Below are 68,617 nucleotides of genomic sequence, written 5' to 3' on the forward strand. Positions count from 1 at the left end.
ACTACCCAAATGTCCCTCAGTGGGGGCAGGTGAGAGACAGGGCGTACCTCCCCACAGACGATGGGCCAGTCAGCCACGGCAAGCCGGGACCGAGTGCTCAGACTGCGTGGGGTCCAGCGTGTCACTGTTTAATCTGCATGCATAAGCATGGCTTCAGTTGTAGACATACGCATAGATTCATTTTGATGTTAAACATAGGCTGGGCGCAGTGACTCACACCTGTGATCCCAGCACTTTGGGAGGCTGAGGTGGGCGGATCACCTGAGGTCAAGAGTTCGAGACCAGCCTGGCCAACATGGTGAAACCCCCCCCATCTCTGCTAAAATTACAAAAATTACCCTGGCATGGTGGCAGATGCCTGCAATCCCAGCTACTCAGGAGGCTGAGGCAGAAGAATCGCTTGAACCCGGGAGGCAGAGGTTGCAGTGAGCCAAGACCATGTCATTGCACTCCAGCCTGGGTGACAGAATGAGACTCTGTCTAAAAAGAAAGAAAAGAAAAGAAAAGAAAAAAAGAAAAGAAGGAAGGAAAGAAGGAAGGAAGGAAGGAAAGAAGGAACAAAATATGGAAAAATAGTTACAACATCAGTGAATACTTTTTTTTTTTTTTTGAGACAGTCTTGCTCTGCGATCTTGGCCCACTGCAACCTTTACTTCCCAGGTTCAAACAATTCTCATGCCTTGGTCACACGAGTAGCTGGGATTGCAAGCATGTGCCACCATGCCTGGCTAATTTTTGTGTTTTTAGTGGAGACAGGGTTTTGCCATGTTGGCCAAGGTGGTCTCTAACTCCTGGGCTCAAGTATCTGCCCACCCAGGTGCTGGGATTACAGGCGTGAGCCATATACCCTGCTGTAAGTACTCACATTTTTTAAAAAGAGGAAAGAAATGGAAACATACATCATGTTCCTAGATTTAACTTTGTTGTTGTTGTTGTTGTTTCTGAGGCAAGGTCTCACTCTGTTACCCAGGCTGGAGGGCAGTGGTGAGACCAAGGCTCACTGCAGCCTAGAACTCCTGGGCTCAGTGATCCTTCCGCCTCATTTTGGGCAGAGATGGGGTCTCGTTATGTTGCCAAAGCTGATCTCCAACTCTTAGCCTCAAGAAATCCTTCCAGCTCAGCCTCCTAAAGTTCTGGGATTACAGGTGTGAGCCCCTGTGCCTGGCTGGATCTAACTTTTTGTTTGTTTGTTTGTTTATTGAGACTGAGTTTTGCTCTTGTTGCCCAGGCTGGAGTGCAATGGCACAATCTTGGCTCACTGCAACCTCCGCCTCCCAGGTTCAAACGATTCTTCTGCTTCAGCCTCCCACGTAACTGCGACAACAGGTGCCCACAACCACGCCCGGCTAATTTTTGTATTTTTAGTAGAGATGGGGTTTCACCATTTTGGCCAGGCTGGTCTTGAACTCCATCAGGAGTTCAGGTGATCCATCTGCCTCAGCTTCCCAAAATGCTGAGATTACATGCGTGAGCCACCGTGCCCGGCCTGGATTTAATTCCTTAATTAGTGTGTAAATCTACTACCATTCCAATCAAATTACCAACAGGATTTTTCAAAGAACTTGATTTAATGTTCTTTTGGAAGGTGAGTGAACAGGAGACGAGACACTTCTAAGACTGTCACACGGCACAGGGTGTTTAAATGTGTAAAGCTACAGCCAGTGCGGCAGGAGTGCCAAGGCAGAAACTGACACATCCCTGGAGGGAAATGCAAAGCCTGAGACTCAGGCGTTCAGAGACGCAGGTGACTGACACACAGTTTTGAATGCATCAGAGAATGGAGGGTGTATTCAATAAGTGGTCTTGACAGAACTGGAGAGTAATTTGCAAAAGCCATGGCAAACATTAAAACTATTCCAATTAGAATTAATATATAAAATGACTTAAATGAAGACATGAAATGATGAAATGGAAAAAATGTAATAAAATACCCAAAGAAAATAAAGGTGCATGCTTCTACCATCTTGGGGTGAAGAGGAACTTTTTAAATGTGTTAAGAAGAATGGAAATCTAAAACAAGACTCATAGACAGGGCCGGCCACAGTGGCTCACGCCTGTAATCCCAGCACTTTGGGAGGCCGAGGCAGGCAGATCACAAGGTCAGGAGTTTGAGACCAGCCTGACCAACATGGTGAAACCCTGTCTCCACTAAAAATAGCTGGGTGTGGTGGTACATGCCTGTAATCCCAGCTACTCGGGAGGCTGAGGCAGGAGAACTGCTTGAACCTAGAAGGCAGACGTTGCCGTGAGTGGAGATCACACCACTGTACTCCAGCCTGGGCAACAGAGTGAGACTCCTCAAAAAAAAAAAAAAAAAAAAGACTCATAGACCTGACTAAATGATAATGTAATATGCTTGCACAGAAAAATGCCATTAAACATTAAAATAGGTTAACAAAATGAAGAAAATATTTGTGACATACATATATACAAGGATTATATGAGTCAGTATCTTTTACACACAAAGAGGCTTTCAAATTAATAAGAAAAAATAACCAAGGATTAGAAAAAAAAATGAAAGGGACAGAGAAGAGAGACTTAAGCTTTGCCAGAGATTTTACGTCACAGCTCAGTAGTATCAGGGGCTGCACAGTCTGGCACCACTTCACTGTTCCCACTTTGCAGCTTTTTAATATCGAGCTACGAAAATATGTGACGCATGCACAAATAATAAAACTCGTGTTTTCCAGAACACAATTTCATACGTGGCTTTTACAAATGTACCATAAGGGAAATTTCCTTTACTTGGTACGTTTGGGGGAAATGGTGGGTAATGTAATGGATGAAGCAGACATAGTATTTCGGGATTCTCAGAGACTCTAATACAAAGACGCAAACCGTGACCGCAGCGTGTCCCTGACGATCTGACTGTGCTCACCGCGACAACTCTGGACCGGGCTCCGCTAGGAGGGCTGCGGTTCTTCAATGGGGAGCCTCGGCGAACCCTGACTAGGATCCGGGAAGAGACTGCACGCACCCCTTTCAGCCAGGAGAGGGGGATGTTCGGTCATTTTTGTGGGTGGCCCCGGGACCTCGTTTTTGTGGGAGCCACGATTTGGAAGTGGCTGTATTTTTTCGCTTGCTTTATTTTTGTCTCGAACAGCCTTGTCTGAGGTCTGCTCTGCGAGGCTGCTGACGTCTGCAGGAGAGAACCAGGCCCTCGCTGTGGGTGCTGGGTCCACTCCCAGGCTTCTTTCTCAATATCAAAGCATCGTCCTTGGTTCAGAGCCGCAGGCCTGGGTGTGGCGCTGGAGAGCACTCTGGGGACCCGTGGGCCCTGGGGCTCTTCGCAGTTCTCTCTAGGTCAGACGACGCAAGGGCTCACGTCACCTCTAACTCCAGCGGCAGTTTGGCAGTTCGTCTTCAGAAGAAGAATGAATGTTTGCTCATTCGTTCATTCACTCCACAAACACAAAACATCACCACTTCCCACCCCATTACGGCTGGGTGGGTCATGTGACTCGACGTGGCCACTGAATGCGGAGGGGTCACCATGCGTCCTTCTCCTGCCGTGATCACCACCTCAGTCTGTCCCTCAGAGGCCCAAGGACATGAGTGTGTCTCCAGATGCTGGGCTTTGGCTCCTGCTGTCTGTAGATTGATCAGGCAGAGGTGAGACAATCTCTTCCTGCTGGGGTCAGTGCATCGGTCAGCAGGTCTGGGTGAGGCTTCAGTGACCACCCCCATGGAGGCTGCCATACTGTCCTTTCTTCCTGACCCTCATGGCCCTGGCTGTATGTGGCCATTGCGAGTCCAGCTGGGCCTGGGCCAAGGCCAGGTTGAGTCACAGGGCCTTTCCAGACCCCTAGGGTCAACAGCACCAGAAATCAATCGTAGCGAGCTGTGGGTCACCCCGTCAAGCCAGCACACAGGTGGCTTCCAGGCTGGGTGAGGGCATGTGAGCTCATGCAGAAGGAAGGCGCCAGATGCATCCATGAGTGCCAGGAAAGGGCAGCCACACAGGGGGACTGTGTTCCACCAGCCCCTGTAGCCCTGCCTGGGGAGCTTTAAGACGCACCCTGCCACACGTTTGTAGCCTTGGGGCTTCCTGGGGCATCGGAGAGTGAGGCCAGAGGTCCCCCAGTGCCCAGCACCTGAGGTCGGCGTGCTGGTGGCTATATCACAGGGCCGGTGCCAGTGGGGGCCTCAGGGACTGAGCTCCCAGACAGCTTCCCATGGGAGGCCGGCTCTTCTGGGGCCCACTGTAGAGCACCGGGCCTCTCTCCTGCGGAGACCGCTCTGGTCTCTGCTGAGCTGCAGTGGGGTGCACAGGGACTGGGCACTCTCATGGACATGAGAGGCTTCCTGTCCCGTGGCCTACGCCAGAGCACCCGCCCTGGACAGAACCTTCCTTTACTGCAGGAGGTTCTGGAGTGTGAAGTTAGAAAACTGCCCTTCTGGTAGCCGGGCACAGTGGCTCACACCTGTAATCCCAGCTACTAGGGAGGCTGAGGCCGGAGAATCGCTTGAACCTGGGAGGCGGAGGTTGCAGTGAGCTGAAATTGCTACTGCACTCCAGCCTGGGCCACAGAGCGAGACTCTATCTCAAAAAAAAAAAAGAAAAAAGAAAACTGCCATTCCAGGATCACTTGAGGTCAGGAGTTCGAGACCAGCTGGCCAACATGGTGAAACCCCATCTCTACTAAAAATACAAAAATTAGCCAGGCAGCCCAGGCGAGGTGGCTCACACCTGTAATCCCAGCACTTTGGGAGGCTGAGGTAGCTGGATCACGAGGTCAAGAGTTTGAGACCAACCCTGCCAATATGGTGAAACCTCGTCTCTACTAAAAATACAAAAATTAGCCATGCGTGGTGGTGCATGCCTGTAACCCTAGCTACTCGGGAGGCTGAGGCAGGAGACTCACTTGAACCCGGGAGGCAGAGGTTGCAGTGAGCTGAGATGGCAGCACTGCACTCCAGTCTAGGCGATAGAGCGAGATCCCCCCAAAAAATTAGCCGGGCGTGGTGGTGCATGCCTATAATCACAGCTACTTGGGATGCTGAGGTGGCAGTGAGCCGAGATCACGTCACTGCACTCCATCCTGGCAACAGAGCGAGACTGTCTCAAAAAAAGAAAAGAAAAGAAAAAAAGAAAAATAGGCCAGGTGAGGTGGCTCACACCTGTAATCCCGACACTTTGGGAGGCCGATGCGGGCAGATCACGAGGTCAGGAGATTGAGACCATATTGGCTAACACGGTGAAACCTCATCTCTAAATTAGCTGGGCAGCCCGCGTGCGGTGGCTCACACCTATAATTCCAGCACTTTGGGAGGCCAAGGCAGGCAGATCACCGTTTGGGTGAGGGAGAAGGGACAAAATGGAGGAAGGTGAACAAGATGGAGCAGTACCTGTTGTTTCCGGGTTCTTTATCACCAACTTACCTGCAGGGGGGAAAATGCAGCCCGCGCCCGGGAAGATGCAGATCAACCGAGCATGCGCCAGGTGACGTCAATCCGAAGACCGAGCCTTACCTGGCTGCACCTACGGAACGTCCCTATCATGCCCTTATCCCACCCACTGCCCGCCCCCTTCCAGTACCAATGCATAAAAGTCCGCTGCCCGCAGGGGCTGGCGTGACTTCTTCGGCCCCCGCATTTGTGGACCGGGTAACCTCCCTGGCTCCCCCCACCCCCAACACTTGAGGACCAGAGAACCTCGCTGGAGAGTATGTGCATATTTGCAATAAAGGGCTGCCACTTTCTTATGTACTTTGGCCTCATGTTTAATTACTTAGCTCTCCTAAATTAAGTTGCATTAAATTAAATTAAGACAATCACGAGGTCAGGAGTTCGAGACCAGCCTGGCCATCATGGTGGAACCTTGTCTCTACTAAAAATACAAAAATTAGCCAGGCATGGTGGTGCACGCCTGTAACCCCAGATACTCGGGAGGCTGAGGCAGGAGCCTCTTTTGAACCCAGGAGGTGGAGGTTGCAGTGAGCCGAGATGGCACCTCTGCACTCCAGCCTGGGCAATAGAGTGAGACTCCTTCTCAAAAAAAAAAAAAAAAAAATTAGCTGGGCATGGTGGTGCATGCCTTGACAGCTACCCGGGAGGTAGAGGTTGTGGTGAACCAAGATCACGTCACTGCATTCCAGCCTGGCAACAGAGCGAGACTCTGTCTCAAAAAAAAAAAAAAAAGGAGGCCGGGTGTGGTGGCTCAAGCCTGTAATCCCAGCACTTTGGGAGGCCAAGACGGGCGGATCACGAGGTCAGGAGATCCAGACCATCCTGGCTAACACAGTGAAACCCCGTCGCTACTAAAAAAAAAAAAAAAAAATACAAAAAATAAGCCGGGCGTGGTGGCGGGCACCTGTAGTCACAGCTACTCGGGAGATTGAGGCAGGAAAACGGCGTGAACCCGGGAGGCGGAGCTTGCAGGGAGCCGAGATCGTGCCACTTTACTCCAGCCTGTGCGACAGAGCAAGACTCCGTCTCAAAAAAAAAAAAAAAAAAAGAAAAAAGAAAAAGAAAAAAGAGGCCAGGTGCAGTGGCTCACGCCTGTAATTCCAGCACTTTGGGAGGCCGAGGCAGGCGGATCATGAGGTCAGGAGTTGGAGACCATCCTGGCTAACACGAAAACTACAAAAAATTAGTCGGGCGTGGTGGCGGTCGCCTGTAGTCCCAGCAACTGGGGAGATTGAGGCAGGAAAATGGCGTGAACCCAGAGGCGGAGCTTGCAGTGAGCCGAGATTGCGCCACTGCACTCCAGCCTGGGCGACCAGTGAGACTCCGTCTCAAAAAAAAAAAAAGAAAAAAGAAAACTGCCCCTCCTTGGAGCCAAAACCAGCCCCCAGGAATTCCCGCCTTCCCACGTGTGCTGGTGGGAACAGCACTACAGGGCAGGGGAGGCTGGGTGTGGGGCTGGGGTAAGGGGACGGATGGGCCTGTTCTAATCACTTTCAAGCCAGTGAGCTCCTTAAAAATCAAAGCTCTTTGGACTAAAAGGAGGAGGAAACAATCAAGATCATTTTACTCAAACACAGGGAAGTGATCTCATTGTCATCATCAATATTTTCTCCCTTCACTTTTTGTCATTAAAAAATAAAACTATGTTGGAACAGCTTTAAAGTTACACAAACCTGGAGGCGCTAGTCCAGAACCGCCGCAACCCCCACCCAGCCCTCAGGCCGCCATGGACGCCGTGGTTATGCGACCAAACCTGCAGACGCGCAGAATTAGAGCCAACGAGCCAGATTTTATTCAGCTTTTCCTTTCACTACCGCCCCTCTCTGTCCCGGGGTCCATTGGGATCCCACGTGACACTTCATGGTTGCAGTGCCTCAGGGTCCTCCTGGCTGTGAGTTTCTCAGACCCCCCCTGTGGGGCGGCCTGACAGCTCCGGGGAGGAGGGCTCAGGCACTGGGCAGCCTTCGCTGGGACCCAGAGTTCACTCCTGGAGAGGCTGGGCTGTGGGCGGGGGGAGAAAGTCCCGGTGTGGGGCACCCACCCAGGCAAATCCTCCCTGAGACGCCGGCCCGGGCCAGGGGCCAAGGGGCCATCAGGCTGCCCCTGTGTGGTGACCCCTAATGTGGTACCTGCAAGAGGAAGTCACCAGGCCCAGCCCACACTTCAGGGGGGTTACCTCCAGCAAGGGTCTTCTCCCACTTTCCAGCACCACCATACTTGTGCTGTGGCTCCAGCCCTGCCCGACGGTCCTCCGCCCCCTGCTCTGAAGCCCCCAACCTCCCCCCAACAAAGGCCCCCTTCCCAACCCACCCCGCACCTCCCACAGTGCCCCTCTGCCCTCCCCATCTTCCTGCTCCCTTCCCTGCTTCCACCTTCCACCCCCATCCAGATCCCCAACCCCCGACCTGCCCTGACATTCCCCACCCAATACTCCTTACCCCACCCCTCAGGTTTCCTTCTCTCCCCCACAGCTGCCCCCCAAACCTGGGGCTCCAGACTGAGCTCCCAAGCCCCTCCTGAACGCCCCTCCCTCTATCCCGCCAAGAGGGCCACCTCCCCTGAACACCCCCATCTCCTCACCATCTACTGTCACCCCTACTCACATCCCGACCCACCCTGAGCTCCCTAAGGCCCATCCCCACTCCATTCTCCACCCCTATCCTGCCTTAAAGGCCACTTCCACTGAAATCCCCATCCTTGGCCTCCCATCCCCATTCCCACTTTCACCTCGTCCCTACCCTTGCCTGAACCCCGTCCCCACCCCCAGCCCTGCCCCTGAGTGCCCACCCCCACCCTATCATCACCCCCATCCCGCCAGAGGACCACCGCCCCTGAATGCCCCCATCTCCAACTCACCATCCACCCCCACCCCCACTCCCTTCCTAATCCCCCAACCGATCTCCCTAAGCCCCGCCCTCCACCCACCCACCCTGCCCTGAGGGCCACCTCCACTTGATCCTCATCCACCTCCCCCCAGGGGGCGAACTCCACCCAACCCCCAGCCCTGCCCTACCTCCACCCCTCCACCCCTCCACCCTCATCCCTTTCCCCACCCGTGCCCCAAAGCCCACCCCATGACCTTCCTAAGCCCCACCTCTGAGCGCCCTGCCCCAACCCCACAGCCACCCCTAGCCTCCACCCCACCCCAAGGGCCCCCCTCTACTGAAACCCCCCCATCTGCTCCATCCCCAGTCCTCCCATCTCCACCCCTTCCCTGAACCCCGTCCCCACTGAGGTCCCTAAACCCCACCCCTCACTCCACCCTGAGGGCCCCATCCTCTGCACCCCAATCCCCCAGCCCCACTGAGCTCTTAACCCACCCCACCTGAGGATTCCCTTTCCCTGCCCCTCCCCCAGCTTCCTAGCTCCCCACCCCAAGTGACCCCCAGCAGCTCCTCGCCCCTCCCACTGCACACCGGCACTGAAGGGCTGCCCCGCCCCCGCCCCTCCCCGCCCCCGCGGGACACGCCCAGATTCTTCGCCCCCACAGCCTGGTGCCCTCTGGCCTCCCGCTGTCCCAGGTGGGCCTGGATCCTTCCAGCTCATTCTTTGCCTGCGCCGTCCCTCGTTCCATGGCCCAGTCCTCCCCGGGGACCCTGAGCCTGGAGGCCCTGGACCACTGGAACCTTGAGCCGACCAGCTGGCTGTACCCGGAGCCGTGGCAGCAGCCTTGTGAAACCTGTGAGTCTCTTCCACTCCCTGACCGTCCTGCCTTCAAGGGTGCGGCTGGCCAAGACCATCCCCAGGGGTCCCTGCTGAGCCTGGGGGACACTGTGGGTGGCTGGAGCATGGGGATCTCTGAGGGGTCGAAGGCTGGGCCCAGAGGCAAGCAGGGGCTGCAGCGGCCATTGGCCCCCCGTCCTCATGAGGCCCCTGCCCTCCCCTTTCTGGGGTGAATTGAACCACCCATCTTCCATGTTGTAGAGGGCCAGGCAGGTTGGGGGCATGCCTCAGGGGACCCTCGAGCCCCTCTCAGGGCTGGCACTGGCTTTGGCTGTCCTGCCCCTCATCCCTGGGTTGGGCAGGCGGGTGTCACTGTGGGGGTGCAGGTGGCCTGAGCTAGGCAGGGTCTGCTCAGCAAGCTGCTTCCCGTGCTGGGGTGCATCGGGGATCTGAGCAGGGGCTGACGGGTTTCTCACACCTGTGTCCGCGTGTCCTGTGTCCTGACGCGGCATCCCCATGGCAGCCATCCCAGCCCTGGACCCGGAGGCCGAGCCCAGTATGGACGTGATCTTGGTGGGATCCAGTGAGCTCTCAAGCCCCGTTTCGCCCGGGGCAGGCAGAGGTGAGGGCATATCTGCTTATTGGACCAGTCACTTAGGATGATGACCCCAGGCCTGGACGAGGTCTGGAGTTCCAGGCTTCTGAGTATTCATGCCTTATTCAGACACCCAGACTGGGGCAGGAGATTCCCCACCCACAGCCTTCCCCCAGGCATGGGCGTTTAACACACCAAGATAAGGTGGGAGGGCGGGATGGCAGGGGACCTCAGGCTCCTGTGACTTTGGAAAAAGAATGTGTGATGCTCACTTCTGGGCCAATTTTAAATTAAGAGATCAGAGGAAGAAGAAAGGGGCTACTTCTTATCTTCTTTTCCAGATCTTATTGCATATGAAGTCAAGGTTAACCAGCGAAATATAGAAGGTGAGTATTTGCATGCTTGCCCCCACCAGGCAAAAGAGGTGGGGCACAGTGGCTCACACCTATAATCCCAGCACTTTGGGAGAACAAGGTGGGAGGAGCATTTGAGCCCAGGAGTTTGAGACCAGCCTAGGCAACATAGTGAGACTCGGTCTCTACAAAAAAATAAAAATAAAAATTAGCCAGGCATGGTGACATGCACCTGTAGTCCCAGCTACTCAGGAGGCTGAGGTGGGAGGATTGCTTGAGCTGGGGAGGTCGAGGCTGCAATGAGCTATGATAACACCACGCACTCCAGCCTGGGTGACAGTGGGATCCTGGAAGAAAGCAGTGGATACCACTGTGCCACATGGATCCCTTCTCCCCTCCCAAGGCCCCTGTAGCTTCGTTTAAAGCATACAGTTCAATGTATTTTAGTTTATTTACAGAGTCAGCAACCATCATCACCATCTAATTTTAGAAGATTTTCATCACCCCCAAAAGAAAACCCATATCTAGCAACAGTCACTCTGAATTCCCCTTCTTTTAACTCTAGGCAACCACCCCTCGACTTTCTCTCAACATGGGTTTGCCTTTTCTGGATCCCTTGCATTTCCATATGAATTAGGATCAGCCTGTCACCTCCTGCCAAAAAGCCAGCTGGGATTTTGAGAAGTGTCGGCAGATCCCTTTGGGGACTCATGCTATTTTAGCAATATTAATTTTTTTTTTTTTTTTTTTGAGACAGAGTCTCACTCTGTCTCCCAGGCTGGAGTGCAGAGGCATGATCTTGGCTCATAGAAACCTCTATCTACCGGGTTCAAGCAATTCTCCTGCCTCAGCCTCCCAAGTAGCTGGGAATACAGGCACCCATCACCACGCCCCGCTAACTTTTGTATTTTCAGTAAAGGCGGGCTTTCACCATGTTGGCCAGGCTGGTCTTGAACTCCTGACCTCAGGTGATCCGCCCGCCTCAGCCTCCCAAAGTGCTGGGATTACAAGCATGAGCCACTGTACTCAGCCAATATTAAGTCTTCTGATCCATGAACATGAGATATCTTTCCATTTTGTTCCATCTTCCTTAACATCTTTTAACAATGCTTTGCAGTTTTCAGCGTGTAAGCCCCATACTTGTTTGGCTGAATTTATTCCTAAGTCATCCGCTGCGTTTGATGGCACTGGGAAAACACGTTGTGTTTTGAATGTTTCCTTTAGACATCTGTCTCTGCTGCGGGAGTCTCCAGGTTCACACGCAGCACCCTCTGTTTGAGGGAGGGATGTGCGCCCCATGTAAGGTAGGCAAGGGGACTGGGTGTGACTCCCTCGCGGCCTCAGAGCAGGGATGACACAAGCCAGCCTTGCTTTGCTCCTTCCAAGGACAAGTTCCTGGATGCCCTCTTCCTGTACGACGATGACGGGTACCAATCCTACTGCTCTATCTGCTGCTCCGGAGAGACGCTGCTTATCTGCGGAAACCCCGATTGCACCCGGTGAGGCGAGGGGCCTGCCCAGGATGGTGAAGGGACTGAGGACACACCCATCCTTTCAACTACTCATTCTGGAGTGTGGGTGGATCTTCCTCCCAAATGGATGATTTCCCTGAGAGCTTCTGATTTCTGTCTCAAATGTGTCATTTGGCATAGAGCCCTCAGCGATGGGAGGCGGGTGTCTGCAGTTGGCAACTGTAATTTTTGTTTTCAGTATTGGTATTGCCACATCACTGTGCAGGGGAGCAATGGAAACCCCACACCCTAGGCTGCCAGTCATGACCGGGGTGACAAGGGGCATGTTCACCCCTCATTCGTTACTCCCCTGCCTCGACTCCCTCCGTGGGCTCCTCCCCTCGGTCCTTCTGGGCCATCCTTATATTTACAGCTCCCCCCGCCTCAAGTTCTCTCCCCCAGCTGGTGTTACTACATTTGGTTTTGCTGGGAGTCCCTACCCTGTTTCTGCAGGCTCGAGTTTGGGGGCAGACAGGTGCCTGAGGGGCTTCCTTGGATCTGTCATTGCCTGCGAATCCACCTCCCTGTCTTCTGCACCTGGCTCGGCTCCTGTCACTCTGTGTCCCTAAGAAGGACCGTGTCCCTCTTCCCAGTCCGCCACCTGGTCTTGCCAAAGGGAGCTCCAGTGTGACTTTTCCCTCTAAAACAGGGCTCAGCCCCACCTCCGCCATCCTCGGCATAGGCGGGCTGTCATGTCGGCTGCTGTGGTTTTCTGTTCGACCCTAGATGCTACTGCTTTGAGTGTGTGGACAGCCTGGTCGGCCCCGGGACCTCAGGGAAGGTGCATGCCATGAGCAACTGGGTGTGCTTCCTGTGCCTGCCCTTCTCCCGAAGCGGGCTGCTGCAACGCCGGAGGAAGTGGCGCGGTCAGCTCAAGGCCTTCTATGACCGAGAGTCGGTAAGGAGCCCGCGGAGGGGCAGGCCCCGGCGGCAGAGGCCCTGGCTTGCGGCCTTCCCTCGGTTCCTGCAGCAGAATGCAGGCGCGCCAATGGGCACCACAGCTGCAGGCTTGGGAACGAACACTCTTTCCTGGCTTCCTCTCCGACAGCAGCTTCCACTCAGTGGTGGCTTTGGGTAAACTGCTTTGGCAGTTTTGTTGCTTCCAAGCCTAGGAACCAGGCCCTGGTAGCAGTAGGAGAGGGGCCAGGAGAGGGGCCAGGAGAGGGTGGCTGGCAAGTCCTCAGCACGTCTCGAAGTCCAGTCCTCAGGAGCAAACGCCTGGGCCTATGCTGGCCAGGTGTGGGCCCTTTTGGGAGTCCAGCTGAGAAGCCAGGGGGGGCCGGCAGGAACCGCAGACAAAGGCGGAGAAGGTGGAATTGTGTCCCTCTGAGAGGTACACCCAAGTCCCCAGTCCCGTACCTGTGAATGGGATCTTACTGGGAAATAGCGTTTTTGCAGATGTTAAGAATCGCGAGATGAAATCATTCCAGATCTAGGGTGGGCCCTCAATGCAGCGGCTAGTGTCACTGTAAGAGATTTAGGAAATGGAGACGGGGAAGACAGCCACGTGATGATGGAAGCAGAGACTGGAGTGAGGCATCCACCAGCCACGGGTGCCAGCAGCCCCAGGAGCTGAGGAAAAGGCCTGGCACGTCCTCGCCTGGTGCCTTCTGAGGGAGGCATGCCTGCCGGCACACCTTCACTTCAAAACCTCTGGCCTCTTGAGCTGTGAGAGAATCATTTCTGCTGTGCTAAGTCCCCTGGTCTGTTTTTTATTTTTTTATTTTTGAGATAGTGTTTCGCTCTTGTTACCCAGCCTGGAGTGCAGTAGCACCATCTTGGCTCACTATAACCTTGGCCTCCCGGGTTCAAGCGATTCTCCTTCCTGCTTCCCGAGTACCTGGGATTACAGGCACCCACCACCATAACCCGCTAATTCTGTACTTTTAGTAGAGATGGGGTTTCATCATGTTGACCGGGCTGGTCTCCAACTCCTGACCTCAAGTGATCCACCTACCTCGGCCTCCCAAAGTGCTGGGATGACACGCATGAGCCATGGGGCCCAGCCCCTCCAGTCTGTTTTAATTTGCAGGCCAGCCATGGGAAGCTCCTACGGAAGGGGTGTGGCCCCCGGTGAGGCAGCCAGAGGGAGCAAGGGACCCCTGAACTGAGCATGAAACCGCACTGGCCTCCAGCTCACATTTGTTAAGGTTGAACCAAGTCATCTCTCCCTGCCTAGCAAGCTTCAGCCTGCTCCGATTCGAAGGAAAGGGTCAGATGGGATGGTATTTTATAGGAACAGAGCCTAGCTCTCTGAAAGCTGAGGTCCCTGAGTTTTGGGCCCTGGGGGGCTGGCCCTTTAACAGGGAGCACGTGAGGCCAGAGTTGGCTGCCCGCCTGGTCCATCAGGTTGGCAAGGGCAGGGCAACCCACAGGGCCTCACCTGTCCCCGAGGCTCACCTCTCCCCAGTATCTCTGGCCTTGGGGCTCTCTTCTCCGAGGTTCTGGAAGCTGCCTGGGTGAGCAAGACCAGCCTGGTTAACATGGTGAAATCCCATCTCTATTAAAAATACAAAAATTATTGGTATTGCCACATCACTGTGCAGGAGAGCAATGGAAACCCCACACCCCAGGCTGCCAGTCATGACCGGGGTGACAAGGGGCATGTTCATCCCTCATTCATTACTCCCCTGCCTCGACTCCCTCCGTGGGCTCCTCCCCTCGGTCCTTCTGGGCCATCCTCGTATTTACAGCTCCCCCCGCCTCAAGTTCTCTCCTCCAGCTGGTGTTGCTACATTTGGTTTTGCTGGGAGTCCCTACCCTGTTTCTGCAGGCTCGAGTTTGGGGGCAGACAGGTGCCTGAGGGGCTTCCTTGGATCTGTCATTGCCTGCGAATCCACCTCCCTGTCTTTTGCACCTGGCTCCTGTCACTCTGTGTCCCTAGGAAGGACGGTGTCCCTCTTCCCAGTCCGCCACCTGGTCTTGCCAAAGGGAGCTCCGGGCGTGGTGGCGTGTGCCTGTAATCCCAGCTACTTGGGAGGCTAAGGCAGGGGAATCGCTTGAACCTGGGAGCTGGAGGTTGCAGTGAGCTGAGATTGCACCACCGCACTCCAGCCTGGGTGACAGAGGAAGACTCCATCTCAAAGATAAAAATTAAAATTAAAAAAAATCAGCAAACCCCTCCACACCTACTGTCTGTTGGCTGGAGACAGCTGGAGGTCAGAGCGGGAGACCAAGGCTGGGGCAGGGGGTGGAGTTGGCCTTCCTCGGGGGCAGTGCTGGTCGGGACAGGCCCAGTTAGGCCTTGGCAGGTGCATCTTAGGTGTGTCTCCGGTGAGTCTCACGTTGAGTGTTCATCCAGGGAAGAATTTTCATTGCACCTCGAGCGCTCTGTAACCAAGTAGCTGGCACCATGCCCTGTTTTGGTTTTTTAATAAATAGGAAAGTCCCCTTGAGATGTTTGAAACAGTGCCTGTGTGGAGGAGAGAGCCAGTCCGGGTGCTGTCTCTTTTTGAAGACATCAAGAAGGGTAAGTCAGTGATGTCCCAAAGACACACATGGAAAGATGCCTCCACACACCTGACTGACTGCCCCTCAGGCCACCCCCCTGGGCTCCCCACACCCTCCCCCAGGCCGGCCAGCTGCTGGTGTCCTGCACCCCTCCCCACGCTGGGCCCATGCTGACCCTTCACTGGGGCCTTTGGAAAGCCCACTGTCTTCTGGGCCTCGCAGGCACAGCCGAATCCATGAAGACACTCCCTCTCTTCTGGCCGCGTCCGTAAGGGATGTGTCCCCCTGGGACACCCATTAATGCCTGCAGTGTCTCAGAGCGGCCTCGTGCGGGAGCACGTATCTGCCCCACACAGCTGACCAGCAGCCTGATCCCACAGCGCCCGCACAGCCTGCCCAAGGTCTTACTCCCAGGCGGGGCTGAGGAAGCCGGGGCCTCCTCCAAGGCCGTTCCAGGGCTCTGCAGCTCACACCAGCTGCAGAGTGGAGTGGACTCCACCGCTCTGTGGATTTCCTAGCCAGAGGTGACATCGCATCCCAGAAATACCTGGTGCTGTAACAGTGCTTGACATCCTTTTTGTTTTGTTTTGTTTTGAGACGAAGTCTCACTCTGTTACTCAGGCTGGAGTGCAATGGCACGATCTGCTCACTGCAGCCTCCACCCCTCGGGTTCAAGCGATTCTCCTGCCTCAGCCTCCCGAGTAGCTGGAATGACAGCTGCCTGCCACCACGCCCAGCTAATTTTTGTATTTTTAGTAGAGATGGGGTTTCACTATGTTGGCCACGCTGGTGTTGAACTCCTGACCTCAGCTAATCCATCCGCCTTGGAATCCCAAAATGCTGGAATTTACAGGCTTGAGCTTCTGTGCCTGGCCGTGCTTGACGTTCTTAAATCAATATGTGGTGATGTTTGCTTGTTTAGCTTGTTACGAGACAAAAACCTCCATCCTTAATCCTCCTGCCACGTCATTAAAAAGATAAAGTTGGGTGGGGTGCAGTGGCTCACGCCTGTAATCCCAACACTTTGGGAGACTGAGGTGGGTGGATCATTTGAGGTCAGGAGCTGGAGATCAGCCTGGCCAACATGGTGAAAACCCGTCTCTACTAAAAATACAAAAAAATTAGTTGGGCGTGGTGGCGGGGCGCCTGTAGTCCCAGCTACTCAGGAGGCTGAGGCAGGGGAATCGCTTGAACCTGGGAGGCGGAGGTTGCAGTGAGCCAAGATTGCACCATTGCACTCCAGCCTGGGCAACAGAACAAGACTCCACCTCAGAAAAAACAACAAAAATATAAAGTTGGCTCCTTAATGGTAGGAGGGTCCTCCGATCAGCCGTCAGCCTTGGGTCCTCCGATCAGCCGTCAGCCTTTTCAAGTCCCTGTAGGGGCACAATCCACACTCACCCTCTGGGCCCTTCTGGTCTCTCCCCATCCAGAGCTGACGAGTTTGGGCTTTTTGGAAAGCGGTTCTGACCCGGGACAGCTGAAGCATTTGGATGATGTCACAGACACAGTGAGGAAGGATGTGAGTACTGCCGCGCACTCCCAGACGCTGCACTGGGAGCAGGGGTGCGAGCTTCCTCAGAGAAAATGTCAAGGATGAGGTGGGCAAGGAGGCGGCGCCAGGGGCTGGGAGGAGTCCCGAACACATGGGGGCCTCTCTGCTGGGATTACAGGCACCTGCCACCACGCCCAGCTAATTTTTTGTATTTTTTAGTAGAGACGGGGTTTCACCATATTGGTCAGGCTGGTCTTGAACTCCTGACCTCAGATGATCAACCACCTTGGCCTCCTAAAGTACTCGGATTGTAGGCATTAGCCACCGTGCCCAGCCATTAATTTTTATTTAAGAAGAATGACAGAGTGAGGGCCATCACTGTTAATGAAGCCAACGTTGCTCACAGCCTCCCCTTGGTCACTTTTTGGGACCCAAGGGCAACCTTTGTCGTGTCTGTGTCCAGGCAAGATTGTTGAGTGGCTGTGTTTTGTCTTCTTCCAGCTTGGCCATGGAGCAGCCTGGTCACTGGTGCTCTGCGGGGGCTGTTTCTGTTCAGCAGGGAAGGCTCTGCCCTTACCGTTAGCTCCTGGAGGGCTGTGGACGGCGCCTGCCGTGTTCACGGATGACAGTCTGTGCATTGGGTTGGGCCTCCCAGGACTGGTTCTCCAAGGGCAATGGGATAACAGACAGAAAAACCAAATTCTGCCAAAGTATTTAAATAGGTTTATTCTGAGCCAGTAAGAGGGACCATGGCCTGGGAAACACAGTCTTAAGAGGTCTGGAGGAAGTGCACCTGAGGCGGTCAGTAACAGTTTTGGTTTTATACATTTCAGGGAGATGGGAACTGCAGGTAGAATCAGAAATCAGTACACGGGCCAGGCACGGTGGCTCACGCCTGTAATCCCAGCACTTTGAGCTCAGGAGTTCAAGACCACCTGTGGTCCCAGCTACTCCGGGGGCTGAGGCTGGAGGATTGCTTGAGCCCAGGAGGTGGAGGTTGCAGTGAGCCGAGATCTCGCCAATGCACTACAGCCTGGGTGACAGAGTGAGACCCCATCTCAAAAAATTCAATCAATCAATCCAATCAATACATAGGTGTGCATTGGTTCAGCCCCAAAAGGCGGGATATCTTGAAGCTTACATTAGGGATTCTTTAGTTGGCAGTTGGATGAAAGAGTTAAGCTTTGCCTGAAAACTCGGAGTCAGTAGAAAGGAATGCTTGAGTTAAAATAAGGTCTGCTGTCTGTCGTGTGACGCTATGGCAGAGCTATAATAAACCGGCTCAAAAACACCCATTCCACAAGCTTTTGTGGTTGGTAAGCCGTGATTCCCCCACGCTCCTTAGAAAGGAATTTGAGCAAGAAAAGATAAAGGCAGAGTTCAGTCCCCAAACGCGTGGCACAGAGTCTTCACCTCAGATCCGGAGCGTTCTCCGCTGGGCTCCAGGCAGGCAGCCCCTGAGGCTGGTGGTGGCTGGGGATGGCTCTGCCCTAGTGGGCTCCACTCCTCGGCTTGCCCTGGCCTGTGGGCCCTGCGAGCTGAGCAGGGTCGGCCCTGGGGACATGTCGTGCTGCCGTATGCGACTTTGCCCACTGCTGCTGCCTCTCGGTGCCCACGCCCGTCTGTCCTGCAGGTGGAGGAGTGGGGGCCCTTCGATCTCCTGTACGGCGCCACACCTCCCTTGGGCCACACCTGCGACCATCCTCCCAGTGAGTGACACTTCAGTCCTGACACCCTGACCCCACCACCCCTGTCTCTTCTCCTTTCTCCCCACTCCTCCATGCCAGGGCAGAAACTGCAAATTGTCAGCATTTTTCAAAAGCAGCTTTGTTGAGGCACTACTGACACAGTAAGTTGCACACATTCAGTGTGTCCGACTAGAGGAGTTCTGAGCTAGCTCCACACCCATGCACCCCTCATCATGAGCAACAGAGTAAGTGTCCCTGTCACTCAGGCTTCCCTGTGCCCCCCAAGCCTCCTGCTGACCCCGTGCAGTCCCTAGCATGCCCACGTCACTGCAGCTCACATATCCTCTGGAGCTTCCTCTAAAAGGCAGTGTTTGTGCCACGGCACACGCCCTGTGTCTGCGCCTCCTTTGGGGTTGCCTGTCTGTCTCTTCCCAACTCTGGGCCTGCCTGGGGGAGGAGGGGTCCTCGCACCTCCGTGGCCCCAGCACTGAGCAGGGCTCCATTGCTGCTGGAGGAACAGGGGCAGGGGACCCCTCAGACCCAGGCCAGTGCATCCCATAGACCCCCTCGGTACTGCTCTCATGCCACAGTTTCCTTAGGCCCCTCCCCAGATGCACCTGAACAGCACCCCGCCACTACCAGCCCTTGCGCCCCGACCCCCCTCAGCCCTGCCCCCTCACCCCCTCCAGGCTGGTACCTGTTCCAGTTCCACCGGCTCCTGCAGTACGCGCGGCCCGGGCCGGGCAGCCCCAGGCCCTTCTTCTGGATGTTCGTGGACAATCTGGTACTGAACAAAGAAGACCAGGACGTTGCCTCTCGCTTCCTGGAGGTGTGTGCGGGGCTGCGTGGGCCTCCCTCTACCCCTGCCCACGTGAGGGAGGGGCTCTTCGGGTGGCGCTCAGTCTACACCCCAGGCTCCAGGCTTGGAACCCTGCGGTCCCTGGTTTCCAGGTGTGCACAGGGCCCAGGAGAGCTGCTGTGCAGTCCAGGCAGGGACCGTGGTGCCTGGGACACGACCCCCTTCGAGGAGAGCCTTGGAGGGCAGTCCCACCTCACACTACTCCTGTGCTCACAGAACACGGCCTTGGGGGCTCACCTCCTGCTGCCGCCCCCTCAGTCTCCACACACACACGTGCACATCACACACACTCACAGGTAAAACACACACCACAGTGCACATGTGTACACAGTCACTGTACACAGGCACCACACACGGACACACCACATACACACAGGCACGCTACGTGCACGCATACTCACCACACACATGCGCACACAGCCTTCTCTTCACACGTCTGAATCCTGATTGTCAGAGCAGCCACTTTTGGGCTCAGTTGACGGGTTCCCTCTGGGGCTGACGGGCCGGGTCAGGGTTGGGGAGGGACGGCCACACCTCAGCCACATGAGACAGGCGGGAGAGGTTCAGGAGGGGAAAGTTCCTCATGCTCTCAGGTTCCATGGAGGGGCTACAGCCAGCGGGGGCCCCACCCACCGAGTGGGCAGCATCTGTGGGCTGGAGCCTTCGCTGGGGGTCCAGGCAGGGTCGAGGTTCCCTTGGTGCTGGAATCTCATGGAGTGGCTGGAAGGCAAACCCAGCCATTGGGAAGGGGAGCAAATGCCATGAGCTGAAAATCACAAGATCTGTGCTTTCAGAACAGGAGACTTTGCTTCTGTAAAGGGACACAGCCTGCAAGGCCCTGTCCCCCAGGCTGGGAAGCACGGCCTCTGCCAAGACCAGAGGAGCTAGGAGGAGGCACTTCGAAGGGGAGGGAAGCTGGGGCAGGAGCTCCGTGCTGACCGGGTTGGCTAAACCTGTGCGGCAGGTTATTCATGAAGGGGGTCCTGCTGCATGCGTACTGAACAAACATGCATGTAACATACGACTTGTGTTCACTCTGGGGTAGAGTCTTCACACGTCAGTGTGTCGCAATGAGGCCCTAAACCTCAAGAGGTCTCGGAACACAAAGGCACTCAAGGCGGAGCCTCTGTAAACCGGCCGGAGCCGCTCCATGGTCGGGGGTCCCTTATCAGCAGGCGGTTCCTGAAGTCAGGCTTCTGCCCAGTCAGAGCTGTGGTCATGGCTGTGGAACGTGGTCAGTTTGCGTCTGTGGGTGGATGAGCTGCAGTCATTTGAATCTTGCTCATTGCTGGGCCAGTGTGTGTTTAGCTGCTGGAGAAAAAGCAGCTGTGGCGTGAGGGCAGAATCCGTCCTCTCAGTGTAGGGTACAAGGCTGACCCTTGCCTGGTGTGGCCTGAGGTCCTGTTTGTAATTTGATATCTTATTGCCACAGAGGCTGTTCTGTCGGTTTAAAATAATTCATCAGCTTTTTCTGCCAAGGTGATTTATAAGAAAAAGGCACATCGGGAACACAGTCGGGCTAGAAAGTCCGTTGACCACTCAGGGCCATTGGCGGCTGAGGCCAGGGGGCCCATGGGGGGCGCTTACCCCTGACCCACGGCCAACCCTCCCACCCCCAGATGGAGCCAACCACCATCCCAGATGTCCGCGGCGGATCCCTACAGAATGCTGTCCGCGTGTGGAGCAACATTCCAGCCATAAGGAGGTATTTCCCGGGCAGCCACAAGTGTTCAGGATCAAGGGGGACGTGGACCCAGAGCGGAGTTCACCGAGGAAATGGGGACTGTCCAACAGAGCCAAACCCAGAGCAGCCTCTGTGCCCCAGTGGGACTGCGGTCGGCCCCCAGGGCCACCCTGAGACCCTCAAGGCACTGAAGCCCAAGGACGCCCCTTTCCCCTTGGAGACCTTCTCCAGCACTGGCTCTCAGCTTCTCAGGGTCCAGCCCCTGGACACCCATATGTGCCACGGCGGCCTGGCCCTGGATTGGCTGCAGCCCCCAGGCTTTCACTCCGTGTGGTCTCCCCACCTCCCTTGCACACCCATAAGCTCATGCGTGCTCACACTCAGCCACACTCACACGACTCACTTGTACGCTTATCCACACACCTGTGTGCTCATGTGCACACACACACAGTCATTCCCATGGTCACGTTCATCCACATGCCCACATGCTCCGTCAGTCACATGCTCACACAAGCACACTCACGACTAGCACGTGCATGTCACATGTGCTCACAATCACACAGGCACACACGCATCAGTCTCACACCCACCCACATGCTTGCACCCCCCATGGTGCACTCCTGGGCTGCCCTCCCCACCTTTTGGGGCCTTGAACACACAGCCCTGCCCCACGTGCCCTCTGCTGCTGAGCACCCCCTCCTGCTGCCCCCACGGCCTCTCCCAGCTGCCTCCGCCCCTTGACAGCCTTCCCAGGCGGCCCAGACCTCACACCCTCCAGCTGACCGCCCGTCCATCCCCTCACTCCCACACTCACCACCGGGCGTGCCTCGCTCATACGTGCATTGGTGTGGAACGAGCGCTTTCTGGCTCAGCTGAGTCATGTCTCCTCCTGCCTGAGAGTGAGTTCTGGAAACTTATTCCCTCTCACCTCTCAGGTTCCCGCATTCTCCCATGTCACCGCCATGGCACGATCCTGTTGCCTGGCACCTGCCAAGGCGTGGCGCCGCAGGTCCTGCTGGCCTGGCCTCCCCTGGATTTGAGTTTGGGAGGGGCTGAGCTGAAGCACTTTGCCAGATGCTTTCTCTTCAGAAGCCCTCAGCTGCATGCCCTACTTCCCACAACCTCCCCCTCACCCTAAGCCTGCTCCCCCCATGTCACTTCCCTGGAGGCCGGACCAGGCTCTGTGGGGCTGGGTGAGCAGGGCTGAAGGTGGGCAGACCCAGCAACACCTGTGTGCATTATAGGCCGTGCCTCACCTGCTGCCTGTTCCCGGAGGCTCCTTGGCCCCCGGAGGCTCCATGCGTCCACGCAGCAGCTAGAGAACAGCACCCCATCAGGGTTCTTATGTGGCAGGTGTAGCCAGACCCAGGGTTGCAAGGCTCCTCCACCAAAGGCACCTCCCTCCGCTCCAGTGGCCACACCTGTGGTGCCTGCAGGCTTGGGCCATGGGTTGGCAGCAGCTTCTTCCCAGGCCCCCTTTCTGAGCGAGGCCCCACAGAGCTCCTCACAGGGTTTCCAGGGCTGGATGCACCTGAGCCGTGATCCTGGGGTCACCTGGTTCCCAGAAGGAGGCTGGCAGCTCCTTCCCACAGGTTTCCCTCCGAGGCTCCCGGGTGTCTCAACAGTGATGTGAGACACCCACTCACTGAAAGAGAAATCATTTTGCAGAGGTGGCCACCATCACCCCCAGGATGGTTAAGGACAGTCCCCACTGCCCTAGGGAGGGTGCCTGAGGAGGAGGGGGACACTGTTTCTGGCACTTCACTCGCAGCCTTCACCCCGAAATAAACAGAAATGTTCCTGGCCTCCAGTGGGGTGGCTGGGAGCACGAGAGGGGGTGTTGGTGCCTAGTCTGCAAAGCCCATCTTCCCCAAGGGCTCCTCACACAGCAGGCTGGCAGAGGACCTTTTCCTCTCCCCACCTGCCCTCCTGTGCTCAGGGCTCAGACTCCCGGCACAGGTAGCCCCAGGAACCCAGGGGACAGCCTTTGTGATACAATTCCCTGGGAATGGTTGCTGACTCTGCAAGGGTTTGGCTACCTTTTGCCTGGAGTCCTGTCCTTTCCTCTGCGGGGATGCTGCCCAGGATGGTGACATCCTCTAGCGACGGCCCTGGAGCTTGCTGTTCACACAGAGTCACCCCCAGCCTGTTTCCCAGGGGACCAACTCCCTGCCAGGGGGAGGCCGGAGGCAGGGGAGTTGTCTGGTCTCCTGCTGCTCAGTACATCTCCGTGAGAAAAACTCCCAGAATCGGGTGGGGGTTCCAGGGCGTCTTAGGCGCCTGGGACAACTGAGAGGCAGGCTGTTCCCCTCACCCCCCCTTGAAGCGATTCCTTCCCAGCCCCATCTCTGGGCCCGCCTGGTGGGCACTGCGCTTGCTCATAGCCTTCCCTCCCCTCCTCTCAGCAGCAGGCAGTGGGCTCTGGTTTCGGAAGAAGAATTGTCCCTGCTGACACAGAACAGGCAGAGCTCGAAGCTCGCGGCCAAGCAGCCCACCAAGCTGGTGAAGAACTGCTTTCTCCCCCTAAGAGAATATTTCAAGTATTTTTCAACCGAACTCACTTCCTCTTTATAAATGAGTCACTATACTGTGAAAAGGGAAAAAAAGACTTTTCCTAGAACAAAGGCGGCTTTCTTCACTTTATTATTTTATTGCTCGTCTTCGGTTTTTGCGTCGTCACTGCAGACCCACGTTCCGTTGGGTTCTGGAGACTCAGGGTCTCTCCCCCATCACGCTGGCTCATGGGGCGGAGGCTCCCGCCGCTGTGCACAGGACCACACATGGTGGTACGCGTTGTACTTCCCGAAAGCATTTCTGTGTTCTAGTTGAGAAGTTCAAGTATATTTATTATAAGATAGTTATTGGTCATGTCTGGTGTTTTATGTATAGGCACAGCCATCTGTCATCCTGCAGGGCATGGGGTGGAGGCCAGAAGTGAGCAGGCGTCTTTGGAATGCCTGTGCCGTGTCCTGCACGATGCACTTTCTGCCGGGGCCTTTCCCATGAGACCGCTGTTTGCTTTCATAGAGAAAACCACGCACCCTGATTGTAGCTGCACCAGACGGCCTGGACCTTTGCAAAGTACAGGACCTCAGCCTTGGCAGGCAAAGGAGGGACCTGCTGAACAGACGGTGTGGAGGCCAAGGCCAGATCCACACACAAAGGATGTCACGTTTGGGTCCTACCCCAGGTGGTATTGATTGCAAAAAGCAGGGCTCCTCCTGGCCCTCTGCAGTTTGAGTCTGAGTGAGGATCAACCCAGCAGAAAGCTCTGCCTCAGGCTGGGCTCAAATCACGGGAAATGAATCCTACAGGGGAACTTTGGGGTCTGCACTGGGGCTATTAGCGGTAGTTTTGTAAAATGCTTTGTGGAAGAAAGGTCAAAAGGAGGCCCTAGGAAGGTTAACAATGTGTATCCGGAAGTAAATAGAAGCCTTCACTTCAATTAACATGACTGGATGCCTCTCCTATCTTGGGACAGTCCTGGATGCCTACGACACAGGTCTCACATCCAGGGATGAATTTAGCGAGCTCTGTAATGACCCCGGGGTTCCTGAAGCCACAGAGGGAGAACAGGTGAGGGCATCCAAGTGCAAATGAGCCCTCTGGGGAAGCCCGGCTGGCATGAGCTCTAGCTGAAGTCATCGTGAGCCCATGAGCACGGGCCAGGCAGGGTGGTGAGAGCTCCAGACAGGGTGGGCTGGGCTCAGGCTGCATCCACCCAGGGAACCAGTGTCATGGGCCCAACATCACTCATGTTCAGTTTCTGTGAGGGTTGCTTCAAAGCAGGGGCCCACGGTGCTGGGAGAGGCTTTCTGCCACCCAAAATGCACTTTCCTCCTTTTGTTCTCTCCCCAACACTCAGAACTGTCCACACCACCTTGAGATTCTCTGTGTATTTTATTTTAAGTTTTTATGTTTTGAGACAGGGGCTAGCTCGTCTCCCAGGCTGGAGTGCAGTGGCACAACCATAGCTCACTGCAGCCTCCATCTCCTGGTCTCAAGAGATCATCCAGCGTCAGCCTCTGGAGTAGCTGGGACTACAGGTGCGTGCCACCATGCCCGGCTAATTTTTAAAAATTATTGGTAGAGATGGGGTCTTGCTCTGTTGCTCAGACTGGTCTCAAACTCCTGGGCTTCAAGTGATCCTCCCACCTTGGCCTCCCTAAGTGTTGGAATTAAAGATGTGAGCCACTGTGCCCGGCCCTCCAGGTATTTTAATTTTACACACAGGACCTGCACCATGATCCCATGCTCAGCCGAACAACAACCCTCCAAAAGATGCCCATGTCCCCATTCCCGGATACTGTGAATGTTACCTCATGTGGCAAAGGAAGGCCTTTGCTGACGGGATTAAATTGAGGTGGGAGGCCTCCCTGGATCATCCAGGTGGGTTCTATCTGTCATCCCAAAGGTCCTCATAAGAGAGGGGCAAAGTGAGGCTTGACCACACAGGAGAAACCACATGGCCACTGAGGCAGAGACTGGAGCAAAGCACAGGGATGCCTGGGCCACCTGGAGCTGGGAGAGGCAGGTAGGATGCTCCCCTAGCGCCTCCACCAGGCAGGCTTCCACCCTCCAGGACTGAGAGAGAATAGATTGCTGTTGTTTTGAGCCAGCAAGTGTGAGGTGATTAGCTCCCAGCGCCCACAGGAAACGAACCTACTGTCATGCACCACATAACCACCTTTGGTCAACAAGCAATGCCACAGTGCTCCCATATCACAGCGCAGTATTTTTACTGCACCTGTTCTATGTTTAGATGGCTTTAGATACACAAATACCAGTGAGTCACAGCTGCCTACGCTGTTCAGCGCAGTCACCTGCCATGCAGGCTTGTGGTCCGGGAGCAGCAGGCTGTGACATACAGCCTCGGCGTGTAGCGGGCTGTGCCACCAGGGTCGGTGTGTGCACTCTGTGTTCACACAAGGACAAAATCACCTAAGGATGCATTTCTCAGAAGGAATGTATCCTTTTGATACATATGACTGTATCAAACGTATGAACCTATGACTGTACACCCGAAGAGAAAAGATCTTCGTCGGACCAAGAGTGGAGCTCTCAGCATCAGCCGATGCCCATGCTGTCAAACGCAGGTTGCTGTGCCAGACCCCAAAGGGACCAGGGCCTGGAGGTGCATCAAGGCAGAGATCAGAAGACCCCCGCGCCCTCCAAACGGCAGAGCAGGGGGGCCTGGGGCTAGGGGCATCCGGCAGCTGCTTCCTGCTTAAGCACTATGACTTGTACCCAGAGCCTCGAACCCCAGGCTGCACAAATACGATTCCTGCTTGGTTCCCAGTTGGCCCTGGACACTGCCAAGGGGCCTTCTCTCCACACCCCTAGAACAAAAGCCTATCCTGCCGGTCCAAGAAACAGTCACGGTTGAGGGGGAAAATGAAAACCTTCCTTTGACTACAGGAAACTTCCCAAGGGTTTTTCTGTTTCTTCATCTAAACCCCTCTGAGTGTCGTGACCCATGTGCCTGTGTGCTGTGTGTGTTCACCGCAACAACCCCGCATTCACGTATATGTTACAGGTCAGGGGATGCAGGCACCAAGGAGCTAAGGAACTTGCTGAGGTCACACAGCTCCGGGGCTGGGATCTGAACCAGCCACCGCTTACCGTTGTCTCCGAGGCTCCTGGGCTGGTCCTGGCGCCCTCCGCCCGCGGCCTCCCCTTCTGGCCCACCTGCATTCCTGCCCCCTGCCTGGCTGTGCCCTCCACACGGAGTCCCCTCTCTTGGGGGGACCTGCCCGCAGCACTTGGCTTGCTGGGGTCTCCGGCGTCTGCTCGGGAAGCAGAGCCTGGACCTGCCCCCTCGGCCACAGCACGGCGAGCCCTGCGGTGTCGGCCCCTCTCCCACCGCCCCCGGGCGGCACTGGGGGGCTGCCGGGTCCGGACCTACCGACCGGGCACCGTCCCTTCGCCGCCGCGGATGACCGGCCGCGCTCTTGGGAGACCTTAATTTGGGAGGCTCTGCTCCTCCAGGACCCATTCCCCATCCTCCCGCAGCCTCCACGCGGTATCCGGGGACTGTTCCCCTCCCCGCAATCCGGCGGGATTCAGGTGCGCCCGGCCCCGGGGTGCAGCGCTTGGCCCGGCGTCAGCGAATCAGCGCGGCGCAGCCCCGGACCTCAGCCGCAGGTCCAGAGGCGCACGGAGCCCGGCCGGTCAATCCGGGAGGGCCTCCGGAAGGAGGTGGCGCTGCCCGCAGCCCGCCCGCCCGGCTCACCTGCGCCCACCTCACCTGCCGGGCGATGCGGTCCCCTAGCAGCAGCCGCCCGCCCGGGGGAGAGGAACCTCAGCCCCCAACATCGCGACCCCTCCAGCCTCGCCGGTCCTAGCAGGCGTCCCTGAGCGTGTTCCGGGAAGCGCACGTCCACGCTGGCGCTGCACCGGCTTTTCTGGCTCCAGGGACCGGACTCGTCCTAAAGAGTCCGGCTCAGATGGGATTACGCGCCTCACCTCACCCGTGTGCTGACCGTCGGTGCCTCCACCCTGCGCGCCGCGGGCCCTGCCCAGCCCTTCCCGCCGGAAGGCAGGTGGCCCCGTCCCGCCCCTGCCAGGCGCGCGATTTTAAATCCCCCCAACCCCCATCTCTCAGCTTGACCTGGGAGGGGGAAGCCGCCCGACTTCAGGGCTTCCTGCGCTCCCTGCTCTTCCCCGCCGCAGTCCCCCTACCCCCCAGTCCGTCTCTTCCGCCTTCTTATTTTGTGCCTGGGCTCTCTGCTCCGCAAAAATGTTGACTTCCACGGGCAGAAGTTTCAGAATTTTTTTAAAGCTTTTGTCCATGGCGTTCTCTACATCTTGGTTGAAGGAATGGCAGCCTGCGGGGTGCCGTCTGTGACCCCCGTCTCCGGGCGCTTCTCGCCTCCTCCGGCGCAGGAGGCAATGGGGATCCGAGCCTCAGACCAGAAGCGGTGTCTCCGGGAGGAGGGTGCCCCGCTGCCCTGTCCAGCAGCCTCACCCAGGCCCTTCTGGGGCTGCCTCTGCAGAAAGGGAGTCACGTCCCCTCTGGGCCCCACCTGGCTTGCGGGGATCAGGGAGGGAGGGTGGGCTGGGCTGGGCGCGGTGGGAAGGGAGCAGAGGCCCTGGGTCCAACCCTCGGTTGCGTGGCGCAGCCTTTCCCAGACCAGCTGCCCCAGACTCCAGGTCAGACGCCACTGCCAAGGCTGACCAGCCCTGGGCCGCAAGGCTGCCTCGGTTTCTCGGCGGGGACTCCTCAGAGCCAGTGCTATGCAAATAGGCTGCGCCAGCGCCCTTCAGACCCCTCAAAGGCTAGGGGAGCTAGGCCAGGTCGGGGAGGGCTAGGGCTGGCCCAGAGGGTAGAGCCCGCCCACTTTCCCTTCCCCCTTCCATTCATGCATGCATTCATTCAATCATTCATTCCTCAGCAGTCGCTGAGCTCACTCGCCTAAGTCCTGGAGATCATCCGAGCGGATTCCGCCAGGGGCCCGGCGCTCTCCCAGCGTGGGGCCTGGGTCCCCAGACTCCTCCTTCGGGAGGGCCGCAGGACCCGCGCATTCTGCGCCGCGTGGGAACGGCCCTTGCCTCCCACGGTCCCCTCCCCCGCCACCGGCTCCCGCAGCACCCCTGGCCACCTTCCTCCCGGGTACCCCCCACCCCTGCGCTTCCCGGGGCACCAACGGCGCCCAGGCCCGCGTCCAAGCAGACAGGCCGACCTGCCTCTGTCCCTCCTCAGGCCGACGGGCACACTCGCCTGGGCAGAGCTGAACTTTCCGGAGCCGCCGCGCCCCTCCTCCTGCGTCCCGGGGCGGTCTCGATCGCCAGAGGAACCAGGCCGGGGGCGGGGCGGGGACGGGGCGGGGACACGGCTGCCTCCCGCCCGCGGCGCGCTGGGCGCTCAGAGTCTCGGGCGCGGCGGGAGCGCAGTTAAAGCTGATCTCCCGCGCCCCGAGGCTGCTCCTCTCCGAGGTCTCCCGCGGCCCAAGTTCTCTGCGCCCCGAGGTCTCCGCGGCCAGAGGTCTCCGCCCGCACCATGCGGCTGGGCAGGTGAGCCGGGGAAGGAGCGCAGGCGCCGCGGTCGTGGGCGGGATGGCTCGGCCCGCGCGTCCCCAGCTCGGCTCGGACGCGGAGCCTGCGGGGCTCGCCTGGAGGCGCCGGGCGGGCAGTGCGGGTCCGAGGAGCGGGCAGCGGAGGCGCCTGGGCTGCCGGCGGGGCGTGGACGGCAGCGGGCGGCAGGGCCCGGCACCCGCATCCACTGGAGGACGCGCAGCCGTGCGGGGGCGGTCTTGGGGGCGGGGTCCCTGCCAGGGAAGGGGACCGCGAACGCCGAAACGAGGGAAGGCGGGCGCACCCTGCACGCCTGGGTATGGGCGCTGCCCCTTCCACTCCCTGGCACCGCTGATTTCCTAGAAGGGAGAAGGAGGGAGGTGACCGGCCGAGCTCTCTCCAAGGCCAGCTGGTGCCCACGGTCTGGCGACACGCCCTCCCCCACACAGGTGGGATTCCCCGCCGCCTGGCAGCGGATCTGCACCGAGGAAGGCAGGGCTGCCTGAACCAGGAGTGACAGCTTCCTCCTGAATTTTTGCGAAAATATGCTCTTGGCAACCCACGTTGTAGGGTCCGCAGCCCGTGCTCCCCTGGGTGAACCTGTGAGGCCCCTGACCTCAAGGATGCCTCCCGTACAGCCCAGAGCCTGGCCACACCGGTGTCAAACTCCCCAGTACCCCTCACCGTTAGAAATGTACGCAGTTATGATCCTGCCCTAGAAATAAAGAATTTAAAAGCCCCTGAATGTCATAGCCCTCCCAAATGTCTTAGCCCTTCGCCACTCACACCTTCAAGTAGCCTACCCTGTCTGTGCTGGGTCTTGATGAAAACTCGGGGTGGGGGGTAGGTTAGATGCAGGGGTGCTTAGGGTCCAAGGAGAGGACACAGAGGCCCTGGGTAGGCAGCACCCAGGGAGGGGACAAGCCAGAAGGAGCCTAGAGCAGGCACACCCCGGCCCAGGAAGCCCCTAGGTGTCCTGAGGAGGCCTCCATAGACAGGACGGGCCTTGTTGGCCGGTGATGAACGCAGGCCCTGTGGGAGACAAATGGGGGCACAGAGGGGTTCTCACAGCTGTCCTTTAGATGGTGGCTCTGGGGAGATGCCTGAAGGGGCTGAGGTTGGAGGCAAGGAGGTCCAGGTGGATTCAGGGGGCTTACTGGAGGCCATTACAGCCATCTTGCAAGCCAGAATGGTGGCCGCAACAGGAGGAATGGGAGAGAGAGGAAGGGCCGCCTGCAGGCTTCAAGAGCCCCTGGTGACCTGTGGCTGGCTTTGGTGCACATGTGCTCACTTGGCACAGACACACCTCCATGCAGACTCAGATGACGGTCACCATGGGTGGGGCAGGAGTTTCTGTGGCTCCAGGGCTCAGGGATAGCCCACTGGGAGGTTCCCACGAGACCAGCCTTTGGCTTACAAAGCCCCCGAGATTTCCCAGGCAGAGGCTACAGAGAAGAGGGATAAGCGTCTCCCAGACCTTGGAGGTGCAGGGACATCAGAGGAGATATCCCTGCTCCGGGGACTCCCACTTTGTGGGGAACTGGTCACAGAAACTGATGGTTTTGGGGGCTGGGGTAAGCACTGCAACCAAAGTGGACCCAACCACTAAGGGCCTCCACCTGGGGAAGGCATCCTGGGGGCTGGCAGGTGGAGGTGGTGAGCCTATGGTGTGCACGGTACAAAGGCTTCCAGACCCAAGATGGCCAGGAGCATTGTAGTCATGAGGGGAATTTGCTGCCCAAGGCAGGGGCACCAGCTGCAGCAGGATCTGAAACAGGAGGAGCTCAGGTTTGGTTTCAAAATGATCCGCATTCCCCACAGGGCTATCCCGTCACTCACCTGACCCTGTCACAGACATGCCCGATGTTCTTAGTCTCCCCAGCATTTTAAGTGACGCTCCTGCTATATGTGCCCTGAAAGCTTTTTTTTTTTTTCTCTGATTTCCTATAATTTCTTGGCATCTGTCCCCAGGAAGGTTAGACCAGCCTCGGTGGCGTCCCTCGCTCCCCTTCATCCTCACGCCAGCATCATTGTGTTTCCAGGGATTTATCACCACACGCGCTAGAGGGTGGCGAGAGGCTGCCGGCCCCTCAGACTTGCTGTGCTGGGCAGGGGGATGGTGGTCCTGGCCCTGGACCCTGAATTCCCATGGAGAGCAGAGGCAGGCAGGCTCCTGGCTCTGCCTTCAGCCAAGGGGTTGTGGTCCTGGCCCCGGACCCCGAATTCCCATGGAGAGCAGAGGCAGGCAGGCTCCTGGCTCTGCCTTCAGCCAAGGGGTTGTGGTCCTGGCCCCGGACCCCGAATTCCCATGGAGAGCAGAGGCAGGCAGGCTCCTGGCTCTGCCTTCAGCCAAGGGGTTGTGGTCCTGGCCCCGGACCCGGAATTCCCATGGAGAGCAGAGGCAGGCAGGCTCCTGGCTCTGCCTTCACATTTCTGTGATGGGCGTAACTGCCTCCTGCCCGTGGGAACCAGCTTGCTCCTGTTTGGAAGATGTAGGTAACTCACCGGCGGCCCCGCCTCACCTGCCTTTCTGGTTGTTTTTTCCAGTCCTGGACTGCTCCTCCTGCTCTTCAGCAGCCTTCGAGCCGGTAAGTTCAGGGGGTGCTTTGCCATGGGTGTGAGCGCCCAGCTCAGAGATAGGCCGTCCGACTGTGTGGACTGCCGGCTACAGGGCGCTGGGAGCAGCCTCACCAGGCTCCTTCTTGCTTCTCAAGTGGCCCTTTGGAGAAAGGTGGGCCCTAAACCTAGGTTGCTGCACAGGATAGAAGCGTTTCCTTAAAGGGAAACACTTCTGCAAACTCCGGAGTTCTTTTTTGATTTCGTGTTCGTTGCGGGCAGAATGCAGTTCCTCTGAGCCAGGGCTTCCTGAGTCCCCTGGTCTCCGTGTCCCAGGCAGCAGCCCTGCTGAGCCCTAAGGGCCACCAGCCTCTGGAAGAGCCAGGAATAGGGACGAGGCACCGCAGCACAAACCCAAAACCTTGCCAGGCCTTCCAGCCCAGAGGGCTTTGGGGGCAGGGGACACACACAGATTTCCCTGCAGGTGCTGGGCGCAGTGGCTCACTCCTATAATCCCAGCACCTTGGGAGGCCGAGGCGGGTGGATTGCCTGAGGTCAGGAGTTCGAGACCAGCCTGGCCAACATAGTGAAGCCCCATCTCTACTAAAAATACAAAAAATTAGCTGGGCGTGGTGGCGGGCACCTGTAATCCCAGCAACTTGGGAGGCTGAGGCAGGAGAATTCCTTGAATCCCAGAGTCAGGGGTTGCAGTGAGCCAAAATCGTGCCATTGCACTCCAGCCTGGGCAACGAGCAAAATTCCGTCTCAAAAAAAAAAGATTTTCCCACAGGCATTTACGCGGCTGCACAAACAGTAAAGCCACCCTGTGGCTGTTACATTTATGAGACCTTTCCTGATGCAAGAGTGAGCAGCATGATAACGTAATTGCTGAGAAATTGTTTTCCCTTAAATGCCTGATTTTAAAAGAACTTTTTATTTTACATTAATCATAGACTCCCAAGAAGTAGTAAAAATAGTGCTGAGTAACACAAATAACACTGAGCAGCTGGGCCGCATCCAGCCGCTCCTCCCCATGGCAGCTTCTTACATAACAGGAGTGTGTCATCAAAGCCAAAGGCTGATACGGACCTCACCATGAAATGTCCGCGTTTTTCAAGTTTGACTGCATTCCTACATGTGCCTTGTTAATATAACTCTGAGCCACAGTTGGTGTTTGAGGCTTGAAACCCAAAGCCTGCCCTGTAGAGTAGCTTCATGGCCTGGGCATCAGCCTCAGAAAACAGATTTTACACCTGTTGGGTCATTGCAGATCCTCAGGAGAAGGAAGTCAGAGCGATGGTGGGCAGCGACGTGGAGCTCAGCTGCGCTTGCCCCGAAGGAAGCCATTTTGATTTAAATGACGTTTATGTATACTGGCAAACCAGTGAGTCGAAAACCGTGGTGACTTACCACATCCCGCAAAACAGCTCCTTGGACAACGTGGACAGCCACTACCGGAACCGGGCCCTGATGTCACCAGCCGGCATGCGGCAGGGCGACTTCTCCCTGCGCTTGTTCAACGTCACCCCCCAGGATGAGCAGAAGTTTCATTGCCTGGTGTTGAGCCAATCCCTGGGATTCCAGGAGGTGCTGAGCGTTGTGGTCACACTGCATGTGGCAGGTAGGACCGTCGAGGCGGAGAGAGCTGGGTCCATCCCAGCCTTGCGTCTTGGAAAAGTATTCCTGAAACCCCCTCCCTGGCTCCTTCACTGTTTCTTCCAGTGAAGAAAATTCTCCTCTGTGTTATCAGGCTTCTGTCTAACTTCGAGGGAAACTAAACAGCTGAAAAATCCTTAGTGCGTGACCTGCGGCTGCTTGGTTTCCCGGAAGAGTTCCTACCCTTGCTGTCTTTGCCTCTTTTGAGTTAGTTTTTGTTTTTATTTATTTTTTTTTAAATTTATTTATTTATTTATTTTTTGAGACGGAGTCTCGCTCTTTTGCCCAGGCTGGAGTGCAGTGGCCGGATCCGGGCTCACTGCAAGCTCCGCCTCCCGGGTTTACACCATTCTCCTGCCTCAGCCTCCCGAGTAGCTGGGACTACAGGCGCCCGCCACCTCGCCCAGCTAGATTTTGTATTTTTTAGTAGAGATGGGGTTTCACAGTGTTAACCAGGATGGTCTCGCTCTCCTGACCTCGTGATCCGCCCGCCTCGGCCTCCCAAAGTGCTGGGATTACAGGCTTGAGCCACCGCGCCCGGTCAGCTTTTGTTTTTATTTCATTTATTTATTTATTTATTTATTTATTTATTTATTTATTTATTTAGAGACGGAGTCTCGCTCTGTCACCCAGGCTGGAGTGCAGTGGCGCGATCTCGGCTCACTGCAACCTCCGCCTCCTGGGTTCAAGCAATTCTCCTCCACAGCCTCCTGAGTAGCTGGGACTACAGGCGCCACCACCACACCCAGCTAATTTTTATATTTTTAGTAGAGACAGGGTTTCACCATGTTGGCCAAGCTGGTCTCAAACTCCTGGCCTCGTGATCTGCCCACCTCGGCCTCCCAAAGTGCTGGCATTACAGACATGAACCACTGCGCCTGGCCAGTTGGTTTGTTTTTTGAGACAGGGTCTCACTGTTGCCCAGGCTGGAGTGCAGTAGCACGATCATGCTGCAGCTTTGACTTCCTGAGCTCAAGCAATTCTCCTGCCTCAGCCTCCTGAGTATCTGGGACTACAGGCACATGCCACCTCGCCTGGCTAATTTTCGATTTTTTGTAGAAATGGGGTCTCACTATGTTGCCCAGGCTGGTCTCAAATTCCTGGACACAAGTGATCCTCCTGCCTCACCCTCCTAAAGTGCTGGGATTACAGACACGAGCCACCACGCCCAAACTAGAGTTTTAAAAGTGAAATTTGAACGGAGTGCTATAAAGCACTAAATGAGAACGAAATTTAAGAGAAAAATTAGAGGCAACCAAGGAGCTCTGGGCAGTTCATCAGGGAGAACAGCCGTGTCCATTTCAGATGGACTGTGAGCCCCTGCGTCAGCAGCGAGGAAGACCAGATGTAAACGAGGGGGTCCTGGCACAGCCAGCGGCCGTGGAGTAGGGGGTCTGTGGGTGCCAGTCACTGCCTGCCAGGGTCAGCGGTGCCTGGCTACTGGGACTGGCTTGGGGGATGACTCTTGGGCAGGACCGGGCCGAGCCTGCTGCTCAGACCACAGCCCTGGTCCTGGCCTGTCACCCATGTTGGGGCACAGTGGGCCGCCTCCCCTCTGACCCAGCCTTGGCACTGTGTACCCTCTGCTTCTTGACCAGCAGGGCCTGGCATTTCTCACGACCTGTTTCCCTCCCCTGCAGCAAACTTCAGCGTGCCTGTTGTCAGCACCCCCCACAGCCCCTCCCAGGATGAGCTCACCTTCACGTGTACATCCATCAACGGCTACCCCAGGCCCAACGTGTACTGGATCAACAAGACAGACAACAGCCTGCTGGACCAGGCTCTGCAGAATGACACTGTCTTCTTGAACACGCGGGGCTTGTACGACGTGGTCAGTGTGCTGAGGATCGCACGGACCCCCAGCGTGAACATTGGCTGCTGCATAGAGAACGTGCTTCTGAGGCAGAACCTGACTGTCGGCAGCCAAACAGGTAGGGTCCTGGTGCCTGCGTGCTGAGCTGAGCGCAGCCCAAGACAGTGGGGCCAGGGTGGCTTAGGAGAGCCTCTGAGGCAGGAGACAAAAAGTCCCTTCAACCCGGCTCAGCACCCGAAAGGTGGTTGGAAGGCAGAGGAGGCGGGAGGCACACGCCACACAGAACCACTGTGGTCTCCAGGAACAGGAATGGGCGCCGTGCCCGGTGCACATTCCTCCATTTTCTTCACCTGGAGTCAGTTTTGTTAAACCTACTTTACAGATGAGGGCTGAACTCTGAGGCTGGGGAACACTTCAGAAGCCGCAGGACTGGGCAGCCGCAGCCCAGGACGGAAGCCCACATCTGTGCAGCCCCACCCAAGCTCCCTGCCTCTTGGGCATGTGTCCCCTGAGAAGACTGAAGCCCCCAGACATGGGAATCCCACTGGGCATGACTGCTGGCCCAGCCCCTCCCTGTGGAAAGGGTGCCCAGCCCCTCCCTGTGGAAGGGGTGCCCTGTGGAAGGGGTTCCTCTGCGGGGACTCCTTCCTAGAGGCCACAGGCCCTCCCCATTTGTGTCCCCATCTCCTGTGTCAGGATGAGAGGCAGAAGGTGGAGGCAGGAGATGATCGAGGAGGGGTCCTGGGGCCCTGCTGGCTACAGGAAAGCGGCTGCCAGCAGGACTCACCATGTGGCCCCGCACAGAGCAAGAATGCAGGGCTCCTTGTTTTGGAAGCATTAAGAATTCCAGACAGTGACCACAAGCATTGCACCTCCTGCCGGCCTTTCTGAACTCAACCCCAGAAGCCTGCACAGGTGCACACCCTCGAACCCCAGCCTGGCCGCCAGGAACCCGGCAGAGCCGGACATTCTCCTTGAAATCAGGGCTCAGCCCTTGTGACTCAACATTCAGGGTCTGTGAGCTGCGTGCAGCAGGATGAGGGGCTGCTCCCAAAGCGGCCTCTGATCGCTGCCTTCCAGCCAGCACACTCCCCGCAGAACAGCCCAGGTGGCAGCAGAAGGTTCTCCCAGGGCCGTCGTCTCAACCCCGGCTACACGGTGGGGTCATCTGGGCAGCCTATGAAAACCCCCGTGCCCAGACGCATTGGACCTGAAGCTCTGGGCTGGCACCTGGCATCAGGACAGTGTCTAAAAGCTTCAGAGGTTCAAGGTTGAGCGCCGTCCAGGTGGTTTCTTCAGGTGTGTTTGGAGACGTGCCAGGCATTCAGAACACGCTCCCAGGGGATGCTGCTGCTTGTTTGCCAGTGCGGATGGCTCTCGGAGGGGCAAAGTCATTGCACACAGAGACCAGAGGCACTGGTGCCTTTGTGCATCACGGTGGGAAAGCAGAAAGGTGCAGCTGCCGTGGGGAACGGTGTGGCAGTTCCCCAAAAAGCTAAGCGTGGAGACAGTGTAGGACGCAGCAGTTCTCTCCTAGGGTTATCGCCAAGAGGATGCAAAACAGGGACTCACACAAATGCTTGTCCGTGAGTGTTCATGGCAGCCAGAAGGCAGGAACCACCCAAGTGTTCCTCGTGGGTGGACCGATGCACCAAAAGTGATCCATGCGTGCGGGGAGAATTAGCTTGAAAAAGCGAGGAAGCAGCTGTCCTGGTGCACACTGTGGAATGGAGAACCTCAAGGCCATTGTGCGAGTGACAGAGCCAGACACCTGAGGACAAGCCTGTGGGACTCTGTTCATGCAAAGTGTCCAGAATAGGGTGAGCCACCGACACAGAAAGCAAACTAGAGGCTTCCAGGGGCAGGAGGACAGCAATTCTCCTGCCTCAGCCTCCTGGGTATCTGGGACTACAGGCACATGCCACCTCGCCTGGCTGATGTTTGATTATTTGTAGCGATGGGGCCTCACTATGTTGCCCAGGCTGGATTCAAACTCCTGGACACAAGCAAGGCTCCTGCCTAAGCCTCTCAAAGTGCTGGGATTACAGGTGTGAGCCACCACACCCAAACTAGAGTTTTAAAAGTGAAATTTAGGCCGGGCGCGGTGGCTCACGCCTGTAATCCCAGCACTTTGGGAGGCCGAGGCGGGCGGATCACGAGGTCAGGAGATTGAGACCACGGTGAAACCCTGTCTCTACTAAAAATACAAAAAACTAGCCGGGCGCGGTGGTGGGCGCCTGTAGTCCCAGCTACTCGGGAGGCTGAGGCAGGAGAATGGCGTGAACCCGGGAGGTGGAGCTTGCAGTGAGCCAAGATCGCGCCACTGCACTCCAGCCAGGGGGACAGAGCTAGACTTCCTCTCAAAAAAAAAAAAAAAAAGTGAAATTTGGCCAGGCGCGGTGGCTCAAGCCTGTAATCCCAGCACTTTGGGAGGCCGAGACGGGCGGATCACGAGGTCAGGAGATCGAGACCATCCTGGCTAACATGGTGAAACCCCGTCTCTACTAAAAAATACAAAATCTAGCCGGGCGAGGTGGCGGGCGCCTGTAGTCCCAGCTACTCGGGAGGCTGAGGCAGGAGAATGGCGTAAACCGGGGAGGTGGAGCTTGTAGTGAGCTGAGATCCGGCCACTGCACTCCAGCCTGGGCAACAGAGCGAGACTCCGTCTCAAAAAAAAAAAAAAAAAGTGAAATTTTAAGGGAGTGCTATAAAGCACTAAATGAAAAAAAAATTTAAGAGGAAAATTAGAGGCCCTGGCTGTTCTGGGACCCCCTCATTTGGATCTGGTCCTTCTTGCTGCTGGCACAGGGGCTCACGTGTCCGTGAAATGGACACTACCATTCTCGCCGATGAACTGCCCAGAAGGATAGCAGAGGACGGGAAAGAGGCAGCAGTGACTGCTCACGGACACGGTTTCCTTTCGAGGGTTACAGGTTCTGGAATTAGGTGGCAGTTATGATTGCACTGGCACCCTGAATTGTTCACTTTAAAATGGTTCATTTTGGGCTGGGCGCAGTGGCTCACACTTAATCCCAGCACTTTGGGAGGCCGAGGTGGGTGGACCATCTGAGGTCAGGAGTTTGAGACCAGCCTAGACAGCATGGCAAAACCCTGTCTCTAATAAAAATACAAAAATTAGCCAGATGTGGTGGCGTGTGCCTGTAATCCCAGCTACCCGGGGGGCTGAGGCAGGAAAATCGCTGGAACCTGGGAGGCGGAGGCTGCAGTGAGCCAAGACTGCGCCACTGCACTTCAGACTGGGCGACACAGCAAGACTCTGTCTAAAATAAATAAATAAATAAATAAATAAATAAATAAATAAAAATAAATTTAAAAAAGCTTAAAGTGGCTCATTTTGGCTGGGCACGGTGGTGCACACCTGTAGTTACAGCTACTTAGGAGGCTGAGGCAAGAGGATTACTTGAGCCCTGAGATCAACCAGGGCAATATAGTGAAAACTCATCTCTACAAAAAAAAAAAAAAAATTAGCCAGGCCTGGTGGTGCACGCCTGTAGTCCTAGCTACTTGGGAGGCCGAGGTGGGAGGACTGACTGAGCCCAGGAGGTCGAGGCTGCAGTGACTTATGAATACACCACTGCACTTCAGCCTGGGCAACAGAGCAAGATCCTGTCTCAAAAACTAGATAAATAAAATGAAATGGTTAATTTTATGCTATGTGACTTTCACCTTGATTTTTTCTTTCTTTCTTTCTTTTTTTTTTTTTTGAGATGGAGTTTCACTCTTATCGCCCAGGCTGGAGTGCAGTGGCCCAATCTCAGTTCACCGCAACCTCCACCTCTCAGGTTCAAGTGATTCCCCTGCCTCAGCCTCCAGAGTAGCTGGGACTACAGGCACTCGCCACCATGCCTGGCTAATTTTGTATTTTTAGTAGAGATGGGGTTTCTCCATGTCGGCCAGGCGTGTCTCAAACTCCTGACCTCAGGTGATCAGCCTGCCTTGGCTTCCCAAAGTGCTGGGATTACAGGTGTGAGCCACTGCGCCTGGCCTCACCTTGATTTTTAAAAATCCAATAAGAACCTGTGCTTCCTGTCACACCCAGCCCTGTGGTCCCCTGGCTGTGGTTGGGGTTATCGCCTCTCCCACGTAGGACGGGAGGAACAAGATCCCTGCAGAAAATGAAGCCCCTCTGCAGGAGAAAACCCTCCTCTCATCAGCCTGGTGTTTTTAAAACCTCAAAATCATGTCAGGAAAGTTCTCTGGAATAAATACTTCCCTGCAATACTTTCTACTCAAGGATGAAAACAAAGACCCCTTTCCTCTAAGATCCTTTAAGTCGGGTTTTTTACCTCTTTCTTATAGGAAACAACATCGGAGAGAGAGACAAGATCACAGAGAATCCAGTCCGTACCCGCGAGAAGACCGAGGTCACGTGGAGCGTCCTGGGTGTCCTGTGCCTGCTTGTGGCCGTGGCGGTGGCCATAGGCTGGGTGTGCAGGGACCGATGGCTCCGCCGCAGCTATGCAGGTAGAGACAGCCCCATATTGTGGATGTTAATGTTCGTTCCGTTGGTGTGAACATTTGCCTGCTTTAACTTCCCTCACTGATACTGATTTAGCTTGAAACTTTGCTGTGGTAGCATCAACACTCATGAGCCTTAGCAAATCGAGCTCTCCCACGAAGTGGTTTTGAAACCCAGCATCTCTGACATTCCTGACGCGCTGTGAAGTCTGCCCTGTAGGTCAGGTGGGAAGAGTGGCTTCTGCATGTAGAGGCTGGGCGGTGATCATTTCCAGGGAAGCCGCTGAGGCTGCCTTGAACACACTCGCGCTGTGGGTCTGTGACTCTGACCAGCTCCGCGACAGAGCCCAGAGGTCTGTGTTTTAGCCACATAAGACACAGCAGCAGAACGCAGTAGCACAGGAAGCCCCAAACGTTGGCTGCGGTGATGGTCATGATGACGGGGACGGGGGGGGGACTCGTCCCAGATCCCCCCCAAGGGTGGCAGTCAATGGAGTGCAGGCACAGTGGCCACGGAGTAGGGGCAGCTCCTGTGGGCTGCCCCTGGCTCTCCCATTTGTGGCCAATCTCAGTCATCCCAGAAACATCTTCCGTGGCCGTGATGCCACTGCTGGCTGGCCAGGCCTCGGAGGCACCCCAGAGCCAGGTTGCAGCATTTTAAGTGTTTCCCAGGCACTTACCCCTTTAAGAGGATCTTCCTCAAAAGCCATGCGGCCTGGGGAGCCCCTCATCTCTGAGTGCTTTCCCGGCCTGGAGTTGGGATCCTCGGGAAGACTTCCAAGCAGAGCGTTTAGGGGGCTGCTGAGAGCTCAGGAACACCAGGGGCTTTAGGGACCCCCCCACCGCTGCTGCCCTGACCATTTTCATTTATCCCCCAGGTGTCTGGGCTGTGAGGCCGGAGCCAGAGCTCACTGGTGAGTTTGCCATGGGAAGCAGCAGGTTCTGGGGTGCCTGAGGGAGGCTTGGCTGACAGCTGTCTTTCAGATTGTCAAAAAACTTTCAAAAGGCAAAAGTCCTTTGCCTTGAACAACTGTTGCTCCCAGAGACGCAGTGAAGCCCTCGATGGCACGCACGGCATTTCCTGCAGCCTCCCCTTGGCATGGGATGGCATCCTGGTGTGCACTTTCTCACACTGCAATGGGATTTTCCCAACATGCACAGAAGCAGAGAGATGAGTGCTGGACCCCTGTGTTCCCTGGCGCCCAGCCCCCACCAGGGTGTCCAGAGCAGGTCCAGGCACTGGTGCCCAGCCCCCATGGGATGTTCAGAGTGGGTCCAGGCACTGGCGCCCAGCCCCCACCGGGGTGTCCAGAGCAGGTCCAGGCACTGGTGCCCAGCCCCCACGGGATGTTCAGAGTGGGTCCAGGCACTGGCGCCCAGCCCCCACCGGGGTGTCCAGAGCAGGTCCAGGCACTGGTGCCCAGCTCCCACGGGATGTTCAGAGTGGGTCCAGGCACTGGCGCCCAGCCCCCACCGGGGTGTCCAGAGCAGGTCCAGGCACTGGCACCCAGCCCCCACCGGGGTGTCCAGAGCAGGTCCAGGCACTGGCGCCCAGCCCCCACCGGGGTGTCCAGAGCAGGTCCAGGCACTGGCGCCCAGCCCCCATGGGATGTTCAGAGTGGGTCCAGGCACTGGCACCCAGCCCCCACCGGGGTGTCCAGAGCGGGTCCAGGCACTGGCGCCCAGCCCCCACGGGATGTTCAGAGGGGGTCCAGGCACTGCCGGCTTCTCTCTGTGGCAGCCACTCCTGCAGCTCTCGGGTGGCTCCCTGTCTCCTGGTGGAGGTGTGCCCCTCAGTCCCAGGAGCAACATAGATGTGGATTCCTGTCCAATTTGGGAAAAATGTCCACACACAGTCACCTACCTGGCAGGTGCCTCTGGCTGCAAGGGGCGTTTGGCTTCGCAGGCAGGCCAGCTGGGCTCCCCGCCATGGTCCAGGATCCCCTCTGAGCCCGTTTGCCATCCATGAGCAGGGGCTCCCCGGGGACAGTGGGCTCAGGGTGTACAGAGCCACCACGCTGTGGTGTCACCTGTGGACCCCGGCGAGCGGATGGCTGACTGCAGAAACGCACTTCCAAGGCCAGGTCAGCCCGTCCAGATGACACAGGAACACAGCTTGCTGAAAACACAGCCAGCCTGTTCCTACCAGGGCCAGGTGAAGCGCCCTGTGCGGGTGGCTGTTTCCGAAGCTCTAAACCCTTTGTGTCCACCAAGCTGAGTCCTGAGAAAACCGACGTCTGCTTGCAGAATGGAAAGGGGTGCTTCATGTTCCTCTCTCTTCTTCACTTCCCTTTCAAGGCCATGTTTGACCGGAGCTCACCGCCCAGAGCGTGGACTGGGCTTCCGTGAGATGCCACCATGAGAGGCCAGGTGGCAGCTTGAGAATGGACTCGCACAGGTGCCTCCCAGACTGCGGGGGAGCACTTGCGGCCGCCCCAGGAGGACCACTGCTGGATCCCCGGGAGAACCTGCTGGCGTTGGCTGTGATCCTGGAATAAGGCCCTTTCAAAATCGTCATCCACACCAAAGGCAAATCCCCACCGTCACTGCCAGTCACCTACAAGAGGGGACTGGTGATGGGCTCTTTGCACCCGGAGCATGCGGGATTCAACGCCAGGCTCTTCCTAGTACCCCAGACCTACTGTGGGTCTTCCTGTGGGATGCAGGGCCCTGAGACTGAAGGGTGTTTGGTTTCAAAAGAAGACTCTGGGTGTCCACTCTTCCAGGATGGCCTCACTCTTCCAGGATGGCCTCTGTGCTGCTGGGGTCACGTGAGGCTGTTTGCAGGAGGCACGGTCCCAGCAGCTCTTCTGCCCTGGATGCTCCCAACCTACCTCCCACCCGGAGGCCACAGGACCCACAAGTGTAGGCAGCCGTCCACACCAAGGAGCCCCTGGAAGGCCCCACTGGGCTTTGTTGTCCTCTGCCACATTCCTTGGGAGGAATAGTGGCCCTCGGCTGTTCTGGTGAAAAGCTGAGCCGCCTTTGGAAGAAGCACTGGTGGAGTTTGCCAGAAGAAAAGCTGTGCCAGGGCTGTGTTTGGCCAGCTGCAGAGGCTGCCCGGGCTCTTGGCTCTGCAGTGAGACACAGCCCCGGGCACAGCCCAGCAGGGCTGGAGATGCCATCCAGTAGGCGCAGGCCTGGCAACACGGCCCCCAGAGTCCTGAGCAGAAGTTGAGAGGGCATCACCTGGTGACCACAGTCCCCCTTCTCACCGCAGCAGTGATCCCCAAAATGAGGGGTGGCTCCCCCCGCCTCCACTGCCCTCAGCAGCCCCACCCCACTCAACCATGAGGGTCCCCAGGATCCCTGATGAAGAGGGACGCCAACACTAGGCTCCTCGGAGCTCAACAGTCCCAATGGGGCAGGAGACGGGGTGGCCCAGTGCTGAGGGGTGTGGCCCTGGGTCCTGACACGCCCCAGCACCGTGCTAGTGCCTGGAATGAATCAGCTGCTGACTGTGTCCAGGAGGACTGGAAAGGACACTACCAGGTGACCCAGGGTGCACCTGCCCCAGGGAGATGGAGTAGACGGCCTGGCCTGGCCCTGGGGACACGGTGTCTACCCCGGGGCTATGGGCAAACACCCCTCCTTCTTCCTTCCCAGAGTCCCTGACATTCCTGGGGTCAGCCAGGACCTGTTACAGCTCTGGTCACTTGGAACTGATAGCTGTGTGAGGCCTGCAGTTCTCAGACTCAGACTTAAAATGAGGAGTGAGGGCTCATGGTTACAATGAGGTTCCAGTACTTGTCACAAGAAATCGGTTTTCCATGAAAAAAGTCCCTACCTGGGCCTTTAAGTGAACCCACTCCTGCTTTTAACATGAAAGCATTAGAAGATGTGTGGTGTTTGTAAAAGAACAGTTGTCATCACTGGGCATTGACTGGCAGGGACAAGGAGCTGCTTGGGTGTGGAAATGTGGGACGTTGGAAAGCGGGGTGTGGTGCCCATTTGTGGTGACTGTGAAGTGACTCCAGGACAGAGCTGTGGGGGCACCCAGAGGTCCTAAGCCCCAGGACTGAGGGTGGTGCATCACCACTCGGGTGTCCCGGGAGGTGCCCTGGGCCCAGGGACCTCACGGGCAGGATGGGGACACCCTTGCAGGGAGAGGGAGTCTGGCTCCAGCTTTTCCCATTGGAGGTGACTTTCCTTCACCAGAGGACAGGCAGGAAATATGCAGGAGCCCCAGAAGCTTCTACCCTCATGCCTGGGGCCCAGGGGACACTTGGAGGCTGCTGTCCCCACTGCGCGTCCAAGGCCATGGCCTCTGCGGGTGAGTGCCTGAGTCTCGCCTCCCTGCTGGTCCCCGAAGCCCCCTCAGAAGCCCTGCATGTTGGGATTTGTGAGACCCACCCTGTAACACCTGCCCCTCTCAGCCCAAGACATCAGCTTCCTCGTTCTCCTGTGCTGTAGACAGGCTGATTCCAGTGTTGTGACAGCCATCTCCAGAAACCTGACTTAAGAGAGTAAGATGCAAATGGTGCCTGTGTCCTGTGGCTTCGGTGGGTGCAGGGAGTCTTGGGCACCGCTAGGTCAGCTGTCTGTGGTCTGAGCAGGAACAGGTGCCACTCCTGCTCGGGGGGCCCTGCCCTCACCAGGCTGTTCTGTCCCCCCACGAGGGGCATGAGGCCAGGTCTGGAGGCATTTTGGGTTGTCACAGCTAGGGGCTGTTCCTGGGCTTCAGTGGCTGGAAGCCCCAGATGCTGTTCAACATCCTGCCGGACACAGGAGGCCCCAACACAGAGGAGCGTCCACCCGCAAGTCCGCAGTCTGAGGTCTCCCCTCAGAGACCGTGCCCTGCACATCCACCTCCAGCCAAAGGTCCTGTCTGCTGTAGGGCTCAGGGGAACCTTACCGGTCTGTGGAAGAGGAGAGGGGACTCTCGCCAGCTGCACCACCCTGCACATAGTAGGTGTGCAGTAAACAGCCACCAGGGAGGCTCCAGTCAAGGCTGGCAGATGCGGCGGTCCATCCCTGGGGCAGGAGACAGAAGGGAAACGGCTGCCTGCTGGCCCCGGAGCCGGGTAGCACTGTGCTTGTGCCTCAGTTTCCCCTCCTGTAAAGTGAGGCGCTGGAACCAGGTTCTGTCTACTGGGCTCTGCAGCTTAGACGCTCCTCAGACCAAGGGACCCACGATGGGGAGGGCAGCTGTGGCTTTGGAATAGCTGTCCAGGCCTGGGCACCTCGAAGAAGGCTGCCAAGCCCTGCCCCTGCTGCAGGGGTGCGGGGGTAGGGGGGTAAGACTCCAGAGACCTCGCTGCATCTCCTTGTGTTCATTGGCCAGCGGTGCGGCCTGAGCTCAAGGGAGGGGCTTCTGCCACAAATTCTGTGACAGGGCAAAGCACACTTTTCCCGGGGAGGACCACTGGGTCCCCTGCGTCGCCCCCAGCGGAGTGTGGGCTCACCTTGCAAGAGCGACATTGAGAAGCTCCATCTCTGGGAGTGTGCGGACTCTTGACCAGGCAGGCCCAGGCCCTGGCACACAAAGGCGGGGCCTGCTCTCCCCAGCTGCCCCTGCCAATGGGGGCTGGACTGTCCTACCCTCCTCCCTTCTACCTCCCCACTGTCTTCCCTCTCCACTGTCACCACTGCCTCCCTCTTCCACTGTCCTCCCTGCACTGCCCTCCCTCCACCTTACCCCTCCCCCCAGCAACTCCCCATCCTGTCCCCAGGCTCCCCCAGCTCTCCCTCCTCCCCACTCTCCCCAGGCTCCCCCAGCTCTCTCCTCTCCCCACTGTCGCCCCTCCCACTCCCCATGATGTCCCCAGGCTCCCCCCGCTCTCCGTCCTCCCCACTATCCCCAGGCTCCCCCTGCTGTCTCCCCTCCCCACAGTCCCCTTCCAATCCCCATGATGTCCCCAGGCTGCCCCAGCTCTCCGTCCTCCCCACTATCCCCAGGCCCCCCCTGCTGTCTCCCCTCCCCACTGTCCCCAGGCTCCCCCACATGGACTTGGCGATGTCCTTCCATGCCTTGCCGGTCTGAGTTTCCATGATGGGCCAGGCCTGCAGCTTTGCTCCTACATCCTGCCCAGGCTGCAGCTGTCCATGCAGGGGGCAAGCTCCAGCACCTGTGGAGTCCTTCTGTGGGGGCCTCTCTGTGCCGCAGCAGCCAGGAACCTCAGGTGCCCATGCATGACACCACCGCTCCTCCTCATCCTGACCCAACCTGTCAGGATCAGGACTTGGTTTGGTGGTGTTAACCTTAGAGCCTGCAAGGGGCTTCCTCCTGGCGGTCCTGGCCGTAGCCTGGGGAGGCCGCAACTCCAGGCCACTCCAGACCTCCTTCCTCTGGGCCTTCCATGTGGTGGTAACCACCGCAGCTGCAAGGGAGGGGAAATGGAGCCTTTGTTCTCTGGCCGGGCTGGGGTCTGGGGGAAGCCATGGGCGTGAAGACTGGAGTCGTCTTTGGTGGAGAAGTGGCCACTCCTGGAGACCAGCAGCAAACACAGGGGCACAACGTGGAAGGTGCTGGCGTCGGCCCACACAGGTGATGGCGTCAGACTCAGGAGTCACCAGGCTCAAAGGGCCCAGGCACTGCAAGTCCTGCTCAGCCCCAGACACAGTGCACTCCTGTCACCCTCGCCCTCAGCCAGGCCCCACACAGGCCAGAGAGCACTGGCAAAGCTTGGTGACCCTCGGGGGCCAGCGTCCATCCAGGCTGAAGGTGGTCAGTGGCCCGCCTTGGCCCAGGTGGAAAACTCATGGATGAAGATTTCATGCCTGACTCCAAAGGCAAGAGACTTTATTATTTTATTTTTTTGAGCCAGTCTCGCTCTGTCACCCAGGCTAGAGTGCAATCTCTGCTCACTGCAACCTCCGCCTCCTGGGCTCAAGCAATTCTCCTGCCTCAGCCTCCCGAGTAGCTGGGATTACAGGTGTGCACCACCACGCCCGGCTAATTTTTGTATTTTTAGTAGAGACAGGGTTTCACCATGTTGGTCAGGCTCGTTTCAAACTCTGGACCTCAAGTGATCTGCCCACCTCGGCCTCCCAAAGTGCTGGGATGACAGGCATGAGCCACCGCACCCGGCTGCAAGACACTTTAGAGTCACAGGTTAGTTTTTCTTTTTTTTTTTTTTTTGGTGGAGGTTCAGGGGGAGTTACTTTCAAACAAACAAACAAACAAAACAGGCCGGGCGCGGGGGCTCACGCCTGTCATCCCAGCACTTTGGGAGGCTGAGGCGGGCAGATGACCTGAGGTCAGGAGTTCGAGACCAGACTGACCAACATGGAGAAACCCCATATCTACTAAAAATACAAAATTAGCCAGACGTGGTGGTGCATGCCTGTAATCCCAGCTACTCAGGAGGCTGAGGCAGGAGAATCACTTGAACCCAGGAGGTGGAGGTTGCAGTGAGCTGAGATCGAGCCATTGCACTCTAGCCTGGGCGACAGAGCGAGAGACTCCGTCTCAAAAAAAAAAAAAAAAGTATCAACGATGAAGTTATCAATGATGAGAGTATCCACGATGAAATGATCGATGATGGGGGAACCCCAGGAACCCTCCGCCTCCACCGTAAATGCAGCCTCAAGCACAACCCGGCTGTGTGCAGGACAGTCACACAGTCACACGCCTTTGGAACAGCCCAGGTCTGGACAGAGCTGCCCGCTCAGGCCAGAGGGAGGCCTGCCATGCCCCAGGAAGGCACTGGTTCCTGGCTTGGAGGTTTTCTTCGTTGTGAAGAATCATGATGACGAATTAGAAGTAGTGAGTTTGGCACGAATGAGATGCTCCCTCCAGGACATTACTGGAGGGCGCTGCTAGCTGGCATCCTGGCCTGGTGGCGCTTCCCCTCTCGTTCTTCTCGGGAGTGAGTCCTGGCTGAGGACTGCCCCCAGGGCAGGACTCCGGGCTTCAGGAGCAAGGTCCTGAGCTGCAGGGCCGTGGTGGCTGGTCTGCAACAGGCTTTCCCCTCCGTGGATGTGTGGACACTCCGGAGGCCTGGAATTTCAGCAACGTCAGCCAACGGCCACAGGGACAACCACAGTAAAGCCAGCCTGCTGGGAGAAAAGCAACAGACTTTGAGCTAAAATCACCTCCGGAACTTCCTGTCTACCTGGACACCTGTCTACAGGGCCTGAAAGAGGAACTAACACTTTCTCCTCCTGCGGGGCCGTGTCAGGAAGGAGCCTCTCTGGCAAGGACTGCCCTGGCCCACCCGGACTCCACTCAGAGCCTGGGCCCTCGGTTCCCGTGAAGCTCTGAGGGCAGGTTGGCAGCCACAGCACTGGGCCAGGACCCAAGATGGGGCAGGCCAGGCCCTCCACCAAGGGCCCAGTCCCTCTATGCAAATGCAGGTAGTGCCTGTGTGTGGCCAGGGGCCCCTGGGAGAATGCAGTGAGGAAAGGCGGGTAGATGTGCTTGGACCGAGACAGAAAGCTCCAGGGTGGCACTTGCCATGAGCGTGGGCACGACCCTCCTCCTCTTCCTCCTTCTTCTCCTCCTCCTCCTCCTCTTTCTTTTCCTTCTCTTCTAGGCGCTTCCCCTGCAGCTGCAGTGGGAGGAGTTTCCAGAGGCTGAAATGTGCTCCTGGGGCAGCAGCCCCCTGCCTGCTGCAGTCTCTCCTGGACTCCTCTGCTGGGCTGTGCACATAGCACCCATTTTAGGGCACAGCCAGTGGGGAGGCCCCAGAGGGGAATCCTCTTGTGGCAATGGGGATAAAGGTCCTGTCTGCCAGCGGGGGGCAACTCCATCCCGTGTGGCCTAAGGCAAAACTTGGAATCCACATTGCTTGATTTGGGGGTGGTGTTCTGCACCATCCCAAACGGTAAAGGGATAGGCAAAGCTTGTGTTGTAAGCCATTCAGGGACCCTCCTGACAGAACCCTGGGGATTCCGGAGGTAAAAGCTGTAAGGTAGGCCGGGCGCGGTGGCTCAAGCCTGTAATCCCAGCACTTTGGGAGGCCGAGACGGGCGGATCACGAGGTCAGGAGATCGAGACCATCCTGGCTAACACGGTGAAACCCCATCTCTACTAAAAAATATAAAAAGCTAGCCGGGCGAGGTGGCTGGTGCCTGTAGTCCCAGCTACTCGGGAGGCTGAGGCAGGAGAATGGCGTAAACCCAGGAGGCGGAGCTTGCAGTGAGCTGAGATCCGGCCACTACACTCCAGCCTGGGGGACAGAGCGAGACTCCGTCTCAAAAAAAAAAAAAAAAAAAAAAAAAAAAAGCTGTAAGGTTGGGAGTAGACCCTGGAGCCCCACCCTCCCCGCCCCCTCCAACCCCCGACCCTCAATGAGGTTCTTTAGAAGACTATGTCCTGGGGCTGCCCACACAGCCCGGCACTCTAGGGCCTGGGAAGACATTGCTCTCCCATGCATGTTGGGGACACAGGCTTTCGTCCTCAGCACGTGTGCAGGTCAGGTGGGGACCCAGGGGAGGCAGCCGGGCTGGGTGAGAGCTTAGACAGGACAATGGCCAGCCACAAGATGCCGTTAAATAAATACACAAACCTGCTTTCCAGTGATTTGCCATGGATTCTGAGCAGCCTGGGGCCCTAGAACAGCTACATTCCTCACTCCTCTCCACTCTCAGGCCAACCTCTGGTCTCACTTTATAAAAAAGAGATTGGGCTGGTTTACTCAGCCAAGAAACACTGAAGAGATGGCACCTAAAATCAAGGGCTTTGGATCATCTGTCTGGCCCAGGGCTTCCCACCTCCCGCCTCTGACAGGGCTTCCCGCCACCTTCCCACCTCCCCGCCTCCGACAGGGCTTCCCACCTCCCACTTCTGACAGGGCTTCCCACCTCCCCGCCTCCGACAGGGCTTCCCACCTCCCACTTCTGACAGGGCTTCCCACCTCCCCGCCTCCGACAGGGCTTCCCACCTCCTGCCTCTGACTTCAGTTGGGAAGAGGATGAAGGTGGGAGATGGAGGATCTGCTCGGCCGAGTCTGTTCTGCTCAGCGCTGTGTGGTTGACACTCGCAGCCTTGAAAACAAGCCTCCCAGCCCAGCCTCCATCTTCCTGACAGCAGTGCTGCCTGTGAGTGTTTGTATGGCATGGGGAAGCCACAGCTCAGCGGACACTCCTGATAACAACGTTATCAGCACCGAGCACAGGGGAGGGGGAGCACACCGCCCTGCCAGAGGCCTTGAAGCCTCGGGGTGATTGACCTGCCCCTGCCACGCCCCTAATAGCCCCAGCTTCTCACTCCACCTTCCTGCCACTTTCTGAGCCTCGCTTCCAGGCGCCTACCTGCCCTGGGTGAGTGAAGCCACCAGTACACACCCAGGTCACATTACAACTGCCCGGTTCCATCCCAGGCCAGTGTAAACCAAAAATAAAACCCAAAGTCCTCAGCCAACTGAAGTGACCCCCGCTTGGCCATGTTCACCCCGGAGAAGCCTGGAAAACCTCACGGGTGGCCACACAGGCCTCGTTATGTCCCCGAGCAGCTCAGCCTGGAGCTGCGTTTTAACACTGCTTTTCTTTCCTCCTTTCTCCCCGGTCTCAAGACGTGGCTTTGAGCAAACTACAGATGTGCTTCCTTTCATCTTGAAATCCAGCCTGGGAGCGAGCTGTCAGCCCACTGCCCTCCCTCTGCCACCTGCAGCTCCCGGGCCCTGTGCACATTTGTTTATCCAGATGCTTGTTAAGTGCACACCATGCTCACCTATCTGGTCATCTACTTCCTTAGAAGCTTCGGGGGCCAGATCCTGGCACGAACCAGGCACCTCCAGAATTCCTTCCCCAGCAGGCCGGTTACTTTGAGGCCAGAGCTCACTCCTGGCTGAAGATTCGCTGCAAGATTGACTGCGATTGATTTGTAATCTGGGGGTGACCTGCGATGGCGCGGTCCCTTCACCAGATGTGTTTGTGGTGGAAGTTATCCAAGTGACACGGCACCAAAGTGTGTGATCGGTGGCAAATCCGTACAGGTCTGCGGCAACCACAGTTCTCGCCTCCTCAGAAGAAAGAATTCGACCAAGGAGCAGAAGGCAGAAGGAGAGACTGAGCAAGTTTTAGAGCAGGAGTGACATTTATTAAGAAGCTTCAGAGCAGGAAGGACAGGACACTTGGAAGGGAGCCAAGTGGGTGACTTGAAGGACACGTGTGTGGTTTGACCTTCGACTTGGGTTTACACGTTGGCACGCATCCGGGGTCTGACATGCCTTCTCCCCTGATTCTTCCCTTGGGCTGGGCTGTCCACATGTGCGGCGGCTGCCAGCACTCGGGAGGAGCACGCGCTGTGTGTTTACTGGAGTTGTGCACCTGCTCACCTGAGGTGTTGTTCCCTTACCTGTCAATGTCCCTAGGAGGCCATAGGCCAGTTACACTCCACAATTTGCCTTTTAATACACATGCTTGAGCCCACTCACCCAATGCCTGAGGTCTTACGGGGAAGCTGCTGATCACCAGTTTCAGGATTTTTCTGTCTGTTGGGAGACTGCCTTTCCCTGGCGTTGGCTGTGACCAAGGATTATTTTAGAGAGACAGTTAACAGCCACCCGACCAACCCTGATGGTCGCCTGACATTCCTGGTTGGGAGGGCCCGCTCCTGCCCTGCTCACGTCTGACCAGCTGCCTACTCTAACAGATGGAACAATAATGCAAGAGAAGCCATCAGAGCAGGTCACCTGGCACCTCCTAGCCCCTGCCTCTCCTGCATTCCAGACCCCCTCTATGCTTCCCTCTACAAATTGAAGAGTGGCCATTTTTGGAAAGGATTCTGGCCAATCTCCCCCTTGCTAGCACGGAGAATAAAACTCACTCACTTTCTTTCTTTTTTTTTTTGTTTTGAGGCAGAGTCTCACTCTGTCGCCCCGGCTGGAGTGCAGTGGCACGATCTTGGCTCACTGCATGCTCTGCCTCCCAGATTCATGCCATTCTCCTGCCTCAGCTTCCTGAGTAGCTGGGACTACAGGCGTCTGCCACCAGGCCCAGCTAAGATTTTTGTATTTTTAGTACAGACGGGGTTTCCACCCTGTTAGTCAGGATGGTCTCGATTGCCTGACCTCGTGATCCGCCCGCCTTGGCCTCCCAAAGTGCTGGGATTACAGGCATGAGCCACTGCGCCCAGCAGCTCACTCTCTGTCACACCCCACCCTTGTCATCGTGGTTTCTTTTTAAGCGGCGAACAGCCTGACCTTTGCCGTTTACAGCCACAACCTTCCCTTTCAGAGTTGAGGCACAGCTGGCCCAGCCCTGACATGAAAATCGGGATCCTAAGACGGACGGAACACTCTGTGTGGCAATAAGACACCAAATCCCAGCCTGACTCTGGTATAGCATCGCCAGACTCTGAAGGAAATGAGAATGTTTTGCCTCAAAGTATATTTCTTTGACATATTTTGAAATGGCCCCCCAGAGCCGTCCTTTCTCAGGGAAATTAGCACCTGTACAGAATCTCCATGAATGCAGCAGGACTTCCCCTTCTAGGACTTTCCGGACCTAGGAGAGATTAACTGAGAGCCTGACATCTTTAAGGTCTGAAAAGAGACATTTGCCATCTATTCTTTCTGAGGCTGCAACCTACAAGGCTTCATCTGCAAAACAAGGGCCTCGGCCCCCAGGCTGGTCATCTTAACTCCAGCCTTCCTTCTGACTTCACCTCTTTAGATAAAGCTTCACGCTTTCAACCAACCGTCAACTAAAGAATCGTGGAACCGGCAGGTGCAGTGGCTCACGCCTGTAATCCTAATACTTTGGGAGGCCGAGGTGGGTGGATCACTTGAGGTCAGGAGGTCGAGACCATCCTGGCCAACATGGTGAAACCCCGTCTCTACTAAAAATACAAAAATTCACCAGGCATGGTGGTGGGCGCCTGTAATCCCAGCTACTCGGGAGGCTGAGGCAGGAGAATCACTTGAACCCAGGAGGCAGAGGTTACGGTGAGCCGAGATCGCGCCATTGCACTCCAGCCTGGGCGACAGAGTGAGACTCAGTCTCAGAAAAAAAAGCATCATGGAACCTACCTACGAACTGTAAACCTTGCTCCAAGCCAAGATCTCCTGCCTTTCAGGCCAAATCAGTGTGCACCTTCCACGCACTGATTTATGTCTTTGTCTGTAACTTGTGTCTTCCTGAAATGAGTAAAACCAAGCTGTAACCCGACCGCCTCAGGGCCACTCACTCAAGGCTTCTTGAGTTTGTGTTTTCTCCAGGCCACAGTCACATGTGCAGGCTCAGAATAAACCTCTGTGAAATATTTTAGAGTCTGTTTTTTCCCATTCACAGCAGTTATGGAAAGGTGTTAACCACAAAGGGATCCCAATCCAGACCCCAAGACGGTACTTGGACCTCCTTCAAGAAAGCATCTGGGGAGATTCCATAAGGTGAAAGCAAGTTTATTAAGAAAGTAAAGGAATAAAAAAATGGCTACTCCATAGGCAGAGCAGCAGTATGGGCTGCTGGTTGGCTATTTTTATAGTTATTTGTTGATTATATGCTACTCAAGGGGCAAATTATTCATGAGCTTTCCAGGAAAGAGGTGGGCAATTCCTGAAACTGAGGGTTCCTCTTTTATTTACTTATTTATTTATTTATTGTTTGAGACAGGTCTCACTTTGTCACCCAGGTTGGAGTGCAGTGGTGTGATCTCGGCTCACTGCAACCTCTGAATCCTGGGTTCAAAAGATTCTCATGTCTCAGCCTCCCGAGTAGCTGGGATTACAGATGTGCACCACCACACCTGGCTAATTTTTGTATTTTCAGTAGAGATGGGGTTTTGCCATGTTGACCAGGCTGGTCTCGAACTCCTGGTCTCAAGTAACCTGCCCATCTCAGCTTCCCAAAGTGGTGGGATTACAGGCATGAGCCACTGCTTCCGGCCATCCTCCTCTTTTTAGACAATATAGGGTAACTTCCTAATGTTGCCATGGCATTTGTAAACTGTCTGGTGCTGGGGAGAGTGTCTCTTAGCATGCTAATACATTATAATCAGCGTATAAAGAGCAGTGAGGTTGGGTCACATGGTGAAACCCTGTCTCTACTAAAATACAAAAAATTAGCCAGGCATGGAGGCGTGTGCCTGTAATCCCAGCTGCTTGGGAGGCCGAGGCAGGAGAATTGCTAGAACCCAGGAGGCAGAGGTTGCAGTGAGCTGATAACGCGCCATTGCACTCCAGCCTGGGCAACAAGAGCAAGAGTAGGTCTCAAAAAAAAAAAGGCCAGGCACAGTGGCTCACACCTGTAATCCCAGCACTTTGGGAGATCGAGGCGGGTGGATCATGAGGTCAAGAGATTGAGACCATCCAGGCTAACACGGTGAAACCCCGTCTCTACTAAAAATACAAAAAACTAGCCAGGTGTTGTGGCACATGCTTGTAGTCCCAGCTACTCCAGAGGCTGAGGCAGGAGAATGGCCTCAGGTGATCGGCCTGCCATGGCCTTCCAAATTGCTGGGATTACAGGTGTGAGCCACTGTGCCCGGCCCAAATTATTTATCTGGATCTTCTGGATCTTTGCATTTCCTGTTGAGAAGTTCCACCTTGACAAATGCTGTTTTGTCCAAAAAATCCTCAGGACAAATTGGCCAAGGGCATTTTCCTTAAGTAACAATCCTTTATGTGGGGCCATAGTTTATTCGCAACATCCATGAATGAATGGTCAGTGTCTTTCTTAGTGACTGTTGGATGACTGTTTCCCGAAGGCCCCACCCTGGACACAGACCCCCACATCAGCCTCAGCTTTCCCAAACAGCTGGCCTCACTCCTGGGCTCTCCCCAGGGCAGCCCCTAGAAAGGTGTGTTATATTTTCAAGAAACGGCCCTCAGCTCCTGAACATGTAACTTTTGTTAATTCAATGACAGTGACTCCTTTTGATAAAGGGAATTTCCGTTCGTTTCTTTAAAAAAAATTTTTTTTAACGGTCTCTATTTTTAACACTCTCAGCTGAAGCCCCAAGGTTGGGTTCGTGAGGCCCAGGGTCCAGGACATCTCCTTTGCTGTGAAGCTGTTCTGTTGAAGCACACAGGAGGTGGGGGGCTTTGTATTCATTTATTCATCCCACCTTCACTTACTCATTCATGCAGCCCACATTCACTCATTCATTCAACACACATTCACTCACTCATTCGTTCATCACACATGCATTTATTCATTCATTCATCCAGCATTCACTCATTCATTCATCCTGCATCCACTCACTTATTCATCTAATTCACTCGCTCATTCATTCATCTCACATTCACTCACTCCTTCATCCCAAATTCACTCATTCATTCATTCATCCCACATTCACTCAGCCCACATTCACTCACTCACACATTCATCACACATTCACTAACTCATTCATTCATCCTATATTCACTCATTTGTCACTCATCCCACATTCATTCATAGGCATCCATCCATTCATTCCACATTCATCTGTCCTTGTCCAGCAGGGCCGAGCAGGTGGTGGGACCTGTTCCAAGAATTGGAGACACAGGGCAAGCCATGCAGAAGGCAGGTAAGCAAGACAGTGTTGGAGTGACCTAGGCTCTGGGAGACAATCAAACTCTGTGAGTGTTAGGGAGGCTTCTGAGGAGGTGATATTTGTCAAACCTATGACCCTGTGTCCTCCATCCTTCCATCCATTCATCCATCCCTCCCCCCTCCCTCCTTCCCTTCATCTATCCATCCATCCCTCCCTCCCTCCATCCATCCATCCTTCCATCCATCCCTCCCTCCCTCCATCCATCCCTCCCTCCCTCCATCCATCCCTCCCTCCCTCCCTCCATCCATCCATCCCTCCCTCCCTCCATTCATCCCTCCCTCCCTCCATTCATCCCTCCCTCCCTCCATCCATCCATCCCTCCCTCCCTCCATCCCTCCCTCCATCCATTCTTCCTTCCCATCCCTCCCTCCCTCCATCCCTCCATCTCTCCATTCCTTCATCCATCCATCCCTCCCTCTCCTTCTATCCCTCCATCCTTCCCTCCCATCCTTCCCTCCCATCCATCCCTCCATCCCTCCATCCATCCCTCCCTCCATCCTTCCCTCCCATCTGTCCTTCCCTCTCTCTCGTCCATCCCTCCAGCTCTCCCTCTCTGCCTCCCTCCACCCATCCCTCCCTCCCTTCATCCATCCATCCCTCCTCCTTCCATCCCTCTCTCTCTCCATCTATCCATTCCTCTCACCCAGCCATCCCTCCCTCCCCCATCCCTCCCTCCCTCCATCATCCCACCTTCCATCCCTCCATTCCTATATCCCTGCCTCCTTCCCTCCATTCCTATATCCCTGCCTCCTTCCCTCCGTTCATCCATCCAGCCATCCATCCATCCATCCATCCTTTTGTGTGCTCCTTTCCAGGGTGCTGAGAATGTGTGGACTGCAGGGTTCACACCCCCTGCTGTGGCACCATGCCTAGCTGGAGAGACAGACACATGTAAGTCACCAGTCATCTCCCCAGGAGGTGGGTCTGGGGCTGACGGAGAAACCCAGAATGTTCTGCCACAGTGGGTGGGGGACGCCAGCTGATCGGTGGACTCTGGAGACAGGTTGGGGGAGCAGGGCCTGTCCATGCAGAGATCTTACCCATGCTGGGTAGGAACTGCCAAAGGCGAAGGACACTGGACTTTTCTTCAGGTTGATGGATTATTTTTTAAAATTGTAACATAAGTCAGGCATGGTGGCTTATACTGGTAGTCCCAGCTACTCTGGAGGCAGAGGCAGGAGGATCACATGAGCCCAGGAGTTTGAGACCAGCCTGAGCAATATAGCAAGACCTGTCTCTAAAATAAAATAAAATAAAATAAAATAATAACGTTCAATGGTCCCTCAGTATCCTCTGAGAATAAGTCCCAGGACCCCTGTGGATACTGAAGTCCCCAGAATAAAATGGTGCAGTGTCTGCCTAGCACCTGTGCCCACCCTCCTGTACATCTTCCTGCATCCTGTAAACCATTGGTAGATCACTTATCAGACCTAACACAATGCAATGCTCTGTCAATAGCTATACTGTCTTTCTTATTTGTGTTCTCTTTTATTGCTGTATTCTTCTTTTTGTCCTTTTTTCTTTTTCAAATATTTTGTGTCTGGGTTGGTTGCCTCCAGGGACGTGGAACCCTCGGGTCTGGAGGGCCAGCTGATCTCTCAGTTGGTGAAAATGTTCCCTTAACCTGGAGAACACTTGCCACTTTTGCTCGGTCTGCTCCTGGATCTGGTCTGTGTCATTTTGCCCGGATGCTGGGCCCACTCCCAAGGAGGGCTCCCCCAGCTGCAGGGGTGAGGGCCTGTGCTGTGTGGGCACATGGCTCATCTGCCAGTGACCCATGATTGTTCCCTGGGGCTCTGCCACCCCCAGCTGACTTTGCTACACAAGCTCCTGATTCCTTGGGCAGGCCGTGTTGGTGGGGTGTGCCCAGAAAGGCACTGTGTGGGGTGCTGGTATTGTCAGGGGCCTGGGGTCCCCGGTCCTCTCTGTGACTTTCATGAGCAGAATGGAGGCACCCTGTCTCCCCTCATGTCACCACATCCCACTGTCAGGAAGGGACAGGGTCTCAGGTTCCTAGTGTTCCCAGGGCCTGCCTGCTGGAGGGCTGGAGCTGAGCTGCTGTTAGTGTGGGTTGTGGCATGGGTGGCTCTGAGTCTATGGCCTATTTTTCTGTGAAGTGTGGAGGGGGGCAGCCTCAGCCTCTCACTCAGGTTGAACAGGAGCTTGGGGAACCCTCTTCCAGACCCTAAGGGGGTCCTGCTCTGTGTCCTGACTATCCCTCATAGAGTCTGCTCTGTGGTCCTGAACTCACTCAGGCCCTGCTCTATAGCAAAGGAACAAGCTAGACCTTTCTCCTTTGATGTGGAGACAGGAAAAAACAAGTTTTAGAATAACATGCCCAGAATGACCCCACTAGGAACAACTGACTGTAGGACTGGGAGGATTTGAACATGTGTGAGCAAAAGGAGGGCACCAGAGGGCTGTTCAGATGGATAATTGTGCAGGTGGGCATCCGTGCAGGAGGGCATCCGTGCAGGTGGGTATCCGTGCAGGTGGGTATCTGTGCATGCGGACACAGGTGGACATCCGTGCAGGTGGGCGTTTGTGTAGGTGGGCATCTGTGCAGGAGGGCATCCATGCAGGTGGGCATCCGTGCAGGTGGGTATCTGTGCATGCGGACACAGGTGGACATCAGTGCAGGTGGGCGTTTGTGTAGGTGGGAATCTGTGCAGGTGGGCGTTTGTGTAGGTGGGCATCTGTGCAGGAGGGCATCCATGCAGGTGGGCATCCGTGCAGGTGGGTATCTGTGCATGCGGACACAGGTGGACATCAGTGCAGGTGGGCGTTTGTGTAGGTGGGCATCTGTGCAGGTGGGCGTTTGTGTAGGTGGGCATCTGTGCAGGAGGGCATCCATGCAGGTGGGCATCCGTGCAGGTGGGTATCTGTGCATGCGGACACAGGTGGACATCAGTGCAGGTGGGCGTTTGTGTAGGTGGGCATCTGTGCAGGAGGGCATCCATGCAGGTGGGCATCCGTGCAGGTGGGTATCTGTGCATGCGGACACAGGTGGACATCAGTGCAGGTGGGCGTTTGTGTAGGTGGGCATCTGTGCAGGAGGGCATCCATGCAGGTGGGCATCCGTGCAGGTGGGTATCTGTGCATGCGGACACAGGTGGACATCAGTGCAGGTGGGCGTTTGTGTAGGTGGGCATCTGTGCAGGAGGGCATCCATGCAGGTGGGCATCCGTGCAGGTGGGTATCTGTGCATGCGGACACAGGTGGACATCAGTGCAGGTGGGCGTTTGTGTAGGTGGGCATCTGTGCAGGAGGGCATCCATGCAGGTGGGCATCCGTGCAGGTGGGTATCTGTGCATGCGGACACAGGTGGACATCAGTGCAGGTGGGCGTTTGTGTAGGTGGGCATCTGTGCAGGAGGGCATCCATGCAGGTGGGCATCCGTGCAGGTGGGTATCTGTGCATGCGGACACAGGTGGACATCAGTGCAGGTGGGCGTTTGTGTAGGTGGGCATCTGTGCAGGTGGGCGTTTGTGTAGGTGGGCATCTGTGCAGGAGGGCATCCATGCAGGTGGGCATCCGTGCAGGTGGGTATCTGTGCATGCGGACACAGGTGGACATCCGTGCAGGTGGGCGTTTGTGTAGGTGGGCATCTGTGCAGGAGGGCATCCATGCAGGTGGGCATCCGTGCAGGTGGGTATCTGTGCATGCGGACACAGGTGGACATCAGTGCAGGTGGGCGTTTGTGTAGGTGGGCATCTGTGCAGGTGGGCGTTTGTGTAGGTGGGCATCTGTGCAGGAGGGCATCCATGCAGGTGGGCATCCGTGCAGGTGGGTATCTGTGCATGCGGACACAGGTGGACATCCGTGCAGGTGGGCGTTTGTGTAGGTGGGCATCTGTGCAGGAGGGCATCCATGCAGGTGGGCATCCGTGCAGGTGGGTATCTGTGCATGCGGACACAGGTGGACATCAGTGCAGGTGGGCGTTTGTGTAGGTGGGCATCTGTGCAGGTGGGCGTTTGTGTAGGTGGGCATCTGTGCAGGAGGGCATCCATGCAGGTGGGCATCCGTACAGGTGGGTATCTGTGCATGCGGACACAGGTGGACATCAGTGCAGGTGGGCGTTTGTGTAGGTGGGCATCTGTGCAGGAGGGCATCCATGCAGGTGGACATCAGTACAGGTGGGTATCCATGCATGTGGACACAGGTGGACATCAGTGCAGGTGGGCATTTGTGTAGGTGGGCATCTGTGCAGGTGGATATCAGTGCAGATGGGCATCTATACAGGTGGACATTGGTACAGGTGGACATTGGTACAGGTGGGCACTCATGCAGATGGGCATTTGTGGAGGTAGACATCCATTAGCTGTCACCCTCATACCCACCATCCCCATCCTGAGGATCCAGAGCCTCCTTCCTTGCCGTATGTCCCCCACTCTCACCTCAACAAGTAGGGCAGCTCCTTACCACCTGCCTCTGCCTGCCCTCCAGGTTAGCCTCCCAAGGCTGGGCCGCCTTCTTGCCTCAGCCTCACTCGCCTTCCAGCAATATAGCTATGTTATGGGCCCACATCCAAAATACAGCCCACACCACCTGCAGGACAAGGCCAGCCAGTCAAGCTTGTACAGTCCGTCAGGGCTCACTGCTCCCTCCCTGGCCCTCCCTGACCCTCTGAAAGGCCCTTTTCTTACCCACCCAGGTGTCCATTCCCCTGCCTGAGATCCCCTCCCCTCCTGGACCCTTGCAGTTCCCGTGAGCCTCAGCCCCCTCCAAGCCCGTCTCCTCAGCAAAACCTTCCCTGAGACTCCAGCCCTTCCCTTTCCGCTGTGATAGGATCTCACCGCATCTGCAGAAGATTTAGTCTGTCCCGGCCCTGAGGCCGCGATGAATCACCGGGGCCTGGGTTCTTCCTGGGGACGGAAGACACTGACGGAGGCGGCGGCCGCTTCCCTGTGAACATGCACATTCACGTCCTCCTCCTTGGAGGCTCCTTCCAACCATAACAAACGTGCAGACCCACAAGGACAGGCAGGATGATGATGTGGGGCAGGGAGGACTGAGAGCAGCTGCCCCCAGGGAGGGAGCGGGTCAGAGAGAGTGAAAGGAGGGACATAGACACAGACACGTCCCCACCATAGCTGGGGCTGGAGAGGGACAACTCAATGTCTCTGGACTTTGTCAAGTGTCCCCTGGGGTTTAAAATGGCCTGGGGTGCGAAGCTCTGGTCCAGGCAAAGTTGTGTCCTTGGACAATGACTGTGTCCAAATCATCCCTGCCCCCCCGGGGTCTGAGTCACCCAGTCATGCCACGGTGGTGGCTCTTCTGCATGTGGACCAGAGACACCTGTTCTCCCTGATGCCCAAGACAGTGTTGGAGATGAACAAATGATTTAACAAACGCTGCAGAGGGGAGGCTTCCCTCAGCCTGCGGCTGCTTGCCCACATTCCCCACGCGTCCTCCCGCCCCCAGCCCTGGAGGGAGCCCACGGTCTCACTTCGGAAAACCCCTCCAGAAAGCCCGGGACAGAGCAGGTGTGTGGAGGAAACCGGAAGAGACCGTGCACCCACGCCGGGCAGCCACCTGGAAACGCGGTCAGATGTGACCTCTCCACAGACTTGGGGGTGCTGGGCCCCAAGCAGAAGCGGCCGGGGGGTCCTCCTGGGTGTCTCAGGGTTCCGGGGAGCCTGGGTCAGGGCGAGTGGCTGCTCCCTGGCCTCAGGTGACCTGGGTGCCCGGTGAGTAAGGCATGGCAGGCGATACCAGACCCCACCCACCGCATACACCTCTGGAATAGCGATTGCCATGATTGATGTCAGTAGCCTGGGCTGGGGGCCAGCAGATGGGTGTTGGGGGTGGAAGGAGCTGGTGTGAGAGGAAGTAGGGCAAGCGGGGGCTGGGAACTGGTTTGGGAACAACCGCAGCCTGGTCAGCAGGACCCACAGGGCCTGGAGAGGGGCTGGGGCTGACTGCTGGATGACCAGCTTTGCTGCAGCCACATTCCTGCAGGGGACACAGACCCACCCACATTAGAAAAGTGACCCCTGCACCCCCAGTCAGCCTCCCGGAACGACCATCACCACTGTTTCCTGATTCGCTGGGGCACGTCTCCCCACGGGGCACACATGCATGGCCTCAGGCCTGAACGGAGCTGCTCACGGCACCCACTTCCCTTTCGGTTTTAAAGCTGCTGAGCCGGGGGGCGGGAAGCCTTCCCCCAAGGGGCGTTCTTATTTATTTTCTCAATCACAGGTAACCAGAACTGAGCAGGTGATTGGGTCACAGCCAAGAGATTGATTTTGTATCCAGAAGTTTCCGTTTCACAATCACTAAGCTACTCATGCTCAAAGATTAGCGTCAACAAGAAATAAAATGACTCCAACACAGATATAAAACGAACGCACGCTCAAGATTTCCTTCAGGTCATTGTTAGTGCAGAAACCGGTACGATGTGCCAGCCGGGTCAAAGGAGAAGCGACAGAGGCACGTGTGTACACCGGGTAAAGAAGTGCAGGGGCCCTTCACACAGGAGGACTGGCTCTCCCACCGACGGGCGGGCAGTGGGAACTTGTGGGCAGCCCCAGGCGGAGTCCATCTGCATGCTGTCCAGGCAGTCCAGACTGCTGCAACAGAGGACCACAGGCGGGGGCTAGAAACCACAGCTGTTTGTCCTCGCAGTTCTGGAGGCCAGAGTCCAGTGCCAAGGCGTCGGCAGCACTGGCTCCTGGGAACTCGGGGAGAATGCGGTCCAGCCTCACCCCTTCTGGCACAGCCGGCAGCCCTCGTATCCCCGCATCAAGGCTGCCGCGCTCCAATCTCCGACTCCATCCTCCTGTGGTGTGCCTCTGCGGGCCCCAAATCTCCCTCTCGTTCCTTCCACACGGGTGCCAGACGTTGGACTCAGGGTCCACCCGCGTAACCCAGGATGACCTCATCTCAAGAGCCTTAATTTGTCTGGGCATGGTGGCTCACGCTTGTAATCCCAGCACTTTGGGAGACCAAGGCAGGCAGGTCGCCTGAGGTCAGGAGTTTGAGACCAGCCTGGCCAGCATAGTGAAATCCTGTCTCTACTAAAAATACAAAAATTAGCCAGGTGTGGTGGCAGGTGCCTGTAATCCCAGTTACTCGGGAGGCTGAGCCAGGAGAATTGCTTGAACCCGGGAGGCAGAGGTTGCAGTGAGCCAAGATCATGTCACTGCACTCCAGCCTGGGCAACAAGAGCGAGACTCTGCCTAAAAACAAAAAACAAAAACAAAACAAAACAAAAAACCCCTTAATTAAATGACACATCTGCAAACACCCTATTTCCAAATAAGCTCACATGATAGGCATGAAGGTTGGGACTCACACATAGCTTTTGGGGGCCACTGTCAACCCACTACACATGGCGATAAGCAAGAATTATCTGCCTTGCTCTCTGTTATCTGTAATGCACAGATTGGAAAATCGCTCAAAGGCAGTGGAGGCTAAAATCAGAAAACCCAGAAGGAGCATGGCTCCCGTTGTGGGCGCACAGTCCTCCTTTAGTCTCGGCTGCGTGTTCCAAACATGCTCACACTTGCTTCTCAGGGTCGTTCCAAGGCCCCCAGAATGGCCGCTGTGTCTTCTTACGCCCATCGGTCCCTGGGGGCTGCAGGCACAGGCCCTGGGGGCCTGGTCAGTGCTGTTTGGGCAGGGGGAATCCTAGGTCTGGAGACTCTGGAGGGGAGGGGTCTGGAGCACGGAGGAGCCAGGTGTGGGAGACTGGGGTAGGGAGGCCTCCAGGTGCAGGCAGGGGTGGTGCATGGGGTGGAGCTCAGGACCCAAAGATGCCAAGAGCCTGCTCCACCGGCCACCCAACAGCTCGTCCCTTTCTCTCCCAGGCCTCCTGCCTTCCCTCTTCCCTGGTCTTCCCTTCAACACCAAGACTGCAGGTGTCACCCCCACCCTAAGAGCCCAGGCAACCACCACCGCCCCAGTCCCCTTTCCCTCCCTCCCTCCCTCCCTTTTTCCCATGGGTGCTGGAGCTTGCAGGGCCACCTGTACCCGTGGCTCCCTCTCCAAATGCTTCCCCAACACACACCCTCCTCACTTCCATGGGGCTCTGCTCAGAGAGACCTCCCGACGTCCAGCACCCATGGTCGCAACACTGCGTGAGCTGAGACCCTGTCCTGTCCAGCCCTCGGTTTCAGCACCTGGAAGGGCACCCACCCTGCAGCCATCCCCATCTGCACCACAGGTACTCAGCAAACAATGCCTACAGGTGGGCGAGGGCCCAGCCCTTGGGCCTGGCTGGGGAAGCGTCTGGGGCACAGAGCCCAGCACACTCGTCCACATTTCACAGATGGCAGACAAATGAGGAGGGGATGGAGGGAGTGAGCAGCCCATTGCCAGAAGCCTGTGGGAAATAGGGATCCTCGGGGAGATCCTGGCTCACGGAGACCACAGGGGCGGGGCCGCTGGGGAAGGGTCTGGGGCTGGAGGCAAGCTGCTGCCCATGGAAGGCAGCTGGATGGAGGCAGTGGGGTCAGGCAGAACAGGCCTGAAGAGAGGGGCCACGGAGTGGGGACACCAAGGGGAGAGGCAGCAGCTGCCCTGGCCAGGGCCCATGGCAGGTGCAGGCATGGCTGTGGGCTGACTCATCTGGCCCCCGGGCACCCTCCCTGCAGAGCCCCCTCCCACAGCTGCTCCGCTAACCCCCTCACCCCCTACCTCCATGCCCCCCCGGCCCCCCTGCCTGCCACAAACAGGCCCTGTGGCCCCACCCAGAAGCAGACTCACTGGCCTGCCAAACTATCCTTGAAAACCGAGCCTGAGAATTCTGGGGGAGATTGATTTGAGTAATAACTCCGTCTCCCAGGTGGCGTAGCCAGCCTGATGTCTATTAAACTCTTTACAGCAATGCCTTGGTCCCAGTGAAGTGGTTTTGTCTGTGCAGGGGCAGGAAGAACCCAACAGGCGGTTACACCTGGAGGCCCAGCCCTGCGCCTCCTGCCCTCTCCAGCGTCTGCAGAAGCTGACCCAGAGCCTCTGCTTCGGGATTCCTGGTCTGTGGTCAGGGTGGGCCTGGGGCCTCCTGCGCTGCGGAGCTCCTGGTCTGCTCCCCAGAGGCTGTGGGCAGAAGCTGACTGAGAGCTCTGAAGAAATCCTAGGGATTTTCAAGAAACCAGTGCATGTTTTCTCTCACTTTGCACAGGGGACACAGAAAGCCCCAAATATCTGGGCCACTAGGATTCGTTTTCCAGAGAAGGACGCTCCGAGTTTGCACCCTGACCGCACTGATGGGGCTACGTTCCTCCGGTGTCCGTGGCTCCCAGCAAAGCCGGCCAGCACCACCCCCAGCACAGCCAGGCCCAGCCCAGCCCCAACCCTGGCTGCCAAGCTCACCAAGATGAGAGCTAATAGCTCTGGCCATCGGCCTGCAAGCATTTACTCAGCACCTACTGCATGCTCAGTGCCCACAGACCGAGAGGCAAAGAAGACAAAGTCTCTGTCCTCAGTTCAGGGAAGCCACTCCCAGGCAGGGTTCTAGGAAAGAAAGAGGCCCTGAGCTCCACCTGCACTTCTCCGGACCCCAGCAGGATGTGGTTGCATCATCTCCTGGAAGAACGGATTTGCCTCCACAGAGCGGGCCTGGGAGAAGGAGGTTGTTTCTGCACCTGCCCTCGGGGGAGAGGCTGGTGCAGCGGTGATAGTCAACAGGGAGCTCGGAAAAGGAGCAGACAGGATGTGGGAGAGCTCGGGAGAGATCCAGGCTGGGTGTCACGCAGCTCAGACCCTTGGCCACCCAAGCAGCGTAGCCGGCATCACAGCCCACGACATGAGGCCACCAAGACAGACAGAGGAGGTGAGGGGACTCAGACCGGGCCCAGCCACACGTGGAGGTCGTGGAGGAAGCAGGCATCTATGTGGAATCTCAGCCACGCAGTCTGCCTCGTCCACAGAGAGGTGCCTGTCCGCTGCTTTGAGTGTGTGCCGAAGTCTCCTGAAAGTGTCCACTTTCTCTTCTTCCTTGGATTTCCTAATGTCTGACGATCCCAGCTTGCGTTAGCCCCCTGTGCTGTGGCCCCACAACGTTGTGTCCAGTTTGATCAGAGCAAAAAGGGGACCCAGGGGGCAGCCCAAGATTCCAGCCCAGCGCCAGCCCTGCCGGGGTCTTCGTGCCAAACCCCTGGTCAGCCAGGCTTGGAAGTTGGGCTGTGGAGCGACAGTCCTGGCCTGCAGGCAGGTGTCTTAGTCACTCAGGTCACTAAGACACAGTTCCACAGCCTGGGCAGCCTACATAATAGACATGTACCTCTCACACTTCCAGAGGCTGGACGTCCACGGTGACTGCCAAAGAATAAATTTCTGGTTTGCTTTTTGTTTTTTGAGACAGAGTCTTGCTCTGTTGCCCAGGCTGGAGTACAGTGGTACAATTTCTTCTCACTGCAACCTCCGCTCCCCGGGTTCAAGAGATTCTTGTGTCTCAGCTTCCCGAGTGGCTGGGATTACAGGCACCCACCACTATACCCGGCTAATTTTCTGTATTTTTAGTACAGACAGGGTTTCACCATGTTGGCCAGGCTGGTCTTGAATTCCTGACCTCAGGTGATATGCCCACCTCAGCCTCCCAGAGTGCTGGGATTACAGGGGTGAGCCACCGTGCCCAGCTAATTTCTGTTGTTTTAAGGCTCCCCGACCCTCCACTGCCCTTGTCTTCAGTGTGTGGTATTTTGTTGGGGCAGTCATGGGAAGCTAATACCCCTGACATGATGGGAGGTGGGAAAATAAGGGTATTATCTAAACAGCGCAGGAAAAAAAAAAAGACAGGCATGGCCAGGACGGCTGGGTGCAGTGACTCACGCCTGGAATCGCAGCACTTTGGGAGGCCAAGGTGGGAAGATCACCTGGGGTCAGGAGTTTGAGACCAGCCTGGCCAACATGGTGAAACCCCATCTCTACTAAAAATACAAAAATCAGCTGGGTGTGGTGGCAGCCGCCTGTAATCCCAGCTACCTGGGAGGCTGAGACAGGAGAACTGCTTGAACCCGGGAGGCAGAGGTTGCAGTGAGCCAAGATTGCGCCATTGCGCTCCAGCCTGGGCAACAAGGTCAAAACTCCGTCTCAAAAAAAAAAAAAAAAAGAGTTCCCAGCCTTACAGCGAGAGTAAATAAAAACTGTCTCCATCTGGCAGGCCCAGGAACCTCAGGGCTGTAGGTCAAATCTAAAGCCTGTCTTGGTTTGGCTTCTTAGCCTCAAGAGGCTTTTAAATCTGAGATTCCCATCTAATCAACATGGAGAGAAAAGGTTATGTTTCTAAAGAAAAGCTATAGGCCTGGCAGCGTGGCTCACACCTGTAATCCCAGCACTTTGGGAGGCTGAAGTGGGAGGATCACTTGAGCCCAGGAGTTCGAGACCAGCCTGGGCAACACAGAGAGACCCTTATCTCTATACTTTTTGAAAAAGGAAAGAAAAGCTATAATACACCTGTTAGGAGATGGTAGTTCTGGGCATGGTTTCTGAGCTCTTGTATCTACCTACAGACTAGAATAGATCCTGAATTCTTCTAGAGTCCTTCAGTCAAAATGTCTTCCATGGAATTACTAAAAATAAAAACTGCTCTGTTCCTAAAGCCTTCTAAACTGAAACTAGATGAAGTTTTTTCTTTTTTTTTTTGAGATGGAGTCTCACTCTGTCACCCAGTCCGGAGTGCAGTGGTGTGATCTCCGCTCACTGCAAGCTCCACCACCCAGGTTCACGCCATTCTCCTGCCTCAGCCTCCCGAGTAGCTAGGACTACAGGCGCCCGCCACCACGCCCGGCTAATTTTTTGGTATTTCTTTTTTAGTAGAGATGGGGTTTCACCGTGTTAGCCAGGATGGTCTCAATCTCCTGACCTTGTGATCTGCCTGCCTCGGCCTCCCAAAGTGCTGGGATTACAGGTGTGAGCCACCATGCCCGGCCTGAAACTAGATGAATTTTAAGGAACAAGTCTCGTATCTGACGTATGGGCCACACAAGAGATCACCAAACCATCCAATGCCATAACCACAGACATTTCACCTGCAAACCAGGGGGAGAAGCTGGCGTTTTCACAGTGTAGCCAGTGCTTCCAGTTCATGGGGACGAGACTCCGTCTACCTGCTCACGCCACAGGATCATGGTCATTTAGTTAATTCAGCTGGCGATCTTAAGTCCAGGTTTGTGGCTCAAAACTGTTATGCAAACTGGGATTGTCATATCACTATCAATTTTACTTTGTATTCTCCCTTTTTAAACTTTGTACCTGTCACTTGTTAAATTCCTGCAGACGTACACCTCCTAACTAAACAATGCTGGCCCAGCTCTTTGAGAAGACAGCAAAGACTATGAAACAAACAAAACTGAAATTAATAATGGACTCCGGGTAGACTCAGCCCTAGAGACATTCCTTTCAAATCTCTCTTGTTCAAATGTGGCTAAAGGTTTTGACACTGACCCTTCGCTGCTAATCACTCCCCTCCACTGTAGGACAAGACCAGCAACCCCGGGACGCGCCATCCCAACACCAACAAGGGACAATCACAACCTCGCAATAGAATAATTCGTCAGTGATTCCTTCAAAGAAAGATCTTGGTAAAAAGGGGAAAATGAGAAAGTTACCAGAATTAAAATGGAGTCACTTCTGTTAAAAAAAAAAAAAAAAAAAACTCTGACAAATAGGCCGGGCGCAGTGGCTCACGCCTGTAATACCAGCACTTTGGGAGGCCGAGGTGGGTGGATCATGAGGTCAGGAGTTTGAGACCAGCCTGGCCAATATGGTGAAACACCGTATCTACTAAAAATACAAAAATTAGCCAGGTATGGTGGCACGCATCTGTAGTCCTGGCTACTCGGGAGGCTGAGGCAGAAGAATCGCTTGAACCCAGGAGGCAGAGGAGGCAATGAGCTGAGATCATGCCACTGTACTCCAGGCAGGGCGACATGTACTCTGACAAACTGAGCTGGGGGAGGCCATAAAGGGAGGGTTCTCCTGCATGAATCACTGATAATAAGAGCTATTGAAATGGCTCCAATGACTGGAGGAACATCAGGGTCCTTGGTCCTCCGCTGATTTAGATAAAACGACGTGGAGTGGTTTTCAGGAGCGAAAAGTTTAACAGGCAAGAAAGAAGGAAGAAAGAAGAAAACAGCTCCCCCATGCAGAGACGCGGTGGGGCTCGGAGCAGAGAGGCCCTGTGTGCAGCAGAAAGGCATGCCACGACAGCGGGAGGCTGGAGGAGGTGGTGTCTGCTTTGCATAGGGTGCAGGGAATTGATTTGACCAGCTGTGTCATTCACATAGCCCATGAAAAACCTGGCCCCCATCGGAGCTTGCAGTGAGCTGAGATCCGGCCACTGCACTCCAGCCTGGGTGACAGAGGGAGACTCCGTCTCAAAAAAAAAAAAAAAAACCTAGCCCTCCCACCTTAGCCTTTTAATATGCAAATGCGGGTTGCCATGACGTTTTGAACACGTGGTGTTATGTGGGGGCGGCCATAACACCTGCCTCACCTGTGGACAAGGAGAAGACGGTGGGAATCGCCATGTTGGGTAGACCCAGTATCTATTTGCCAGCGTTTGCATATCTAAGCTTGCTGTTCTGGCTCTTTAAGCTGCCTTTCTGTTAGTTTCCACTTAGAACCTTTACCCTATCTAGCTGCCTAAAAATTATTTATTTATTTATTTATTTATTTTTGAGACAAAGTCTCGCTCTTGTCCCTCAGGCTGGAGTGCAGTGGTGTGATCTCGGCTCACTGCAACCTCCACCTTCCGGATTCAAGTGATTCTCCTGCCTCAGCCTCCTGGTAGTTGGGATTACAGGAGTCTGCCACCATGCCTGGCTAATTTTTGTATTTTTAGTAGAGATGGGTTTCACCATGTTGGCCAGGCTGGTCTCGAACTCCTGACCTCAGGTGATCCACCTGCCTCAGCTTCCCAAAAGTGCTGGGATTACAGCTGTGAGCCACGGCACCGGCCTAAACACTATTTCTTAATAACTTGTATTACTGTCACAGAAGACTCCGAGAAACCACAACGCTG

At 56.2% G+C, this 68,617-nt stretch overlaps 2 protein-coding genes and 2 long non-coding RNA genes across 7 annotated transcripts; 2 read left to right on the forward strand and 2 right to left on the reverse strand.

Moving 5' to 3' along the window:
• The first annotated feature begins 9,588 nt into the window (after positions 1-9,588).
• DNMT3L (DNA methyltransferase 3 like) lies at positions 9,589-23,344 on the forward strand. 2 transcript variants are annotated; one of them, XM_010360107.2, is made up of 11 exons: positions 9,589-9,694; positions 10,009-10,053; positions 11,245-11,324; positions 11,407-11,519; positions 12,258-12,429; positions 14,913-15,000; positions 16,415-16,503; positions 18,110-18,185; positions 18,854-18,993; positions 20,643-20,728; positions 23,116-23,344. In XM_010360107.2, exons 1-11 carry the CDS (start codon positions 9,589-9,591, stop codon positions 23,279-23,281), a joined length of 1,161 nt encoding a protein of 386 aa, XP_010358409.1. In that variant the 3' UTR covers positions 23,282-23,344. The 2 variants fall into 2 exon arrangements, with proteins under 2 accessions (XP_010358409.1, XP_010358408.1); XM_010360106.2 differs by having other exon boundaries at positions 23,113-23,341.
• On the reverse strand, positions 16,802-28,120 carry LOC115892782. The gene is made up of 7 exons (XR_004052691.1): positions 26,955-28,120; positions 22,129-22,352; positions 21,964-22,022; positions 21,522-21,737; positions 19,425-19,743; positions 18,862-18,951; positions 16,802-18,103 (listed from the first exon to the last, which is right to left on the reverse strand). It is a non-coding gene; the product is annotated as an uncharacterized LOC115892782 (long non-coding RNA).
• Positions 28,121-28,540: 420 nt separating this feature from the next.
• On the forward strand, positions 28,541-43,706 carry ICOSLG (inducible T cell costimulator ligand). Of its 2 annotated transcripts, XM_030914967.1 has the most exons (7): positions 28,541-28,720; positions 31,268-31,308; positions 32,547-32,897; positions 34,573-34,863; positions 39,066-39,230; positions 40,103-40,138; positions 41,523-43,706. In XM_030914967.1, exons 1-7 carry the CDS (start codon positions 28,707-28,709, stop codon positions 41,531-41,533), a joined length of 909 nt encoding a protein of 302 aa, XP_030770827.1. In that variant the 5' UTR covers positions 28,541-28,706; the 3' UTR covers positions 41,534-43,706. The 2 variants fall into 2 exon arrangements, with proteins under 2 accessions (XP_030770827.1, XP_030770828.1); XM_030914968.1 differs by lacking the exon at positions 31,268-31,308 and having other exon boundaries at positions 28,649-28,720.
• Positions 43,707-46,566: 2,860 nt separating this feature from the next.
• Positions 46,567-49,356, reverse strand: LOC115892783. 2 transcript variants are annotated; one of them, XR_004052693.1, is made up of 3 exons: positions 49,052-49,356; positions 48,677-48,775; positions 46,567-47,222 (listed from the first exon to the last, which is right to left on the reverse strand). It is a non-coding gene; the product is annotated as an uncharacterized LOC115892783 (long non-coding RNA). The 2 variants fall into 2 exon arrangements; XR_004052692.1 differs by having other exon boundaries at positions 46,567-47,225; positions 49,052-49,355.
• Positions 49,357-68,617: the final 19,261 nt, after the last annotated feature.

Source organism: Rhinopithecus roxellana, chromosome 13, assembly GCF_007565055.1.
Source record: "Rhinopithecus roxellana isolate Shanxi Qingling chromosome 13, ASM756505v1, whole genome shotgun sequence".
Lineage (NCBI taxonomy): Eukaryota > Metazoa > Chordata > Mammalia > Primates > Cercopithecidae > Rhinopithecus > Rhinopithecus roxellana.

What these genes read in the sequence shown, in the direction of transcription:
- DNMT3L (XM_010360106.2), top strand. Translation starts at nt 9,589, where the DNA reads ATGGCAGCCATCCCAGCCCTGGACCCGGAGGCCGAGCCCAGTATGGAC. An exon ending in TTCGCCCGGGGCAGGCAGAG is followed by an intron (nt 9,695 to 10,008) that starts GTGAGGGCATAT and finishes CTTCTTTTCCAG; the next exon opens with ATCTTATTGCATATGAAGTC. An exon ending in CAGACACAGTGAGGAAGGAT is followed by an intron (nt 16,504 to 18,109) that starts GTGAGTACTGCC and finishes TCTGTCCTGCAG; the next exon opens with GTGGAGGAGTGGGGGCCCTT.
- ICOSLG (XM_030914967.1), top strand. An exon ending in GGTCACACTGCATGTGGCAG is followed by an intron (nt 32,898 to 34,572) that starts GTAGGACCGTCG and finishes CCTCCCCTGCAG; the next exon opens with CAAACTTCAGCGTGCCTGTT. An exon ending in GACTGTCGGCAGCCAAACAG is followed by an intron (nt 34,864 to 39,065) that starts GTAGGGTCCTGG and finishes TCTTTCTTATAG; the next exon opens with GAAACAACATCGGAGAGAGA.